This window comes from Myotis nattereri, assembly GCF_964212035.1.
Source record: "Myotis nattereri genome assembly, chromosome: 18".
Lineage (NCBI taxonomy): Eukaryota > Metazoa > Chordata > Mammalia > Chiroptera > Vespertilionidae > Myotis > Myotis nattereri.
Window position 1 is genome coordinate 21,310,017 of NC_138093.1, and position 72,089 is coordinate 21,382,105.

A 72,089-nucleotide genomic window follows, 5' to 3' on the forward strand; every position below is an offset into this window, starting at 1 on the left:
GGACTTCAGTCCAGGAGACCGGGGGTCAGAACAAGACTCCAATCCCAGCAGGGAAGGCAAGTGTGACATGGAATCAACTCAGCAAGCCTAGAGGACGTGTGTGCACAATCATGGATCCACCACCACCTTGGGCAGGGTCAACCCTGAGTGGGCTGAGAGCATGGCAGAGGAGGGGACCTCAGGGCCTGTGCCTCTTTCATTCACAGCTCCATCTTTCCGCAGTGGCTCTCAGGATGTATCAATTTCAGGCAGGGACTTCCTCTTACAGGTTTTTTAGTGCAAGATTCTAGTGGAAAGATCACCAAGGAGGAACTCTCAGAAGCGCTCTCTCCCAGTCCCAGCCCTGCTGTGACCAGTACGTGCCCTCGGACAAGTCATTTCACTTCTCCAAATCCCAGGTCCCTCCTCATAATTGGGGGCAACGCTTCAACTCATTGGAGTGTTTGAGGATAAAGCCATTTCCACATATGGAAGCACTCTGCGAAGAATGGTAGCTATTTGTGTATTTCATATTGAATCCAATGTTGAATTTGTCAAATTGAATTTTCTGTAATTACAGAAATAAAGCTTTAGTGTCAAGAAACTTCAAGCACTGAGCAGGCAAAATGAGTGGTGGAGGGAGCCCAAGAGACCTTCCCTGGGCCCCAGAAATCACACTGCAGTTGGCACCTGCCCAATGCAGCTTCACTGAAGGCCGGCTCTGCTTGAAGCTGTGATCAGCAGCCAGCCTGGTATGAAGCACATTTAACTATCTGCTGGAGGGCATGTAAATAAAACCTTCACTGAGGTAAACAGTTGTTCCGTTTTACAGCCCACGCGCACGTAACTTTTATGCTCCATGATGATATATGGCTTCTGTGCGTGTGGAAGTCCGGAGCGTTCCATGTGGCATCCTCTAAGTGACTGGCTGATAAATGGTTATTTACTCACTAGTTTTCAAGGCCCATGAAATCCTTTACACTGGAACACTGTCCCTAACTACCCATTAGTGATCATGGTAATTCTTCCTAATGGGATGTGAGCCAGTTACCCCGGCAGCCGTAATGGCACAGGGCGGAAGCTTGGGGGAGGGGGCGATGAGCAGGAGCCTAAGCTCAACTCAGAGGGTTCCTCTAAACCCAAGGCCATGTCACATGGAGAGTCATGTTGTTTCAGAACGTGACAGCGCCATATTGTGACAAAATATGGCACGCGCGCACTCTTAGCACATGGCCATGTCACAGATAGGAAGAGGTTCCAGGAAAGAACGTGGGTGCGATAAACAGCACCTGTTCCTGAGTCAAGTGACTGAACCCTCAGTACTCACCTTCTGCTGGTTTCACACCGAAATGACTGTCTTCAGCTGCTTGACACGATCTTAAGGCACAAACAAGAGAGTCAAGTATGTTTGTTCCACTTCCTGGTGACACCTGCCAATGCGTCTGGGATGTAAGGAAAGTCACTTCTCCATCCGGGGGAAGCACAGTCACAGCTTGGTAATGGAATGGATCCAGACTTTGCTTGCCACATTGTTGGTTTGAATTTGCAAAGTACTTGGTAATAAAAATAACATTATAAAGAAGAGTTTGAAAATGCTACCGTGCTTATTAAAATAACAGTAGTTACCAAGCATTGAGTGCTTATTACTTGTGAGAAACTGCTGTGCATTTTGCATGTGACACGGAGAGCCCATGGAATGGGTTTATCATTGGCATTTCACAGGTAAGAACACCGAGACTCACAGAGGCTAAGTCACTGGCCCAACTTCACACAGCAGTGAATCTCAGGCTTGAAACCCATGCTCCTGACACGCCCCTGTGGTCAGTGGAGACCCTTGTGTCCTTGGTACTTTCCTTATTTCCCAAATATAAAAATGATGTTTTAATTGTAGCATCGGAAAGATATTTTGTCATTAACTTTCTAGGGTAGTCCTCAAAAATCGGTGTTAGCCATACACGGGTGATTTATGACAACGTGCGTCTGAGCAGGGGACCCGGGAAAAGATGAGAAAGGATATGGAAAATGAGGAACTAGGGGCAGAGAAGGAAGTCAGAGACGGCGGAGGGGGGCGGGGAGAGGAAAAGCAAATGAAATGGACGAGAAGAGGTCTTCATGGAAGACAGTGTGGGCATGGGGAGGTAACGGGGAAGGACTTTCCAGGCAGGAGCGGGTGGTTTGCGCAAACACGTGGAGGAGAAAACCCAGAGGGTAGGGAAGGTGACAAGGAACAGCAGAGGCTTTGAGTATCAAACTAAGACCTTTGGACTCTATTACATCTCCTTAACCAGTGCCACTTCTTACCTCATGTGGATTTGATAACATCAAAATGTAACAAATGTTAAAACTGCTGTCAACTGGGAAAAGAAAGAAGCAATTGTTGGCATCTACAAAGACCAAAAGGTTTTTTTTTAAGGATGAAAGTACTTAAGTGTGATATTTATCATTAGAATCATCTCTTCCTTTGAAGTAATAAAAAGACGATTTTCACATTTCCAAAATACTAATGATAATCTAACACATGTTATTGCAAACACTCCAGTGTATATGATCACAGGCCAGGTCTGGTATGTGTGTTTTTGTTGTCGTTGTTGTTTTGTCTTTTGTGCGCTGTCCTCAACATCTTGACAGTTTCAGTAAACAGTGGGGACTGGAGCTTCTGGACAAACCTTCAGCCTCAGCAGGTAACTGAAATATTAAGCAGGGAAACTGAGGCAGAAGCCCCGTGATGAACTCACTCAGTGGCATTTTAACAGCCTCCTTGGTTATTCAGGGCTCGGCCCACTGCCAGGAAGAGTTAAGTACCGGGCACCTCTCCCGGCACAGCAGACACCCACACTCACCGAGTGCACTGCCTGCCAGGCACTTGAGGAGCTCACAGTCTCGTGAAGGTCCTCTATGGTCAGGGCTAACGCAGGGACCCATGGGGCAGAGCTTGTAGGCAGTGAGTGTCTGTGGGTCCTGTGCTGAGAGGCTGGTGGGAAGGGGCAGGGGCAGGGACCAGGGCGGGTCCCACGCAGACAAGAAGCACATGAGCTTCACTAGCCTCCACATCCGTGCGAGGAAGAAGCCGCCTCTCCAACACCCAGTGGTGGCAGATGAGATGGTGTCTGTTTTAGCTCCGATTTGTTTTGATTATTGTGCCAAGGGAACCCATGGTCACGTTCCAGCCAGGAGGGGCCTGCCCAAACTCTTCGGGTTCATCTCCAACCTTCCTGCAGCCACCTTGGGCAATCTTCAGTTCCTCAAAGCGCCACATTCTCTCCGCGTGGGACCTTCAAGCAGTCTCTTCCTCTGACGGGCACACGCTTCTCCCCTCAGGCCCCTCTCCGCCTTCACCTGGCCTCCTCGCTCACCTGTTGGCTTAAACACCACTTCCCAGGGAAAGCCTTCTCTCCAGACCAGGGTGAACACCTTGCTGTAGACTCCCACAGCACCGGTGGCTTCCTTTTCATGTTTCTTACCACACTTGTAACTATTTGTTTGCTGTCTCCCGCCCCTTTAAGACCAGGAGCTTGTATCTGTCTTGTTTCCCACTTTGCCGTTAGTGTCAAGAACAGGACCAGGCCCAAAATAGATGCTCAATAAATATTTGTCAAATGAGTGCACGAGTCATGGAGTCACATCTCTATGGAAGGTCAGGTTTCTCGAAATTTACATTAGTCCATTGTGAGCTTCTAGCGGCTGAGACCAAGCCTGGTTCGTCTTATAGCCGTGGTGCCTTGCCCTCATTTGGGTAGTGACTGAACTTTCAAAAGCGGGGATAGAGGAAGGGAGAGCATGAATAGGGCTTCCTCACACCAGGCCCTCCCCCTTTACCCATCCCTGGAAGCCCAACTCGAATTATATAGGACATCTTTCCTCCCCACGCCAGTTTCCTCATCTCCTATAGGCTTTAATCTCTGCCACTCATCTCCACTACCCGTCTTTCTATGTTTCTCTCATGAGCTCCTATAAAGCAGAACTATGTCTTTTTCCTTTAGTCGTGGCTCCGAATTCTTTGCACAGTGTCTGTATTCGATATATATCCATTGAGAGCTGACGAGAGGTTGAATTTGTTTCTAAAAAAGATTTTTGTCAACTCCTTCCCTGGACTTTAAAAAATATGGTAGAGCCCTAACCGGTTTGGCTCAGTGGATAGAGCGGAGGCTTGCGGACTGAAAGGTCCCAGGTTCGATTCAGGTCAAGGGCATGTACCTTGGTTGCGGGCACATCCCCAGTAAGAGGTGTGCAGGATGCAGCTGATCGATGTTTCTCTCTCATCGATGTTTCTAACTCTCTATCCCTCTCCCTTCCTCTCTGTAAGAAATCAATAAAATATATTTAAAAAAAAAAAAAAAACATGGTAGATTTTCAGGAGTGTGGGAAAGCAGAGTGAACACCTTTCTGGAACCAGAAAGGTAAAGTACATGAGTCCCTCTCCAAGCCTTGGAGTCTATGAAAATAAGTGTCAAATTGACACTGTCACAGTGAGAAAGTGCTCTTTGTGTCTTCCTTCACCAGAGATAAAGCTTGGCTTTGTCAGCGATGCTCAGGTGTCAGAGGGCGCTGGAATCAGGGGTGGCATTCTTCGCTGAGGACAGAATGAGCAGGCCTGTTGCTTCAGAGTGGGCCTGGCTTCCATAGGGTCCTTACATAAGGTGCCACCCCCACACGTGCTGGCACATTGCCCTGGCCCACAGGTAATGCACAAAAGCTTGCTTTGCTTTACACCAGCATTCCTCCTCGTAGGAGCTCTGCCAAGCTTCCCTACACCTTCCCTCAGGGGTAGACATAGGAAAGGCCCCCTCAGAGGGACCCCTGGGCATGTCACTAATCCACTCACCTGCGTCTGTGTCACATGTAATTACTCACTCGATGCAGAATTACCGGTACCGCAGCTCCAAGACTGATGAGATGCCGAAGAGCCTTCAAATTGGGGATTACAAAGTGTGGCGTGCGCTGCCAAGGTCGATCTGGATGGTCCTAAAACTCTGATTACTACACAATCCCCTTCTTCTTAACCTGAAAAACTTCATTTCTCCTGTTTCAAAAGGAAAAAAATTGTAGAGTGTTCTGGAGGAGGCAAAGGGGGTTGCTTGGTGTTGTTTTTAACTACATGAAAGCCTTCGTGATCAATACCTAAATCCTCGGAGCTGCATTTAAAGCGAACTCTCTCTCTGTCAGTAATCTTCCCGTTGGGGTGTGTTGACCTTTGCCTCATGGGAATAAGACACTACAACTTCTTTATGGCATTTTGCAGGGAAATAATGCAAGAGGCTGGAAAGATGCTGTTTTGACTCTATCTGCATTCCTACCCAGTTTAATCACCACAAAGGCCCTGTGCAATCCTTTTATCACAATTCCTTTTCATGTGGATATCTTAAAGATACTAGGAACTTGCATCTCACCATATTTGCAATGCCTTGGAAATTGGGGTCAGAGAGAGCTTCCTGGACTCTTAAGTACTCACTCCCTGTGCCCGTGGTGTAGCTGCTAGCCACACGTGCCAATCGAGCCGAGGAAACATGGCTGGCCTGAACTGAGATGTGTTATGAGTGTAAAATACACCCCGGATCTTAAAACCTAGAATTTTTTAAAATGTAAGGTACCAGGTTAACGATGTTTAAATACTTGATTACACATTGAAATGAAATGTTTCAGATATATTAGGTTACATCAGGGTTTCTCAACCTTGGCACTATTGACATTTGGGGCCATGTAGTTGGATGCCTTTTTTTTTCTCCCTACTTTCCAGTTCTGATCTCTGGGCCCGCCTTTCCTCAGCTGCTCTTTCCAATCCTGGGTTCCCCTCTCAGCCCGTCATGTCCCACTCAGACCATAAAATCCTCAAAGGTTTGCTGTTTCAGGCACCGAGCCTTTCTTTCCACCCACACAAGCTCCCAACCTATTCTACTGTGATCACATCTTCCAGGCTCGACACCTCCTCCCGCCCTTTCTAAAGTTGGTCCCTTCCGGACTCTTTCCCCGATAGTTAGACCTTAACGTCGTACGCGACGTATGGCTGAGGGCAGTCTCTGGGACCAGGCACCTCCATTCCCTCTAGGAAAGCCCAGGGCTCCTCTCCCATAACCTGCCCCCACATCCCCATGAGAGAAAAGAAGTGTCAGTGTTATCGTTTTACCCATTAAGTTCCCTTTGACTGAAAGTAACAGAAAACTCCAACTCAAACTGGCCCAGCAAGGAATGGGTGGGCAGCTCCATCATTAATGTGGCAACTCAGCAGCTTGTCCTCACTTTTGCTTGGTATTCTGAGTGTCCACTTCCTCCTTAGGGTTGTTCCCTCCCTGGTCCCAGAGTACCTGCAGCAGTCCCCAGTGCTCCATCCAAGACCAGGCCCAGAGGTAGAAAAAGCCACCTCTTCCCTGTGTCTCTTTTGAGGAGTGAGAAAACCTTTCCCATAAGCTCCTAGGAGACATCACATCTCATTGGCCAGAACTGCATCATGTATCTAGATCTAACCAATAACTAACTGGCAAGGAGACTGGGGCCACCCACCCTGGTTGGCTGAGATAGCAGTTCTCAAAGTGTGGTCTTTAGACCAGCAGTATCGGCATCACCTGACGCAAATGCTCTGACCTTATCCAGACCTGTTAAATCAGAAAGTGTAGGGGTAGAGCCCAGCAATTTAACAAGCCCTGCAGGTGATTCTGATGCACATTGAAGTTTAGGAACCACTGGCTTAGAGTCCACTGGCTTAGGAACCGCTGTTCTAAGGCTTAGACCAGTCAAGACTTGCTTCTGCGTTAAGGCCTGCCTCCCTTGAAACATGGTAATGATGAATGACGGTGGGTAGACACACACAGAGTTTTTTAACGAATAAGGAAGTAGTGATGGAAGATGTAAAATAGCCAACATCATCTATGTCAATTTTTTTTTCCTTTTTGACTGGAAAAGTTGTCATCCTATATTATAAGCTTGTACTACATATACCCCATAACCACTTTACCGCTAGGCGAAAGAATGTTTTTGGATAGCCTTAGAAAAAGTTTGACTAACTCTATTTCTATACACTACCTCACAAAAACACTGCTTTAGCAATGCAGTTTCATATTATCCTCAAGACAATTCAGTCAGGTAGAAAGAGAAGTGGTTATTTTTATTTTCATTTTTCATGTGGGAAAACTGAAGCTCGGAAAGGGCAGAATAACCCAGCGAGCGAATTTCAGAGCCAGGATTCACTTTGTAGATGTTCTGGCTCCAACCCGTTTACTCGAACTTCCATGATGAGACCAAGCTGCCTCCCAAGTAAACATTGGTATTCAGGTGCCACTGTGACCCAAGCATCCCCGGTCAGAACTCTGCGGGGGAGTGACCTCCTGCCATACAGTCTTTTGGGGAGAAACCCATGACTGTCTTTGTGACTTTTGTCCACGGGGTCTGCTCTGATGCAAGACACTGGAACTCCAGCTACAAGAAAAGCTGACAGCAAGAAGAAACGGCGGAGACTTCCCCCTCACCGTCCACTGTGCAGCACAGAGATCTTGCATTGCTGCTGCCCAAGAAAATGAGCGTTTTCGTTAACACCATGGATTTAATGAGTGACCTAAAGTTCAGCAAAAGAGATGCTATCCTGATCACATTGAAACTAGCTAAGAAGATATTTTCCTCTAAAAATCCAAGATTTGTCATTTTATTTTTGGGGAGCTAGAGATATGGGTCATTTTTAAAACTTAAATAAGAAAAGAAGAACACACAATATATATGAAAAGAAATTCAGCAGCAGCTTTTCAGTTAGGGATCCAGGCTGTTAGGTTCTTGAACAACCATCAAACCAGGATCTCAACCCCAAAGTTGAACCCCACACTGGGAACCTGGGGTAACAGAACCCAAGGAACAGGGCTGTCATGTTGCTCAGCCCCAGGGCCTCCAGTGTCCTAGTGTTCTATTCCGTCTATAGCCTTGCCAGAAATTCCCTTCAGGCCCAGGGAGCACTTTTGACTAGAACAGGACCGCTGAGGTGAGTCCTATGAGCTCTATCACAGCCTGGACCAACCCTGTTAGACCCTCTGAAAGTGACCAGAGACCCACAGAGCAGAATGTGGCAAATACTTTGAGATTTCCAGGAACAAAGGACTCTCGCTGAGAAGAATATGTCAGCAGATATCAATGGAAACGCTGAATAAAGGTGACATTTTCCTCATGTCCTTGTCCCTAGGATTCTGCTAGGGAAAAGGTCATCTCCAGATTCTCTCCTCCTGGCCCTGCCATTAATTTTTCTTCCTCCTTGTGTGTCCTCAGTTTACTTAGAATGATGAGCTCTGAGCTCTGAAGCTCTGTGAATCTGTGCTGAGCTCTCCAGCTCCCAATTCCAACATCCCTCCAACCTGACTTGTCTTAGATGGAACACACCTGCTCACCAGGATGCTGTCACCAAGAACTTCCTTTTTGATCAAGAGAAATCCCAGCTCCAGCTCCACTGGGTCTTGGCACATCTGCTAAGTCCTGTCCCTGACGAAAGTCAGACATCTTCCTGCTGGAGCCCAGGCAGGGGAGAGCACGTTCCTACCTCAGCCCTGCAGGAGCTCTGGAGTTCAAAGCCCCAGGAAGGGCTCCGCCTAAGCTGGGTTCATAAATGCTTTATTATTGTTCTGCTGAGCAGTTACCCCCATGCCAGGCAAGTCGGAACAAGCCTTCTAAGCCTTGGTGATGGATGTTTGCAGGAAACCCAGGGGAGTTATTAATATTCATGTCCCCATCACACTTTTGCAAGTAATAGAAGCTTGTTTTCTGTAACATATCATTAGGCGAGGAAGACAAGTGACCTCCTAGACTTTTGAAGCACAAAGGTGGCCACCCAAGACCCAGAAGGGAATGCAGGGAGAGCAGACAAGGGGAGAGGCTGGCAGGTGTTAAACGTCCTCCTTTTGGAGACTCCCAGGAGACCCTGTCAGTGGAGGCAGACCTGGACCCCTGCTGAGCGAACAGAGTGGAATCTGGGGCTGTTCACAGTCTCTCCCCCTCTGCAGAGGACGGCAAGACTCCATGCAGGTAGGTGTCCATGGTCACAGCTTTGAGAGCACAGAGTGGGGAGTAGGGACATCTGAGCTGAGCCATACTGCCTGCATTAGAGCCCTAAATGGGTCGGCAGACTCAGGGTCAAAATAGCAGGGAGTCATGAGGGTTGGAATGAGCCCAGGGGAGACCAGGTTCCCTGCAGCAGGAATTGGAGTGAGGGAGGATAGAAGTGTCGGTCAATTGGTCAGTCGGGATGGGAGCAGGAGAGCCCGCAATGAGGACAAACAGGCCTCTCCAAGCTGCCCCCTGTCCCTCCCGCTCTGGGAGTGCCCAGTTAGGAAGCAAGCTGTTTCTTTCCCACCCGATTCACACCTCAGAACTTCCCACACTGCATAATTAGATGTGTGGCCTCTCTGTGCCTCATCTGCAAAATGAACATAAGAATAATACTTCAATCTTTGTTTCCTCATCTGCAAAGTGAGCATAAGAATAATACTTCACCTTTTCATAAGAATTAGAAGAGTTGGTGTGCATAAACGTGCTTAAAACTGCACCTGGCACATAGTATGCCCCATTAAAGGAGCTATCATCATGATTAGGATTATTTATGAGTCCATTTCCCTCAGCTGACTGGGTTCTGGAAGCAGAACCATGTCCATTATATATGCTACCCCAAAGCCCAGCACAGCGCCACGCACAATTGAATCGCACAACAAATACCTAGTGGGTGAATGAATCAACGAACGAATGGTACCTTCTCTAATCCTGCGGTTGTAGGAAAAGCCTCACATCCTCGGGCTACACAGAGTCATTTTTTCCTAATAGCATCAGGTCGTTAATCCATTCAACAAGTAATTACTGATCCCCTGCTCTGGTCCGGGTGCTGTTCTGGGCGCTGAGAATACAGCAGAGAAGCAGAAAGAACAAGAATCCCAGACCTCGTGGAGCTGACCTTTATGGGGAAGATGGAGGAGACAAACGCAAAGGCAACATGGACAAAGAAAATATGTGATGTTGGCTGCGGACTTGGCTGCAGAGAAAATGTAAATGGCAAGAACGCCGGGAGCAGGGGAGCTCAGTGTAACTCCAGTGAAGAGGGAAGACCTGCCAAAGAGATCCTTGCATCAGCCGAGGTGAGGGAGCCAGCCAGGAGGATGACACTTCCCTTTAGAGAGAATACGGCCCATCTCTTTCCCTCCAGGAAGCACCAGTTAAATGAACATAAAGAATGCCGAGTGCGATACCTGGCTCGTTGTAATAGCTTTACATGGTTATTCCTGGTATTCCCGTCTCATTCCCTCACATTCCCCAACTCGCACCTTTCAAAATGCTTACAGGAAGAGAAAGTACTGGAGGAGGTGTCGGCTATGTTGCTGCTTGGGGAGCTTAGGAGGAGAGGAGGAGGAAAGGTATGATTGACTTTTAATACACGTTTTCTGCACCAGACTGTGAGCAGCTTGCCAGTGGCAATCTCCAGCTTTGTAACTATGGGTAGCAGAGGACCTGCCATACAGTCGGAATTCAATGAATGCTTGATAAATGGAGAATACAGTGCAGTCACATGCAGTGGGGGGTGTACCATAATGTGCTTGATTCGATGAGCCTGGCCAGACTTCGCAGCCCGCATGAGCTGGTGACTCCCACAGAGCGAGGCTTGACGGGGGCCCTAACACCTCAGGAGCTTCACTCTCCTGCTGCCTCGCGCGTGACTCCTCAAATGCCACCTGGCGTTATGGGTGGCACGTGAGTGGCAGACCGCAAGGGGGGTTCTGGTGATTTTACTACAGTTTGGCTTTGTTGGCATTTAGATAAATTGCCCCTTCCTGTAATTTTGAACTTTAGCTCAGTGTTCTCAGAGAAGATATAAATTATTAAACAAACGAAAGCAACTCTGCTTTCAGATCAGATGGCAATTAGCATCACCCAGCACTGAGAAAAGTCCCTCCATGTGGTCCCCGTGTCAGCAAAAAGAGTTTAGGATTTGGCAACGATGCTCCAGTTCTGGCTGGTGTTAATCTCAGATGTGCCTGGAATTTAGAAGGACTAATTAAAATGATTCCGCATTCTCCACCACTACAAGAGAAAAGAAAAGGAAATTAAAAAGAGAAGAGAAAAGAAAAGGTAAATCTTGGTATACGAACAGAGGGAGTTTACATTAACTGTTCATTTTCCATGTACCACATGTGGTACACCCATGTCTCATTTTAATTTTTTTTAAATATATTTTATTGATTTTTTTACGGAGAGGAAGGGAGAGGGATAGAGAGTTAGAAACATCGATGAGAGAGAAACATCGATCAGCTGCCTCCTGCACACCCCCTACTGGGGATGTGCCCGCAACCAAGGTACATGCCCTTGACCGGATTCGAACCCAGGGCCCTTTGGTCTCTATCCACTGAGCCAAACCAGTCAGGGCCTCATTTTAATTTTTACACCACAAGGTGGGTGCTACTATCTCTGTGTTGCAGATGATGAACAAAAGTTAAGTACAGTGGGGCCTTGACTTACGAATTTAATTCGTTCCGTGACAGAGCTCATAACTCAAATTACTCGTATGTCAAATCATTAAAGTAAATGAGTGAGACACGTGATGCTGGGCTGATGTTGTGGCGTTCACTGTGACGTTAGCTGCGCCAACTAGCGGTGGGGTATCTGAAGTTGGCTCGTAACCCGAATTTTAGCTCTCAACTCAAAGCAAAAAATCGGCCGAGAGACGGCTCATATCTCGAAAAACTCGTTAGTCGGGACACTTGTAAGTCAAGGCCCCACTGTAACTCACTCACCCAAAGGCACACAGCATCTGAGGAGCTGTGAGAAGGCATGAGACCAGCATGGGCAGCCACACCATACATCCCAGAGGGCTCCTGGCAGGGAGCAGCAATGCCCTGGGAAGAGCATAGATGGGGACTACCCCCTTTGAATAAGTCTTCACCCATTTCAGTGACATCAGAATTATTTCCTCCCAGTGAGAAGAAAAGGATGTTTCTTTATAACAAACTAAGCCAAAGTCACACGGTCCCAGAACACCGTTTCTCACCATTTTCTTCACTGTGGTCTTCCAATTTGGCACATATGTGTCTCTCCTATTTGATTTTAATCTATATTATGTGTGTAGATACAGAGCTAAAGATATATAGTTTATAGCTCTCATCAATGTTAGAACCAGGTCTTAATAAATAGTTGTTAAATTCTTATGTAAAATCTATCATGAGAAATAAAAGATTATAACTGACCCAACTAAATAGGGTCTGAAAAAAGACACCTTTAAGCATTGATTTTTTTTTTCTCATTCCAAAAGTAAATCCCCCTCTTGGAATTCAGAAAGTGACAGGAGTTATTGACACTGGGATATGGGAAGAGGCAGGTTGAATTAATCAGGTATCAAAACAAAAATCTGTATTTACCTAAGAGAGTCCCTCTTCCCCTGTGGATAGATGCCTCTTACAATGAAGAGTTTCACTTCTCAGGGATGATGTTCACAGAAATGAGGGGAAATATGGTCTTAAAGGGTAAATAAAGAAGTTAAAAGGACACCATTAGAAAGGCATGGAGGATTCCCAGGTCAGAGTTCCAACTGGTCAGACAAATATTAACAGGAAGGAGAAAAGCAGACACTGCCAAGACAAAGATGAAATTCTGAACCATGAAAGCCAGGAAGGTTGGGAAGGAAATACTACTTCAAAGATTCCTAGTAAATAAAAAATAAAAATTTCTAGTAAGACCCTTTTTACTCATCTGAAGATAGATACAGAGAGAGAGAGAGAGAGACTGATGAGAATGTTCCTGGGCCTTGGTAACCTTCCAACAACCATTGTTGCCAGCTGCTGTGCCCTTTGTCCCAAAACACCTGCTTGGTGTAACACAAGTCAGAGAATCCAGCTGAGCAGCCCAGGACCATTGAATTTCACATTAACCAGGTGATTTCTGAGCCCGAGGAAAGAGCCAGCTCAAACATTTCACTTGGGATCACGCCAGAAGGCAGCTGCCTAAATAACAGACCATAACCAGCTCCAAGAAGATTGTCCCTCTGGGTGAGAAAGGTCATTTCTCTTGCCAGGAGAGGCAGTGAGAAAGTCAGGCAAAAGAGACTGACAATGTGATAACGTCTACATCTTCCTTCTTTGGAAATTGCAAACCTTCTTAGAGCAAAGACCTCAAGATGTCCTCTGACGACATAGCTGCTCTCTGCCATTTCATAGCTAACCCATTTTTATAAAACAGCAACGAATCCAACAGCGCTAGTATAAGTATTTATAAGTATTAACTCTAATCAATACAAGAAATATCATTACTCCCGCCCAACTGGTGTGGTTGAGCGGTGATCTGTGGACCAGGAGGTTTCAATTAAAACAATCAGAAGAGGCGTCGCAAGCATTGAAGGATGAGCAGGATTTTGATGGCAAGGAGGGAAGCAAATTCCAGGTCAAGGGCATACCACAAGCAGAGACTCTGAATTGTGAAAGGACATAGGGTTTTGAATAATATCAATGATTGAAGCATTGGGTGTAGGAGAAGCTCAATGAGAGATGAGGCTGAGAACAGCCCATTAAAAAACCTTAAATGTTAAAGAGCTTGGCCTTTGTCCTTTGACACATAAGCAGACATTATAGATTCTGAGTGTTTATGTTCCTGAAGACTTTCCCCTACCTCTCTCTTGAACCTGGGACTGCAAATTCAGCTGCATGGGCTTGGCACATCTCCACTTGCAAACCTCATACACATCTCAAACCTAATATGCTCAAACCAAACATTTGCCCTTCTCCCCATACCTGCTCTTCCTGCAGTCTTCCCCACTTTCTTGAGGCTAGGGCCAATTACCTAGGAATTAGCTTTTATTTATTTATTTCTCCCACACCCTACAGCCAATCCATTGGCAAATTGTAATAATTCAATCCTGAAAATATACCCAAAATTCTACCACTTCCCACCACTATCTCCATGGCTACCATGTTGGTCCAACCAACCACCATGATCTGTTGTCTGGATTATTGCAATGCTCCCTGTCTCCCACCTGGGGTCGCCCAGCGTGATCCTTAGAAAATGTAAGTCAGACCATGTCAGTCACAACTCTGCTCAAAACCCATCAAGAGTTTCCCCCTCACTCAGAGTAAAGGGCAAAGTCCTTACCTTGACCTATACATTCTGTATGACCTGCCCCCGCCCCCTACTCTGCAATCTTCTTCTACTGCCCCCTGCCCCATCCCCCTTCCCTGCATGCTGGCTCTTGGCTGTCATTCACACCAAGCATGCTCTTCCTCAGGACCTTTACACTTGCCATTCCCTTGGCCTGAATCTTGAGATGGCAAGTTTACCTTGGATTATCCTGGATGGGGGGAGAGGGGTTCAATGTAATCAAAAGACTTCTTTTAAGAGGGAGGCAGAGGGAGGTTGATACAGAAGAGGAGAAGGCAATGTAATGATGGAAGCAGAGACTGGAGAGATGGAGCCAAAAGCCAAGGAATGTCACAGCCACCAGAAGCTGGAGAAGCAAGGATAAGAGCCTCTCCTGGAGCCTCCAGGAGGAGCCATCCTGCTAAGACATTGATTTTAGCTCCCAAAGGCTCATTTCAGATTTCTGGCCTCCGGACCTGTAAAATAATTAGAGTTGTTTTAAGCCACTGAGTTTGTGGTAACTTGTTACAGCAGCTGTAGGAGACACATACAACTGGGGAACCCCTAGTGTCTGTCACAAGTAGAAAAAAACAGTGGATAAGGCTCTTTGGATCCCCCAAAATCCTTTCACTCTTAAAATTCTAAGAAACTAGCCCTAATCAGTTTGGCTCAGTGGATAGAGTGTTGGCCAGTGGACTGTCCTGGGTTCGATTCCAGTCAAGGGTATATGCCTGGGTTTCTGGCTCAATCTCCAGTAGGGGGCATGCAGGAGGCAGCCAATCAATGATTCTTTATCACCATTGATGTTTCTATCTCTCTCTTCCTCCCCCTTCCTCTCTGAAATCAATACAAATATATTTTTATAAATTTCTTTTTAAAAAAAGAAGAAATAAAATTTTAAGAAACTAAAGGGGCTTTTATTAAAAAAAAAAAAAGTTATTGCAGCCTCTCCTGCTTCTGGCTCCTTCCATGGCAAGATATTTGTTGGAGACCGAGGCCAGCACTGTTCCAGTTCCTATCTATTCCGCTGACCTCTTCGGTAACTGGAGCTTTAGAAAACACTATTTCCAAACCTGACATATAAAATCATCTTATTTTTTAAGAGCATCAGTTTTTTAGCTTCCTTTTTCTTTTTTCCCCCAATGGGAGGAGGAGAAAGAAAAGACTTCGTGCCCTGAAGGAGAAATAATTACCTTCAGGACTTTATGACTGCATTCTCACTGCTGATGCCATTCTGATCAAAGTCAGTCATGAATTAAGAACAATCTGTAGCCTTCTACTCCCTGTTCCTTTAAATAACCTTCCTGCCTCTCCTCTTGGAGAAAAAGAAAATTTTAGAACCAAAGACGAGTATTAACCATAATGATAATGTTTCGCTGGCATCATTAGGCAGTTAATGCCCACGACGCTTGTCTCAGTGAGCGCTGTGAAGTTCAGCACTCACTCAACACACTTGTCATCCAACAGTCACACAGCCAGGGCTGGAAACCAGGTCGACGGAATCTCAGATCTTTCCGACAGGCAGAACCAGTAGCGGCCAACCGCCTCCAGAAAAGAGTGTGTTTACAAAGAAGGAAAATGTGTATCAATTAATAACAGGATTCAAATGGAGCGTTCCCATTCTTCAGGGGAGATAAGCCTCATGAATGATAAACAGGAGACGGTGTAAACTCCAGGGGCGGTGCTGTGCAGACTTCAGAGGAAGCAGACGTGTCTGGGCTGAGTTCTTTCCCCCACATTTTACGCCAACCAGGATTCTCGTAGCTCAGACGTGCTCTGTATTTACACAGTCAGAGCACATACACACATGTTCACCATGAGGATGAGACAGTAACTCTGTCCGCAGAAGAGAATGCACGAGACATCTGTACATCTGGCCTCTGCACTCCTCTGTTATAGCGACTGACCTGGATTTAAGAAATGGCCTATAGCTTAGTGATGGCATTACTGCAAGACTTACGTAACCCAGCCTGGATCCCGGATCCAAAGAGGCAAGACAGAGGTACTGGTAGGGCTTATCGCTAGCTGAAATGAGCTAATTATTTGAAGCAGTTCAGTGTCTCACTTAAGGCCAGCAGATAATTTCAGTGAATTTTTTTTTAAAGAGATGAGTTAAAGCAATAGTTTCAGACTTTGGGGTTTCACAGAAAGATCACACTTCCTCTCCCTACTCCTCCCAAAATGTGGGGGACTCAGAAACTATTTGTTTTGTCAAGTAATGGCATTTTTTTAAAGTGTTATCATCCACACCTACCATCAATTTCTAAAAGAAAGAGCATTTTAATGTCAAATAAAGTAGAAGGACCTCATCTCAGGATTCTAACGAAGTTCATGTAGCTCATTGAAAACTCACTAGATTCTTCTTTTTAATTTTTTTCTATTTATTGATTTTTAGAGAGGGAGAAACATTGAATTGCTGTTCCACTTATGATGCAATCATTGGTTGATTGTTGTATGTGCCCTTACCAGGAATCGAACCCACAACCTTGGCATATCAGGACAACGCTCTAACCAACTGAGTTAGTGGCCAGGGCCTCACTACATGTTCTTATTTTTCTCATCGCATTGCAGACTGGTGAAAACTTGGCAATCAATATTCTAGCTCTAGCCGCAGATCTGTGTTTAGAAATCTCTGGATTAAATGCTCAGTAAGGTCTCTGATGGCTCTTAATTTACAGATCTCATTTGCCATTTTACCATTGGTATGCAAATTCGAGGGAAGCCATGCCACACACCTGTTTTGTTCCTTGAAGCCATAGTGACAGGTAGACTGCGCTTGCAGAGGGTAGTGTCTGAGGGAACAAGCACTTTCATCCACCCACCTACCCATTCATTCATTCATTCATTCATTCATTCAACATTTATGGAGCACCTACTGAACACCAGGGACTATTTTAGGAAATGGAGAAGCAAAGAAGAATCTCCAAGCCCCACTGACACATAAATCAGGAAATAAGGAGACAAAGTTGCAACAAGATCTGCGAATAGCAGTGCCAGGGCCCATGCGGGTGTGGTCAGAGATGAGGGGGGGTGGGGGCACTGGGATGGGGGGGCCGTGTGCATGTGTTGCACCCACCACAGTTTCCATCTCCGCCACACACACCCTGGTAACGCTGCTGACAATAGGAGTACTTCAGATAAGGCAGACAATGATACATCCCACTGTTCTAATTCTGGAACTGCTATGCCACCTCATTAATATGTGAAAATGTGTTAAAAAGCTGCTGATAAACAGCTGCACAGAGGCAGAAATGCTGGCTCCCCTCACATTTGCAAGCTTTATTGGCTCTCAAACATGGCAAGGGAAACGAAGCTCTGCCTGCATGTATAAACCAGGTAATTTGCTGTAATACTCCACATTATTGGCAGACATTTTGCCAAATCATGTCTCCCCAACCACAGTTTAAGGACACTCCTGATTTACACAGCTCTGTAAACGGCCTCTCTCTTAGAAAGAACTGTCATGTCGGCCGGCAGAGTCGCTTTAACGATGCAATTTGTCAATAAAACGGAAGATTGACTAGCTTCCATGCATGGCACAATTTCTAATCGCTGAATTTCTATTCACTCGGAGAGCGTTTGATTAAGGAATTAGATACAAGTTATATAGAAATCAATGCAAGCCCTAAATCCACGGAGGCCATGGGAAGTGCAATTTCAGGGGAAGGGGGAAATTTTATCCTAATTCAGGACCCAAGAGGCTTGTCTGAAACACTAGAGCCAGAGCAGATCGTCATTCCTCCCAGGTACCGCTCCCCAAGGCCAGTGGCAAAAGCCCCAAAGAGTCTTACCCCAGGGTGGCTCTGCTCCCTATTTCTCTAGCTACACTTCCAGCTGGAGGAAAACCCCTAGGGACACTCAATTTCAGTTACCTCCTTTCTCCACTTCCCATCTCTCCCCGCTCTGGTGACAGACTGATGGCCTCCTGCATGCGCCCTGTGACGGGAGGCAGCAACACCGAGCTCATGGAACTGGTTTCCACGTGTCCCTGTTTAGCCCATGCTTGTACCAGCGATTTTCACCCCTGACCTCCGCTCTGCTCCCCCACCCCGCAGAGGAATTACAGCCTGTTGGGTACCCTCGCTGCTGGATAAATATTAAATTCTGTTCTGTTTGGTACCAGGTGGCAGCTGCTCCTTTCCTTCTGGGTTGGGGATTATGTATTTGTGTGGTTTTTATATTGTGTTTGTTTTCTTGGCAGATGGCTTACTTCTCATTATTGGGGTGGCAAGGGGGAAGGAAGGGTCTAACTCTCCGGGCGTGTTCTGCTTGATAAAAAGAAGATAATTAAAAGGTAGCTTTAAAAAAAAAAAACAACTCACAGAGAACAAAACTGTATAATTTTAACTAAACACAAACGGCCTTGGATCCTGCCATTATCCACGCAACATCCAAGCAGAGCTCACAGCAGGGTAACTTAGAGACGGGGTTTTCTTTCTAAAAGTATTCAGATGATTCTCCTCGCACACATGTCTCCTTTGGCCCAGCTCCCCCGGATCCCCTAGCCCGCCCAGCCCCTGGGAGAGTGGGAAAACAGACTGGTCAGGGTGTCTCCACATCTAGGAAAAGCAAATGTTTTCTGGCAGTGTTGAGAGTAGAGGCCTTAGAATTGCAAATGCAGCATTAAGTTAAAGCCCTGGGTATAAAATTTGACCTAATTAAGACACTACTGGGGCAAAGCGTTCCAATAGCAATTATATAGGTTGTAAAGGGGTGAAGTACGTTTTAAAACCAAGAAATGCTTCTGCCAGAAATAAGCACCCCTGAGGGTCAAACGAAGGGTTGTAAATGCAGGACATTACTTGCCTTGACCTCACGCGAGGCACCTCCCTTCCATCAGCGGCCAGAAGGGCTGACCCTTGGGTGTCTCTCCAAGGAGCACTGAGCTCTCTCCCTCAAAGATCTCTATCATCTCTCCCGTAGACAGTTTCTCAAAAGCTGTGATGATCCTCTCATTGGTGTCCCTTGCCTTCCTTACTGAGCCATTCATTCAGTCACAGATTTTTTTTTTTTTTTGAGCATTTACTACATCAAGACTTGTCTCCACTTCTAAGAGATGCAAAGTTGGCTCAAAGTCTAACAACAGGATGGCCCCTCTTGGCAACCCCTAGGCCAGAACTAATTTATGGACATTTTCTTGCAAACCATTTTGAGGTTCTCATGATGGGGAATGATATATTCGGGGCTATTTTGAATATTTAGCCCTTTGATTAGGGATAGGTGCTATGCAAGGTCCTGGAAATATAAAGCTCAGTAAGTTACATCACCTGTCCCTGAGAAGTCACAAGTCTAATGGCAAAAATAAACATATGCATAAACACATAAGATAATGAGTAAAGTCCCTCAGTGGCTGATGGGAAACAGGCACAGAGTCACACCCTGGCTGAGACAGCTCCATAAGACTGGGAATAAGATTCAGGGTCCTGCTTGGTTTGCAGAACAGGTACCACTACTGTTTATTTCTTTCTGATGCTATGATCTGTTTCTTTATTTTTATTCTTTTTTTTTAAATATATTTTATTGATTTTTTACAGAGAGGAAGGGAGAGAGATAGAGAGTTAGAAACATCGATGAGAGAGAAACATCGATCAGCTGCCTCCTGCACACCCCCCACTGGGGATGTGCCCGCAACCCAGGTACATGCCCCCGACCGGAATCGAACCCGGGACCCCTCAGTCCGCAGGCCGACGCTCTATCCACTGAGCCAAACTGGTGCTGGCTTTATTTTTATTCTTGACACGACTGCAGATGTCCTCATTCCCCTCCTCCCTCGTGCATCCCTCCACCCAGCCCCCATCTCTCTTCCCTCTGGCCATCACCACACTGTTGTCGGTGTCCATGGGCTATGCATATATGTTCTTTGACTGATCCATTCTCCTTCGTTCATCGAGTCCCCCTCTCTTTAGTCCTCCGAAAGCTGTCAGACTGTTTCATGTATCCATGCCTCTGTTTCTGTTTCGCTCATCAGTTTATTTTGTTCACTAGATTCCACATACTAGAATACTAGTAAGTGAGATCATTTGGTATTTATCTCCTCTGATTGGCTTATTTTACTTAGCGTAATATTCTCCAAGTCCATCCATGCTATTGGACCTTCTTTTTTATGGCTGCATAGTACTCCATTGCATAAATGTACCACAGCTTTTTTTATCCACTCACCTTGCTAGGACCTCCAAATAAGCTCTCAAGGTACAACTACTTTAACCTAAGTAAACAAGAGATGATAATCTAGGCTCTGGGGCCCAACTTCGTAAGTTCAAATCCCAGCTCCTCCACTTACTGTGTGATCTCCAGGAAGTTACTTAAACTTGCTGGGCCTCTATCTCCTCAGCTGTGAAGTGAGGCTAGTAAGGCCACTTCTTTCAGTTGTTTTAAGGGTTAGAGAAGACAACACGTGAAGAACAAAGCACAATGCTTTCTCAGCTCAATCATTAGCTGTGAAATGTTGGTCAAGTTATTTGAATTCTCCACCTAATCCCTTCATTGTACGTTAAGAGAACTGAATAAATAAACACATGTTACAAGAGCTTTCTTGTAACAATGCCTAGCACAAAAATCTCAGTTATTGTTATTGATATTTTTATCACTACAAACACACCTTAAGTGTAATAATGAGAAAGCTTGACATTTTACATTATGTTCTCACATTCAAATACCCAAAGGCCATCAGCCTGGCAATCAGAACTTTAATTAAAGGGAGTTAGGAACATTGATTAACCTCTCCAGGCCATTGTCTTTTCATCGATAAAGTTCCCTCTTCCAGAACCTTCCCAATCACCTCCTTCCCTGGGATGCAGAATGAGGGGCCTCAGCCACACACCAGCACTGCCTAGAACAATAGTCATCCTGGAACATACGGGCCACTTGTCTCCCAACTCAACTGTGAGCTCTTGGAGACCTAGACTTGGCTTTCACCCATCTATCCCACGTGAGATCATAAATCTATGTTTGTTGAATGAGTGACTCCAAATTTTTAGCTGAGAAGTTTTGGGGATGCTGATAAATTCAATTAACTCACATAACGTCACCAGTTTAGCTAGTGGAAAATGTAAGCCTGGAACTGAGTCTTATTTTTACTATAGTGTCTTCCCCGAGACTACAAAGTCAGCCTCTACAAAGTGATAAATGGGAGTGATTGTTTTCTTTGCAAATAATTCATTATTTTGGGGGCTTAATATTAATTAACTTTCAATTGCAAGCTACTCCAGCGCATTTAAAAACTAATTTGATTTAGCAAATGTCAATGTATCTGCAACTTGTCGGTAACATACATGTTCACAAAGCTAGTGCCAGTGCACCCTGACTCAAGATATTAACTGATGTTCATTATCGGGATGACGAATGGTTTGTTGTCATTGCCTGCAGAGCGAAGAAGCTGAAAAATTGCCTGAAGAAGTCATGAGCGTGAGACTTCTTCATGGGAACCCATCCAAATACCCAAAGAGGTGGAAATGAAATCTTGAAACCCAAAACTCAAATTCTTCCCCTCCATCCAGGATGACGAGGTCTCCTCCTGACTGCACACCGTGATTGTAGAATACAAGAACAGTGGAAAAGAAACTGTGATTATCTTTTATATTCCAAAAAGGCCTCTTAGAACTCAGAGACAAGTTTTACATGTCAAGGCCTTTCATTTCCAAAAGCCAGGGAGCATTAAAAATTAGCTAAAATCTTCTAGCCAAAAGTTTGGATTTATTGACATAAGATCTGTTATATCCTATTCTGGTGAATAGGACTCTATGGGTATCTTCCAGGCCACTTGGAAGATTCTTAGTGGAGAGGCTTCTTCACAACAGCAATTGTGAAGAAGAGGAAATAAAAGGCTGGGAGTGGAGCTTAGGTGAAATGAGATACATTGAGGAAAGATCCTCATGGGATGGCGTCCATGTATGTGCGCACACACTAAATCACACACACTCTCCACCTTGGACCCTTTTCTGCAGACTTCCACTGCAATGCTCAGTCTTTTCCTGCCTCAGAATCCTGCAAAGGGCAGGAAGAAACAAAAAGAGATTCTGTCCTAACGGTTTGGTGAGTCTAAATCACATGATCTCCCTTTCAGATGCCATTGTCCCCATGGTATTGGTGATCACAGTGCACGATCACCCTTGTTCCTTCAGACTTCACACATACCCACTGATTCTTTATGCCACTTCAAATTCTGGCACAAAGATTTGCTATGCTATGCACTAGCGATGAACTTAACTTTGATCTTAACTACAAGAGGTGGTACAATTTGACTGTATTACATATCAGCCCCCAAATTATATGAATAGATGAAACCCCTATATTATTAAGGAATGGCAAGGCACTAAATTCTCTGAAGATAGCTTTAAGTATGACAATTATATTAGGCAGTAATTTTTGTGTATATATGTCTGTCTCCCTCACTAGACTCTGAGTATTTTAAGTGTCAAGATCATCTTGTTGGGAAAGCAATGCAATGCCTGACACATTATTCAATTAGTATTTGATGAATAACTGAACAAATAAATGTACATATATCTGGGACAATGTGGCTAAAAGCCCAGATTCAGAGGTCAGACTACCTGGATTCCCATCCCAGTTCCATCCTTACTAGCTATGTGACCTTAAACAAATTTCTTAATCTCTTTCTCTCTTGGGTTTTCAGGTTCCTCATCTATAACATGTTGCAATAAAATAGTCTTTGTAGAATGCATCCCACAGCGCCTAACACAAAGCAAATATAGTGGGGCCTTGACTTACGAGTGTCCCGACTAACGAGTTTTTCGAGATACGAGCCGTCTCTCCGCCGATTTTTTGCTTTGAGTTGAGAGCTAACATTCGGGTTACGAGCCAGCTTCAGATACCCCACTGCTAGTTGGCGCAGTGAACGTCACAGTGAACGCCACAGTATCAGCCCAGCATCACGTGTCTCACTCGTTCACTGTTGATTTGACATACGAGTAATTTGAGTTACGAGCTCCGTCATAGAACGTATTAAACTCGAAGTCAAGGCCCCACTGTACTCAAGAAATAGTGTGGCCAGTGTGGCTCAGTTGTTGAGCATCAACCCATGAACCAAGAGTCCACCAGTTCAATTCCCAGTCAGAGCACATGCCCGGGTTGCAGGCTTGATCCCCAATAGGGGACATGCAGGACGCAGCCAATCAATGATTCTTTCTCACCATTGATGTTTCTCCCCCATCTCTCGCCCTCTCCCTTCTTCTCTGAAATCAATAAGAACATATTTTTAAAAATATTCAAGAAATATTAGTTATTGAAACTCAAAGTGTATGGCCACTATAGCTACCAAAAGATTCCAAGCATTTAGCTGGTTTGATCTAGTCAAGAAAAAAAAAAAACATTTTGTAAGCCTTCATTTCAGAAGCTGGGCCATGATTTGATCCTTGCAGAATGTGAGAGTTCCAGGCACAGGTGGTGGTGAGCATCTGTTTTCCATCTCCGTTGAGGACTAGCTGAGCGTCTTAAAGAGCCACATGAGTGATGTGAGTATAAAGTATTAGGAATAGCTAGCTTCCTAATGTTCAAGGGTGTGAAACTCTAGGCTGAAGCGTCAAGGGAGGCCATGGAATCCCCGTCTCTTGAGATTCTGTAAAAATTGGATATTTAATCGGCTCTCTCTAAGATGGTTCAAGAGACCGGGAAAGCATCTCACATTAAAATATGAAGCAGCTTGCCCAAGTCAGTCAAGCTTGAGTTGTGTTGCTGTTGACCTAGTTTCAGCCAAGTACTGTTATTACCTGGAGATAGATCCCAAAAGGAAGAAAGTGTGGAAAGCAGATTCCCCTACTTAGTGAGACTGTAATGAAACATTTAATATGCTCTCAGTCTGAATTCAAAGTAGCGTTCAGTCTCATTAAGAAACCACTTCTGAAGGACCTGAATGAATGGTGCCTGGTTTACTGGTTTACTTCATGGGAGCAGGCCGCCTCAGGGCTATGTTTAGAGGCAGCCTCAGGTAAGCACCCAACACCCTATTGCGTGCAAATCATGATACACGCAATTGCCAGATTTAGATGGCAAACAGAAGAGGGGAAAGGGCACTTCCCTTCCACTCTCTGTGGTTAAAGTGTCCCAGAAACTCCTGTGAGTGAGACCCAAATTACCACCTATTACTCCTTTCAAGCAAAGGAGTGTCTTGCATATTTCCTCTCGGGAAGAAAATATTCTGATTTTAGTGAAGATCAGATGCAGTCTCTCGCTCTCCCTCTTGATTGCTCAGAGGAAGAGACCAAAGAGAAAGAAGGCTTCTAAGGGAGAAAAGAAAGCTAGCTTCTAGAGGAGGCTTTGATCCTGAGCAACCTGTGGCTCGAGTGAAGGCTCAGAGGGAATCTGTACAGTAGAGGTGACTGGGAATCTCTGCTGGTTTGCAGTGTTATAGCCACAGAAGGGGATTAGACAGAAGGCTGGAATGGTTATATGTGATAAAGACACTTAAATGGAATTTAACGGTTTGTTCTCTTCCAAAATTACTGAACATTAAGTTTAAATGTTTTCATATAAATATTAAATTATATGTATATAGCAGGATTGCAAATGTGCACGTAACCACTCAGTGTGTATGGTTTTGTGTGTGTGTGTTGTTGTTTTTTTAAGGAAAATGTCACTTTTTCATTTCCTAAAGCTATTCTTCCTCTAGGAAGGGCACCCCAGTGAGGAGTAAGGGGAAATAAAAAACAAACTTGCAATTAATAATATGTCTCTTCCCCCTTTAAAAAGTGCTTTTTGGTAATTCCTTTTTTTCTTTAAAGAGAATTGTTTATTCTCTTTCCCTAAAATGATTCATGCTGATGGGTAGATACACTGGATACAGTGGCCCCATGCGTTTTAGGTGACTGGTTTGACCCTGCCCTGGCCTGGTGTCTGCTGGGGCACAATGGTCCCGTGGCCTTTGGGGGTACCGTGTAATCATTCCTAAGGAGTCCACATATACCAGACTGCAGGGAGTTGAGGCCCTGCCTCAGACCATGGTCATCCCCAAGGCCAAGCTGCTATGGCTCCCAAGCCCCCTTGGACAAAGCCAGCTTCTCCTTATGGCTCGCAGCCTTTCCCAAGCTCTGGACAAGGAAAGGCGCCGTGAGTCCCCCACTCTTGGGCTCCCTGCTCCTAGCAGCATATTTTTATCACCATCTGTTCTACTCCCCACGCTTCCATCTTGCAAAGGGAGGAAATAGTATTTTCTCTTATGGCCGCACTTGCTTTGTTTTAGCGCAACTGGTTTGAACCAGCTGAAGCTGTAAAATGATCATGACCTGTAGCAACCTCACCAGCATCACCACCACTAAGAAAAGCTGATAAACAACCAAGACCTCTGAGTGACCCCTTTCATCAGACCCTTACTGGACCCAGCGGAGGGCTCTCTCCCGACCAATGAACGACAGGACTTGTTTCAATCAACCGCACGCAGATGAACAGGTGCATTCTGACTTCCCCGGGATATATACTTGCAATCCTGAATTCGCATAAATGCCCTGTATAGATCCTTGACTTCCCCCTTCAGCAAGTGTGTTCCCTTTGCCTGGGACGTAGCTAAGGTCAGTGCTTGCGTTGTGCACACTAGTCACTGGTCTTCCATGTAGAATCCCAGCAGGAGGAGGAAGTGAGGGCACAGGCATCTGCCATCTCTGCCTTCCTCTTCGGTCCTCACTCTCCTCCTCTAACGGGCTTCTTTCTATGGGGCAGGATGTCCCCCGCATCCTTGGTCCCAGGGGCTCTAAGCCGCATGACCTAGCATTGGTGGCAGACAGGCTGCAGGAAGAGAAACTGGCTTAATAATAAAGGTACATATTGAGTAGTTTTAAATTATTATTCCCATTCTATACCTATATCAAGAATGAAAATCCACAGTGTAATCTGTTAGGTAACATGATAGTCAAGATTTTACTTATAGGTTATATACTGATAATTTTTTTAAAAAAAAAATAAGACACTTACCTAGTGCTTAGCATGTCCCAGGTACTTTTCTACAAGCTCAACTCATTTAATTCTTGCAATGTCCCTATGCGGTAGGTACTATTGTAATTATTATCCTCACGTTACAGATGAGAAGCACAGGACAGTTAGGGAAACTTGGCTAACGTCCCTAAGTAAACTGGGCATGAGCCAGGATTCAAGTCTGAGCAGTGTGACTCCTGTGGAACTCACCCACTACTACCATAATATCACCACTGGGTGTCAGCATACCAACCTGGAGGAGGAGCAGTCTCTTAAGGAAAAAGGGGGCATGGCATTCACAGAGGGCCTTCTAGATGCAAAACACTTGTGCATGCATTTCCTAATTTAATGTGAGAGATGGATAAACTTTTTAGAAAGCAAAATATGTAGTTAATGGAGTGACTGCTTGCATCAGAGAAGCTTTTGTTCATATTTTCTTAACTGGAAAAAAAAAAATTGGAGTAGACTTGGAAGTTAAGAGGATGAGTCCCTAGGTTCTTCGTTAACAAAGGGCTCCTTCCAGGTCTTCGCACCCTATCACACAATGAAACCATTGTTAGAAAAGACTTCAGGGAAGAGACCACTCACTGTGCCACGGGTAAACATGTGCTATAAAATTATCTGGTTTAATCGCTGCCAACATTAGAACTGTAGTACATTAGAGTACAAAACCTGTATGTACAATGACACATACAAAAAAAATTCTTCTTGAGGAGCAATTTTTAGCAATCTGACAAACACCGAGAGTCGTTTCTATTTGGGGTTTGAAAGAGGGGAAAAAATGGGAATTTCTAGGCTGTCCGCCTCTTCCCTCTGGCTCCAGTGACCCTCCGAACATCGATTTGCAAAGGCCTAAAGCAGGGAGGGAGGGATTAACAATATCGCACATTCGTTCCTCCTGTCAGGGAAGGGGGGAAGTTTTAGAAAATGTTTTCCACCCTTTATTAGACTAACGTTCCATCCATCTGCATCGATAGGTTAGGTAGTTACCATGACAATATGAAGCCTACAGCAATGTAACTTGATAGCCAGATGCCAGAATATGAAAAAATAGGACCGGCTAAGAAAGTGAGAGAAATATAATTAATCTGAACCACATAAAAATGTGCACAAAACCAGGACCAACAGAGAAACTGCTGAAATGCCACTGAAAAGGGAATTATGATGAGAATAATTAAGTTTTAGTATAAAAGCTTTTGCTAAGTAGAGTCATAAATTGGTCTATAACTGAGGAAGGAGTCAAATTAGTCCAGGATGTTGCTCTGAGTGCCCCCGGCCCCCAATACTTTCCTGCTGCAGAGCCCAGTGGTGTCCTCCGTCAATCCCTTAGGCCCTGAGCATGTGAAGTGGCCATCCGCAGTGCTGCCTCCATGCCCAGCTTTTCCATGTGATGAAGTCATTTCCATCGTGTGAAGCTGATCTTAAGGGACTGAACTGAGCTGTGTCCTGGTGTACCCTGTCCACTTGCCTTCTCCATACCCAGTGGAGGCAATAGTCTAGCACAACCTCCTGGGGGCCCCAACCCAGCAGCAGGGCTGGGAGATTTAAATGTTGTGCCCCAGGGAGACAGGCCTGGGATGGGTGGCTGGTCATCATGGCTGTGTTGGATAGCGACGCTGAGCTAGACGGCTTGGCCGGCTCAGGCTAGCAGCCGTGGGGAGCTGGAAGAGAACCAACATCGCACTGGATTAGAGCCCTGAGCACGATTCCTCCCAGGGCTGACTGGCTGAGCTGAGCTAGGGCATCCTGAAAGTCTAGAACACTCCAGCTGCATTTGGCTTCCTCGTGTGATGTTCTAATTATTCACTTCCACCCAGCACCATAGCTCTTGACTATGGAAAAAGTGTCCTGGGCAGTTATGCTCAGTGGATAGAGCATCAGCCTGCAGACTAAAGGGTCTCAGGTTTGATTCTGGTCAAGGGCACATACCTGGATTACAGGTTCCATCCCTGGCCCTAGTCTGGGCATGTACGGGAGGCAAACAATCGATGTGTTTCTCTCACATCCATGTTTCTCTCTCTCTTTCTTTCCTTCTCCCTTCCACTCTCTCTAAAAATCAATAGAAAATAATATATCCTCAGGTGAGGATTAAAATAAATAAGTAGAATAAATATGGCAAAAGAAATTTGATTTTACAAAGCGGGGAGGCCAAGTGACACATGAGAGCCATCAGTGTGCCCCAGGTCACTGAGAAGCAGGGAGTTTAGCTTCGTTCAAGGTTTGCAATGATCCCCTCACATCAGGACAGAGTGAGGGTGCAGGCACACTGCTGATACCAACACCAGTTGTGTCCCTGGAGTCTCAAGAGTTATGAAATGTCAGGAGCAGTGTTGATAATTTCAACACTGACTAACAGGTCCTTCTGTGTGCCAGTCCCTTCACATACATATATGCTCCTACTGAATCTTCACAACTACACAGTGAGGGACCTACCACTAACCCCATTTTACAGATGCAAAAACTGGGACTTGGAAAGGTTAAGTCATTGCTCAAGAACTCATGCGCGGTATGTGGTAAACTAGGATTATAAACCCGGATCTCCATAATCCAAAACCTGTGCTAACCCCTGTCCCTCAGGACTTCCTTACCTGGGGGACCTGAGATGGATTGTAGAGAGGAACAGCCCCTTTCAAGGAGGTTGGGGGAAGCAGGGCACCAGGGTTGAAGTAGGCCTCAGAGGAAACACCCTGTGACAGAAAATAACAGAAAATCCTATCAGTCACTGCCCCCCGCCCCCCCCCCCCCCGGATTCAACTTTGGTCAAGAGATGCAGATGGGGCCTGCCCAGTATGGCTCAGTGGTTGAGCACCGACCTGTGACCCAGGTGGTCACGGCTGGATTCCCGGTAGGGGCACATTCCCTGGTTTTGGGCTCAACCCCCAGTGGGGGACATGAGGGAAGTAGCTGATTAATCATTCTCTCTCATCATTGATGTTTCTTTCTATCTCCCTCTCCTTTCCTCTCTGAAATCAATTTAAATTTTTTTTAAAAAAAAGAGAGAGATACAGATGGGAAGGGCTTCTTAATAAAACTCAGTGAATCTCGAGAAAAAAACATGGTTCAAGTGGGCACAGCCACCCCCTGGGTCTAGGTGGCAACGCAGAAACTCGGGTGCAGCTCTCCCTGGAGCACATGAGAAGAAAGAGCCACAATAATGATAGCAGCATAAAAAGTAATCTATTCTTTGAAAGGCCTGAAGTACTATAAGAGCACTCTAACCGGCCACAAGAAATAAAAATGCTCTCCTAGCAATCAGCATGAAATCACACCAGAGTTTATTACAGCCCTGGCCACGCACAATGGTGAGCTCCGGCTCTTACTGGGACAGGGAAAGTTCTATAGATTTCACCTATGGAAGCAGTTATGGGCTAAATCATGTCCCGCCAAAACTTCATATGTTGAAATCCAAATCCCAGTACTTCTGAAAGTATTTGGATACAGGGGCCTTAAGGGTGATTAAGGCAAATGATATCATTGTGGTGGGCCCTAGCCCAGCATGACCCATGTCCTTGTAAGAAGAGAAAATTTGGACACAGACACACACCGAGGGAAGACCATGGGAAGACATGAGGAGACGGGGATCATCTACAAGCCAAGGACAACAGCCTTGGGGCAAACCAACCCTGCCAACACCTTGATCTCCAATTTCCAGCCTCCAGAACCATAGGAAATAAAGTTCTGTAGTTTTGTTTAAGCTTCACAGTCCGTGGCCCCTTGTTGTGGCAACCCCAGCAAACTCACAGAGGAGTGTCCCCCACATTCCCCTGGAGTCGGGCCCCACGCTGAAGGTTCAGTCCTCGCACACACAGGCATCGGGTGTGGCCCTGGGCCACAGCCCTGGGCTGCTCACCTGGAGCCCGGACAAGCCTCCATTCCCAGTGACCTCAGCGGTTCCCCCACTGGACGCTGGTCCTTGGACTTCACCCCCACCTAGAAAGCAACGAGTCAGAGCTGTTTCCCCGCTCAGCACTGAGGAGTCCCCACTCCCAGAAGGTACCTCAACCCTTGGACCACCAATGGCCCAGAGAACATGCAGTTGGCTGTACCTGCGCCCCTGGAGAAGGTGCCAGGGCCCGGCAGAGACGGGGGCTCTGGGAGAGGTGTCAGTGAGAGGCCGGAGCCAGCCTGAGCGAGAGAAGATGCTCTGGGGGTCTCCTGCTCAGTGGAGGAAGAAAGGCAGCTTTGGTGGTTAACAAGTCCGTGCGAACCTACTTGTATTCCTGCAGCGCCCACAGCGGAGCCTCCACCCACAACCTGCTGTGGGGTTCTCTGCTTATTAATAAATGCTTCATCTTAACTTCTCAGGCCTCCCATCATCTGCCTTGCCCCTCACAGGACCAATGTATTTCCCACCACCTCTGTCCCTTCACAAAACCTCCGCCTCATCCAGCCTGGGGAGATCCCCTGCCAACTCCGGCCCTCGGAAGGGCCCAGAAGAGGGTGCTTCCTTGTCCTCCCGCAGGTTACCTCTGAGTCGGGGCTGTCGGAGGAGTCTTCGTCCCCAGAGGGGGATGTGCTGTGGGTGGGTTTGGAGCGAAACCAGCTGAACCAGCCAAAGCCTGAGCTCTGGGGGGAAGGAAGGGGAAGTTAGATGGCCCGTAGGTGCGAGTCTCCCAATTCTCCCTGACTCTGAGATTAACCTGCCCCCAGGTGATGGTGGTGAGATGGGGGAGGGGACACAACCAGACCCCAGATGGCCCAGTGGGCTGGGAAGAGAAGACCCCGTCGCCCCGCCTGTGTGCCCTCTTCCCTGCCTCCTACCTTTTCTCTCCTTGCAGTGTCTGGGGAAGACTTTTTATCTGTCTCATCCGAGGACGATTCCTCCTCCTCCTTGGCTGAAACGGTGGAATTCTCAGAAATATTTTGAGCTCTGGAAATCAGTGGCACCTGGAGTTAAAGAAAATAAGCACTGACACATGTATAGCCCTCGACAGGTTACAGGGGCACCTTTACAGGGACTGCGTCACCTGACCTGACCTGCGCACTAAATCCATGCACACTGTGGGAACTCAGTATTTGTAAACGAATGAATGAATGGATGGATGAATGAATGATGGTGCTTTCAAACAATGGGTTTTACCATACCAATATTAAAAATCATGCTTATGAATGACATGGAAAATCTCATTTTATAGCATTAAATAACAAATAGGAATTAAATGTTCATATTCATATGTTTTTAACCATTTAAAAACACATAGTTGTGTGTGTGTGTATATACACACACACACACGCATACATACACACCCATTTCTTTCAAAAGTATTGAAAGAAAATTACCAAAATATTTGACTTTGGGATTATGAGTGATATCTGTTTGATTCTTCATTTTTCAAGTTTTCTATCATTAATAATGTACTACTTTTTCAGTCGGAAAAAGTAAAAGTATAGAAATTTTTAAGACCCATAGCCGATCACTCCTTGAGAAAGTTACATGATGTAACCCTCCCACCAGGCAAAGCCAGAGAGCCTCGTCAATGTGGAACCAGTGCCGCCCAGGGCTGGGGGAAGGGAGCATTCACTCAACCGCTACAGACAGAAAGATTCGTTAGACACGCTCACCTCCGAGACCTCACAGTCTCGCTGAGGACAAAAGGCACAGATGCCATAGACCCTTCTTGAAGTAAAGCAAGTTAGAAAAGAAAATAGAGAAATAGCCAGAGTCTTCCAGGATGGGGCAGGGGGTGGCATGTCTGAGGTGACAGTAAGACTGTGTCAGAGGAATAGACCTGTGAGGCCAAAACTACACAGGGCCCTGCTGCTCCCCCACCCCCACCCCAGGGACACAGGTGGGTGGGACTGAGCATCAGAACAGCCTCCCCACATCTCGGGACTCGGTGTAGGAGGAAAGAAGAAGAAATGAGGTGCCCGGGGAAGGGCGAGCAGGTGCCAGGCCAGTGAGGGAGTTTGCATGTGGCTAAGAAAGCAGGTGGCTGGAAAACCTGACGCTTAGCGGGGCTTCGTCCTCTCACCTGTGGTTTGGAATCCACCATTTGACCATCAGGATGCTGGAAGGTTCCTTGAGACACTGTGTTCTCTGCTGTGGCACAAAAAGAAACAAAACCATGACTTGCGGCTGTGCCTCTTCCCTCCATCCTGAGGCAGGTAATGGGGACAGTCGGCTTTCCCAACCTCCAAGCAGCTGGCGCTCTGAGCCCCCAAGCCAGGCTGATCACAGGAAACGTGAGGTCCACTTGCTGGCCATCTCACCCAGCCGCCCAGGACATGCTGATCACCCTTCCTCTACCCTGAACACCATGGCCGTTCCTTAGGAACCCTGGAAGTCAGGGCCACCTTGAGCTAGGACCCTGGGGTCCTCCCCGGCCCTTCCGTCCATTTACGTGTCCTGTGTGGACAGGCCCTATCTCCAAGGGTCTAAGAGCTAATCCTCTAGCACAGTGGTTCTCAACCTGTGGGTCGCGACCCCTTTGGGGGTCGAACAACCCTTTCACAGGGGTCGCCTAAGACCATCCTGCATATCAGATATTTACATTACGATTCATAACAGTAGCAACATTACAGTTATGAAGTAGCAACGAAAATCATTTTATGGTTGGGGGTCACCACCACATGAGGAACTGTATTAAAGGGTCGCGGCGTTAGGAAGGTTGAGAACCACTGCTCTAGCACGTCCCTGGCAACGCTCAGCACCGCTCACCCACACTCAGCCCTGCTGTCCAAGGCCTAATGGGCCTAAGACGCTTGGGAAGAGGACGGGAGCACAGGTCTCTGCAGGCAGCGAGCTCTTGGCCTTAGTAGGACTTGACCCTCACTGTGGCTCAGGGTGCAGGTGGCACTTTCTTCCCTTCTCCACCTGCAGCCTCTCTCCTAGAAACTGTGAGCCTAGGGGGGAGGCTGGTATTGGTTGTGCTATGCTTGTCCCAGGGGAGAGCTGAGCGGAAGGGAGAGAGCAATCTCCCCTGGCTGCATGCAGAGCACCAGCACCAGGGCTGACACACAGTAGGCCCTCCACCATGTGCACACGCATTCAGGTCTTTACCAGCTCCCCATTGGTCCCTGCCTCTCCCCATGTGCCTCCTCCCCTCCAGAACTCCACACCCCAGGCTGCCAGCTTAGCACAGGTCTTACCAGGGGGCGGGGGTGGCTGCTGGGTTTCTGCCCAGGGCCTTCCTCCAGGAGCCTCTGTCACTGCTGTGCTGCCACCGATCCCTGGCAGACGGGCCTCAGGGACCGAGTAAAGAGGCACCGGGACCCCCGTCTGTCCCAAATCTCCTCCTGCTGGGTAGGAGCCTGGCTGGAGGGGCAAGGGCTGCTGTGGGCTGGGCCAGGCGGGGCCCACTGGCTCCACTGGTGGCCACCGGGCAGAGGGGTCCCCAGTGACTTCTGAGTCACCTCGATGTCCCGAAAAATCCTGGTAGAAGGTGTTTCCTAAGAACACAGGGTGAAGAGAAAGAAAGACCTGTCACATTCGCATGGACTGCACACCGGGCACCTTCCTTCCCATATCCTCTTTGGGAGGTGGTCACAGGGACAGGCCCCTTGCTGTGGCTGCCACCAATGTGATGGCAAGTACAACCCAGCAGTTGTGACACCACTCCGTGCCTGCGACTGTGAGCTGGTAAAAGCATTTCCCTGACCACCTGTATGATCCCTGAGGCTTCCACCAGTGGTTGGGAGGGCAGAGGCTGCCATCTTATGTAAAGCCACATGTGGTTAGGTTTGGATGAACGTTCTTCTTCAAGGAATTCCTAGTGGGCTTGGGTATGTAACATTTAGAAAGACGTCAGTTAAAATGCAAATCAAACCACAGAAACAATGGCTTTGCTCTTAAGGAAGTCGAGTGTTGGCCCTGCAAGGGCCCCTGGTGGGTTTGTTTTGGTTCTGCCATTCTGCTGACTAGCCCACGGTCACGGGATGGGAGTGGGCGGCCGACCCACCTGCTCCAACAGCGGCTTCCAGCGGAAGCGGCCATTCAGAGACACCAGCCTGGCTCTCCTCCTTCACCTTCACAGGCTCTGTGACATGGCAACACCGCCAAGAAACAGAAGCCCAGACCTGCCCTGCGGCCTCCCCTCACCCGTCCCTGAAGGGAGAGCTAAGGCGGGAAGTGGCCGGAAGTAAAGAGACGAGGCTCAGTCTGACTCCACAGTGGGGTGTAATTTGGGGAAAGGGCATGGAATTAATTGGGGGCAATAATGTCTGCAAACCCAACACTCAGAGGCATCCTGAGGGGAAAGGAGGTATGTGTTGAAATGCTTTGAAACACATTTCAAATGCATGTGCCAACCTACAGCTCAAAAATCCTAAGACGTCCCCAACACTAACGTGAAATAGAGGTCATACGCCATCTCTGGCCTCAAGAAACGTATTCAGCTGGGGAGACCGTAGTAACAGAGCTGGAACATTAGACAACAATGCAGTGTAACAAGTATCAAAACCTGGACGTTGGACAGAAACTCTAACAGGGCGGGCACCTAGACGTGTCAGGATGACCGTGGCCATAGGAGCTGTGTGAGGAGGTGCCTGGGCCATTGAGTCAGACTGACACAGGCCGGGAGGACGCTCCAGGAAGGGAGAGGCTAACATGCGTTCAGTGATGTCTCTCCTATACCAGTAATGGCGAACCTTTTGAGCTCGGCGTGTCAGCATTTTGAAAAACCCTAACTTAACTCTGGTGCCGTGTCACATATAGAAATTTTTTTATATTTGCAACCATAGTAAAACAAAGACTTATATTTTTGATATTTATTGTATATATATAAATGCCATTTAACAAAGAAAAATCAACCAAAAAAATGAGTTCGCGTGTCACCTCGGACACGCGTGTCATAGGTTCGCCATCACTGTCCTATACCCAGGTCCTGAGAGTCAGCTACTTACACACTGGGCTCATCAGTTTGGGTACCTGTTGCTCCTTGGGCTCCTGAAATGTCTGGGTGAACAGAATGGGGGTTCCCAGTGTCTGCCGATGCCTTTCGCTATTTGAAATAAAGGAAAATCCTTTAAGCAACACAAAGAGAAAGGAGAACAGGGAATAATGGTTTAAAAATTAACTAAAAAAGAAACCAGAGGGCATGACAAGGTGAGGGAACCTCAGCCAGCCGAATGCTGGGGGGTGGGGGAGGAGGCTGCTGGTGGGGGAGGAGCTGATGGGGGAGGTCAGGAGGGCGGGGCTGGTAGGGGAGGAGGCTGCTGGTGAGGGAGGTCAGAAGGGAGGAGCTGATGGGGGAGGTCAGAAGGGTAGGCCTCAGCCCTTCTCATCTCCCAGCTCTGCCAGAGCAGGCAGGGGCCAGGGGCCCAGACCACCAGGGCCCAGGAAGGGGCAAGTGCCGGAACCCAATGCCCCAGTATGTGCAGCATGTGGAGGGAGGCCGGCCGTGCCTTAAAAATGCCACCTGTCCTTTCTAAGAGGCAGTGGGAGAAAGAAGATGGAGGAAGCCCTGTTCCAATTACTGTCACAATTACTACCAGCAGCTTTTGCAACTGTCAGAACCAAAAGGAAAGGCCTGGCAGTCTTTTAAGCAAATGCCCTACATGACATGAAAGCGATGCGGGTCCACTGTGATCCATTGTTCCTAACAGGGAGATGGAAGCCTTGATCGTCACAAAAGGTATTTTCTGGGACCACAGAGAGGGAGGCGGGAACGACTTTGAAAAGGGCCCCACTGTCTCACAAGCAAACACAGGAAAATGTTTCGGCTCAGCAAAGGGGCTTCAGGATGACGGGGGACCCCGCAGCCCTCCATGGAGTCAGTGCCCTGCACCCTCTGTGTCCAGAGGGAAACAAAGGGCCCGCACACTGACCGCTCCGCCTCACTCACCTCCAGCTCCTGGTGCCGCTGCCGGAGGCGCACGAGCCAGTCTGGCTCCAGGTCCCTCCCTCCGCGGCGCCTCTCCAGCACCAGCGGATCCGACATCTTCAGTTTCTCTGCTAGCTGCGCCAGGTGTCCAGATGGTAGGGGCAGAGGGAAAGGGACGAGAGGGGAACCGAGGGAGAGAAGTAATGGGGATGGAAAGAAAATGGGGAAAGACGCAGTAAGGGAAGAGCAGAAAGTGCCTTAACTCACTTGTAAATGAGATTATAAAGTGTAATCGAGAGAGAGCAAACCCAGCAGATATCTCCCCAAAATTGCAACATACATAAGCAATGAACCCATCTTGGAGTTAAATACTAAGTGAAAGATGAGGAGAAACGATTACTGGGCTGTATGTCCTACAAAGCTGTCTGCTTTGTACAAGTGCTTCTCAAACTTCCGTGCTCATGCTCTGACTGGGTGGCTCAACTGTTTGGAGCATCACCCTGTACACCAAAAGCTTGGGGGTTCGATCCCCAATCAGGGCACGTACCCAGACAGGGCACGTACGGTTGGCAACAGATTGATGTTTCTCTCTCACATCCATGTCTCTCTCTCACATCCATGTCTCTCTCTCTCTCTCTCATTTAAAAAAAAAATTCCTAGGACCACCTGGGACCTTGTTAAAATGCTAATTCTGATGCCAGAACTATGTGGGGCCTGAGGTTCTGCATCCCTAACAAGCTCCCAGGTGACCCCTGCAGCGGGTCGAGGGACTACTTTGTATTGCAAGACTGTATTCCATTATTAAGTTTTAAAACTTTCCTCCTCCTCCATTCTGGGTCCCCGAGCTCACTATCAACGTCATCCTATGGCAGGAGTCTCAGAGTAAGGAGCTCAGCACCACCTATTTCACTGGTTATGAAAGGAACCCAACACTTGGGCCTCGTCTAAAGCAAAGCAAATATTGACGGTAGGCTGCCTTTTTCCTCTCCAGCTAATGCATTTTTCTTCAATTAATTGGAACAACTATTTGCCTGATTGTTTTCTTCCCTAGGAACTAAAAGTGGATATGTTTTGTTTTTTTTAACGATATCCCACAGGTGATAAAGTATTCCATGCATTTAAAAGCATTTTAATAAGGGGCATTTCCTGTTTTAATCACTAAAGTATATTCTCTAAGCTCAGCTTTTATAATTAGAATGTTTCACCTTCACGTGCATTCTCGCTGTACCAGAGAAGCAGATGCAAGAATGAATGAGTTGCATTGCATATGCCTGGTTCCCCGTCCCCCCCATCCCAAGTCATCCCCTCGTCCCCGCCCACAGCATCCTTCTTTGCACAATGTCAGGCCTCTGCTTGTCACATCTGGGCATGCGTGCATGGTCAAAGACAACTTCGGGCTCCTATTTTACAGCAGGCTCGGAGGCGATGAAAGGTGGAGTCTAAGCCGCTTGACAATAGCTTGCTCTGAATGCTGCAGATAAAACAGCTGCAGAGAACCCTTTGAGGAGCTCACCTTGATGAGTTCCCCCAACAGCACAGGGTGACTGCTTTCTCCCTGGCTAAGGAGGGCCGTGCCAACAGCTTCACAGTAATGCAAGGCCTGGGACGCAAGGCCATAATCTGCCAGCCGGGAAGCATAAAGGAGTTTATATACCTGCAAAGAGGAACAGGGCCAATGAATTCTCCACCCAGGCAGGGATGGAAAGAAAGAAATGAAGAAAAGACTTCTTGGAAGTCAACTGCCTGCCAGCTTCCTCAAACTCTGGCATCTAACTATCAAAGAGGCCCGTGCCATGGGGGCTTTCTGTCTGCGCATGGGCCCAAGTCCAAGCGCAGCCTGCAGCTCCCTAGACAAAGGGATGAAGTCATATCCACTCAGTCTCCCCAGGCCCTGGTCACCATGGAAATGCAGCCCACATCCCTGGAGAGCCTGGTGTGCATGGGGCACAGGACCAGGTGCCAGGGGGACATACACCAGAAGAAAAGACGGCTCTGGTGCTGGGACTTAACGCCAGACAAACGTAGGTTCACATTCACAGAAACATGTACAACAGGGCGAGATGGAGCATGAGGGCTTGGGAAACAGACAGGCCCAAGTTCACATCCCAGCTCTAGGCTGGGTGTGGAACACTGGCTACCCACCTCTCTGTGCCTCCGTTTCCTCACTACAAGATGGGGATAATACTATCTACCCATTGGTTGTCACAACGATTAAATGAGATAATCCATGTAAAGTAGTTAGAACAAATGATGTGCAAGAGATGTGAGCCCATAACTCTGAACATCAGTTTCCTCTTTGTGAAATGGGAGTCATCACACCGGCCTCACAGGATTAAAAATAACACATGAGAAGCATAATAGCCCAGTGCCAGGCATGTAGAACGCATTCGCCAGAACTGGCTAATCTCATTACTATCAGCCCCGAGATAACAAGAGGCGGCTGACTCAAGATGGGAACAAGAGACTAGAGGCCTGCACCCCAAGGAGCTGGACAAGGCGAGTCTGTGGGAAAACTCTGAAAGAAGATACTAATAGGGCCATTTTTCTGTCTATAGTAATGCATTCATTTTGCAGGTTTTGTTTTGCATTCCATGTGGTGACCCCACATGTGGTGTATGTGTGTGTCACCTCTGGGCCACTCGAGCCGGCACTGAAGGAGGCTTTATGAATTGAAAGCGACAGCAGGGCATCAAGCAGAGAAGTTGAGAAGAGAGGTTAGAGCCTGTGAAGGACAGCGCCACCCGCACAGCTGAAGTCCTGGGGGGAAGAAAGGAGGGTGGGGGCCAAGGACGGAACAGGGAGGAATTTGCAGAGTTAGAGCAGGAGGAGTGGAGAGAGGTCAGAAAAGCAGGCCAGCAGGAGAGGAAGCAGAGCCTGCAGCCCCTCCGCTCCCCCCATTGGGACCTCATGCCCACCCCCTACAGGACGGCTGTGGGCCCAGGACAAGGGAGAGAGCGCTGCGCAGCCAGGACCCAGGCAGGGTTCTCTCCTGCCAGGAGCCAGGTGGGAGCCTCCAGCAGAGGCCACTGCCGCCTTCTGTTTCATATCTTAAAATGCAGACGTTTAGAGGGACCTAGAAAGAAACCCTAATCCTTCCCACACCCAAGCTAAGGAGGAAAAGGCGGTAGGTGACTTAGCCCAGCTAGTATGTGCCAAAGAGCAGAGCTAAAGACCCAGCTGCCCACAGCCGCTGCCACAGCCCCGGGGCTGGCCTGTGGGGTCAGTTACCTGGAAAGAAGGGATGAAGGACTGGGGGCGGCCCAGCATCTGGCAGTACTCGAAGATTTCCGTCCTCTGGATGGCCTCAGTGGTTGCAAATTTCAAAAACTCCTGACTGAAACCAGGGAATAATAATAAAAGAGACTGAGGTGGAGAGCAGGGGAGGAATTCGAATCCTAGTAGATGGCTGAACACCAGCTGCACCCATCCTGGCAGGGTGTCTGTCCTGGCCAGGAAAGAGAGCCAGGCCTCCAGAGTGAAGGCTTTTTCTCCTCCGTTCCAGGGGAAGGAACAGAACACTGCCCTGCACCAGCCCTCGGGAAGGGATGGGGTGCGCACTGTGGGGAGGGGGGGCCTCTGCCCTCATTGCTAGAGGGTCCCTAAGGCAGGCTGCTCTCCCTCCCAGCAGGGCGGGGCACTGCGCCCTCCTCTGGAACACGCTGAGAGCTCACCTGGGTGCCCTGCAAGCCTAGGATGTGCACCTGTCACAGGCCACTCCCAGCCTGAGCCACGGGGCACCAGAGGGGGAGCCATGTGACACTCCGGGAGCACCGAACAGAGACGCACGGCAGAGAATGGGGAGACTGCTGAGCCAAAACCCAGTGACGGTCCCTACGCCGGGTGTTCACTCAGCCAGGGAGGAAGCCGGCTGGGTGACTGTGACCAGAGACCCTAGTGCCACAAATCTCGCCCTCAACAGCTCACCAGTCTCCAGGGCCATCCCTGGGTTTACGACTCTATCTCCGGCATTTCCTGGTATAATACAAATATAGCAGGGAGACAGATGAACCCGCACACTCTTACTGTCACGTCTGGCACAGATGGGCTTCTCTGACAAGCCAACCATGTGCTATCGGAGACCAGGGCCTTGAGAGAGCAGGCAATAAGACGGGTGTTTCTACAGTTGTAGGCAGTTTGGCGCAGCACAGTCTGGATTCCAAGTCCAACTTGACCCCACACCAGCTGTGCTGTCTTAGACAAGTTGCTTAACCTCTCTGTGCCTTGGTTTCCCTCCTCTATAAAGTGAAGATAAAAAATAGTGGTTCTCAACCTTCTGGCCCTTTAAATACAGTTCCTCATGTTGTGATCCAACCATAAAATTATTTTCGTTGCTACTTCATAACTGTTATGTTGTTACTGTGATGAATCGTAATGTACATATCTGATATGCAGGATGGTCTTAGGCGAACCCCGTGAAAGGGTCGTTCGACCGCCAAAGGGGTCGCAACCCACAGGTTGAGAACCGCTGCGAGAAGGTACATTTGTAATGACGGAAGGAAATAATGCAAATAAATTGACTGGCACAAATATCCTGGTAAGAGCTCAGGATACCTTAATTATTACCAGGGCAGGAGAAAAGAGGTCCAGAACGTGGAGGACGGCTAGGGAGCAAACAGGCCTTTTTGTACTTTTACTCATTGCCTAGGCTAGGGGCTTATTAAAGTCCTCCTATGTGAAAAGCCTAATGTTACAGCCAACAGAGAGCAAGTGAAAGGTGGAACTTTGAGTAGCTTGTGCACCAAATCAGTAGCTTGTGCACCAAGTCAGGGATGTAGGAGCTAAATAACTTCTTCCCCTTTCCAGTTTTGCCTAGGGCCGCCTAACACAGCTGCAAGGTGCTCACATTAACATTTTATAAGAAACAGTCCCTGGTCGTGGACCCAGGGCGCCACCACGTGGCCAGAGCTGCACAGTACAACACAAGGACACCCGTTCCCACCAAAGGCCACCTGGTGGTGTGAGGCGGCACCCACTGGGCATCTCCTTGCCCAGACCCTTGCAGAAAACAACCCCAGAGGAGGGGACCGGTGGTAGCTGAAATTCACACAAGAAAATGGAGGCATGAAACCCACCAAGGGCTAAATCAATGCCCCAGGAAACATCCTTCCTGTTTCCTTTGCCCCAGAAGATCACATACCTGTGGCTGCTGCCCAGCAGGGCCAGATGGTCCGTCTTCACCGTGTAGTAGCCGAAGGGCACGTGAGCCATGAGGTAGCAGAAGTGAGCTGCCTCCACCAGCCCCTTCCCAGCTGCAGGAGGAGGAAAAGCCCAGTCATGAACACACCCACGTGCGCACCCATCACGGGTGGGATGGAGACGTGAAGCGTGGCTCAGAGGCCAGAGGGAGAAGCCTCACAGACCCCAAACCCCACTCAGTCCCCCTCCCACCACATTTATGGCTTCAGACATTATACTGTAATTTCTTCAGCCACAATAAGGCACTGTTTCACGTCCCTCCTAATGGATTTTTTATTAGGAATTTTCTAAATATTTTTGTCCTTCCTGAGGGTGAAAAGCAAGTTGACATGCCTACACCTGAGCTGGAACAGTTCCATTGGGAGGGACAGTTTTTAAATCAGGCTTCCTGGGGGCACTAATGCAGTCCCTGCTAAAATCAAACAATACCAGCCTTTTCTCGGTGCTCATAAAAATCACATTAATACCAAATTGTTCCCAGGTTTAAAATGTTCTACTGCCTCAAAACTGAGTTAATTCAAGTAGGTAAAGTACCCAGCAAGGCACCTGGCACCCAAGAAGAAATCAACAAATGTCAGGTTCCCTTTGTGCCCAGCTGTGGAGTGACCTGCCCTCTGGGTTGGCACAACCTTACACAAAGCTATTTTACGTTTCACAGAGTTCCACAGAGAGAACCATGATTTCTCCATGTCCTGCCCCTTGACCAAATCTGAGAGCCACTGATCCGAAACGTTCAATAGTCCTTAAGTGTTTATAAGGCCACATTCACAGGAAGAGGATAGAAATAAAGACTCCACCATTACCCAGGGTGGTTCAGGCACAAACAGAATTTCCTGTCTGGTTGAGCTGGGTCACTGCAGGACTAGTGGCTACAGGAGGCCACATGCCCCATGTCCTAGCTCATCCTCAGGGGATTCTGACCAGAGATAGAAGGTCCCCGGCTGAGAGGAGCCTCCTACAGCTGCAGAACTTCTAGGAAACAGAGAAGCCAGAAGGACACTCCTTTCCCCGAAGTTTCTGTCCCCAAAACACTGAGGCTCCTGGGTCAAAGGCAAGTTGAGGTATACACTTGGACCCCACACAGAAGCTAAGAACCGGAACACAGGTGTGCTGGGCCTGGGGCCACCCTAGAGGAGAGGAGGAGGACGGTGCCGACGCCTGCTTACCCAGGGTGTCCCCCATGGTGACGATCGCACGCTGGTGCAGCTCCGGGTCCCCACCCTGATTCGACAGAATCACAGCCAAGTGAGGCCTCCAGTCTCCCCACTGCTTGTCCCCACAACACTGAAAAGCAGCGGGAAAAAATGAAGGTTTATTCAATAAAGTAGCACTGGCCAGAATGGGGGTAAAGGAGGTTGCTGTTTACGTCCTGGTTTGGAAGAGTTCAGGGAACACCCACCACACCGCCTGCAATACTGCCATTCGTTGATTTCAAGTTCCCCTTTTAAAGAGCAAAACCCTGAGGAGGACAGATAGGCAGACAGGCAGGTGCATATACATACAGACAGACAGGCCTGGGGATAAGATAGATAAACGACTTTATTAATCACTAATTTTCAAATTTCTTCCTGGTGTCCCCAGGCCCCAATAGCTAGGGACAACATGAAAATAGAACCCTGATGCTTCCGTGGGAGAAACACCCTGAGCTCACGCGGAGAAGAGCCCACATCAACCTGGTAGAAGTCAGGGGAACACTGGGCTCCTTAATGCCTTCAAAGAGCGAATGCTTTCTGGTTTTACAGAGCCCTCTCACAGACGTCACCTTATTTAATCTTTGCAACCACCCCATGAAGTCTAATTTCCATCTGCACTTGGAGAATGAAAAACCCAAGCCAAGCGGCCCAGCCCCACTCATTCCCAGTTGAGGGCTGTGCAGGCTGTGCAGGTGACCATGCAGGAGCAGATCTCCACCGGGAGGCAGTAAAGTATAAACAAAGATGTGGAAGTAGGACAAAGCCCCACACAAAGGGTGCTTTTCCTACCCTCTGGCCCCGGGGCCACCCTTCTCCTGGATGAAGGGAATTTCAGGGCAGGAAACATCAATGAAGAAACAGCATCATGTCAAAGAAATAACACGGGCCCAGGATTCAACTGGACTCCTGCCTCTTACTAGTTGTATGACCTTGAACAAGTTTCTCCATGTGATTAAACCTTTGTTTCCTCATCTCTTTAACGGAGAGCATCATTTCTACCTAAGAGGGTTACTGTTGATACTAAAATAAGATGGTGAGGTACAGTACATAGCATAGTGCTTTACACTTGGTTTTCACTTTATAAATTGCATGTAGGTGTAAACACACACACACACACACACACACACACACACACACACACACACCCCAAAGAAAAGAGGTGCTCTGCAGACCAGCCTAACTTCCAACTGTTACAGAGAGCAGGTGGAGCAGGAGATTGACAGTAATAGCTAAGATGCGGAGGTCAAAACAATTCACAATTACTTGGTCTTTGTAATTATCCCAAGGAACAAAAGAAGCTTTAGCCGACTCCATTTCATAGTTACTGTTTATCTGGGCAATGCAGTGTGAATGAGAATGAAGATAATAATGAGTCACAATCCTAATAGCAGTTCTCACTTATTACACTCCGACCACGAGCCATGCCCTGTGCTAAGCGTTCCTCCTAGGGGCAACCCCATGCTTTGGGTGCTATTATAGCCCCATCTTCACATGTGAGCCAGGCTCTTCCTTGCTGGAACTAAAGAAACCAACCAACAAACAAAAAAAGCCTTTGCTAAAAATAACAAAAACTTAGAAGTCATTTTTCTGTCTCCTCCACAAGTGATTTTTAAAAGTCACTGTAAAATAGATCTATGGAGGTGGTGGGGGGGGGGGGGAGAGAGAGAGAGAGCACAAATACTTATTAACTAACTTCAATAAGTCAAGCATGATGGTTGATGTGTTCAGATATTCTCTCTCCTTTAATTTTCACAATAACTCTATTGGTTAGGCATCAAAATGCCCACAAACATGAGAAGCTGAGGCTCTGAGATTAAGGAGCAAGGTCAAGTTCACACGGCAGGAAGGGGCAGAGGCTAAGTTACGCTGTGCGAGAAGCCCACGCCTGTGCTTGCCGGGGGTCGTGCCTTTCCCCACTACACCGCTCCTCACAAGTAACAAAGGTCTAGTTTTCGCTGGATGCTGTGAGGCCAGGAAACTCTCCAACACTGAGATCAAATACGGCACTGGCACATCACCTCTGACTCCTCGGCTTTCTCACCTAAACGTAGGGAACGTGTAGCTCACTCTGCCATTGCCCTGAGCCAAGGGGCCGGACGCCGACTGCATCATTTCCTGCGTTTTATGACATGCTGCAATCTCACTGCAGAGCGCAGGCATTCGCTGCATTGGGAGGCGGACTCTGTGTTCCAGTGTAACCAGTTGGCTTGATGATGGGGCACGTAAGTCATCATTTCCCTTTCCTTTGTGTGGCGTTGTGCACAAGCAATAAGAAAAAGCAAAAGTGTGAGGTCCATTTTCATCAAAGCTAGGTGTCGGCAGAAACGCCAACCTCAAAATACAAGCAAAGGCTGCGAGTGAACAGAGGTGCATTCGGGAAGAAGCAGGCAGAACACAGGGGGAGAGGATCCCAGCCACCTCCACTGGCTGAGGAGCAGCGAAGGCCACACAGACATTCACAGGAAACGCCAGGAGATGCGGGCAGCGCCAGGTGCCTGGAATAGGGCCCTTGTCCCTCCCAGCACAAACCTCCCACAAATAGCTGGGGCAGGGAAGACTCGACTCCTGTAAAGGAACAAGCACGGAGTCTGCACAAACATGCTGCAAAGATAAAGGGCGAGAAGTAACATAAAAAATAAATGGAAGGTCAAAAGCACATTCACCAGAAAAAAATAAAATGTTATAAAACAAAGAATTGTCACCAAATATTTTCTCATGAATTTAAGTAAAATAAAGTGATGAAACAACTTCTGAGAAGCAAGGGCCTACAGCTCAGTTCTGAGTGCTCAGGGAACAGGTGGTGGGAACAGGAGATAACATGTGACCTGCAGAGCTCAGGGAGGAAGTGGGAGAAAAACCAAAGAAATGAGGACCAAAATGAAAAGAACATAAAAACTAAAAGACACTGATGAAAAACACAATCAGGGATGTGCGGGGTAGAAATTAAAGGAGAAAAAAAAAAGAAATGAAACAAATAATAAAGTTTTTTAAAGAGAAAATTCTATACAGGGGTGGGCAAAAATAGGTTTACAGTGTTTCGTGTAGGAAAAAAAACATGTAGGCTATGATTATTACAAGAGCTTTATTAACTGTTTTGCATATTCATAAATGTAAACCTACTTTTGCCCATCCCTGTATACAATTCACATATCTATAGTTCACCTATATATGAAATGTGTATAAATGGAGTTCCTGAAAAGAAAATCAAAATAACAGAACAAAACAAATACTGAAGGATATAATTCAAGAAAACTTTTCTGAACTGTAAGATAAGAATTCACATAGTAAAAGAGCATCCTGCATCCCAAGAAAAAAAAAAAAACTGACCGAGACTATCAACCAAGATGTATCCTCATTACTGGACTTCAAAGATAAGGAAGGAGTAGCTGGAGCAAAAAGACCTCGTCTCTGAACATGGGGAAAACCATCCGGCTGGCCTCAGATGTCAGCTGAGCCATATCCAACTCTAGACAATGTGTACATTCTGAGTCCAGCTTTGAAGATCAAGGTGCAATGGAGGGAAAGGAAAGTAGCCTACAGAAGCCTAGAGGACACTCTCTTGTTATTCACAACAGAGCAGGCAGCTGTGTTAGTGTGGACTGGCAAGGTCTTTGGAATCAGACAGACCTGGGCCCACCCTGACTCCGCTGCTCACCAGCTCTGTGACTGTGGGTCCGCTCACACTTCTGTACCTTAGTTTCACGTCTGCAAAACAGGGACAGTCATCCCTACCTCCACGCATTAAATGACATAATACGCATCAGAGTGCTTAGCACATGGCAAGTGATTAACAAGCAATTATCTTGATTTTTAATCTTCAAAGCCATCCCCTGTTCCAGAGCAGCCCCCACCCCCTAAACCCCCGGGATGCTGGAGTGGTAAAGGGTACCGTGGCTGCTTGTGGGATCCTCCCCGACATGAGCTGGAAGAGGGTCTGCAGTGGGTCGTTGAGCGCCAGTGTGCTTGTGAAACTGTGGAGAGAGGTGACCATCAGCGGTGACCAAGCCAAGAGAGCCTTCAACCCGTGGCCCATGAGGCACAGGCCTCAGATATATTTCTATTTGATTGTAGCAGCTTCTTTTGGAACAAGAGTTTCTCTGCTTTTCTGCTGTGCTTTTGTCATGCCCACTTTTGCAGGGAGGGCAGGAGGGTGGGAGACAGAATCTTCACTCCACCACACACCCCAGGCAGGTCCCATTGTTGGGGGAGATTGTCTGCACGTTGGCACTGACACCCTAACTCTTGAGCAACCATTTCTGTAGGCCTCTCTCCATCATGGAGATGACCCGCCAACGTTTCAAAGGGTCCCAGAGAGCCCTAGCAGTTAACCTGCACCTCTTCCCTGTGGGCCCCTCCTTCCCTGCCCCCTCCCCCCCACCGCAGCAGCCCTCCTCCATGCCCAGCCCACCGCTAGCCTGGGTCTGTAGAGCTTTTACTAAGGGTTGAATAGCCATTTTCAGTAACCAGAGAGGCGTAGAACAGAGACCAGCAACGGTCATGATGACAAACCAAAGAATGTGCTTAACAGCCATGTGATAAGCTCCACAGCTGAGCTGAGATTTAAGCATACTCAGAAAGAGAGATTTCCCGCAATTCACCGGGCACCATGGAACATCAATGGCCCGAGGCAAAAATCTGCAGCCGAGAGGACGCTACTATGGGGGGAGGCGGGACACTGGTTTCCACAACCCGGAGAAGCACCCCCAGAGCAACGACTTATTTAACAGCGCCCTTGCCTCGCGGGCTCAGAGCACATGTCGCAATGGAGCGTTGGTGCTCTCCCCCAGGCCAGCCCCTGAACAGAACGGGGTGCAGTGGGGGTACCAGGCCCTGGGAAGCCTGAGGGTTGGTGTAAGAAAGAGACTCCAGGGAGGCCATCGTGCGGAACAGGCTCCCGGCAGTGGGACAGCCTGAGCCACAGACTGAACTTAGAATGTCCATCTTCTTAGCCAACCCTCTGCTCTACAGGATGCCCGGCCGATTTAAATAAAGTGAAACTAAGAGGCGAGCTTCACAGCTTGAACCAACACTAGAAGATGAACACTGTCAGCTGCCGTCCGTCTCACCGTCTGACCCCAAGCCTGCTTCTCCTGGGAGGGTCCCTGCCACTGATCTATCCCATGGAGGCCAACGAGAGCCTCAAGGACTATTCAGAATCCTTCCCCAGCACCCCGACACCTACCACCTCCAGTGACCCTGATGCTCTTTTGCTGTTTCATCCGCTTTATTCCAAACTGCTGGCTGTGTACTCACACCTCCATTCCTATCTCCTCCTGGTTTGGGCATTTGTCCTGGTCCACCTGGCACCCGGATCTTGGTGTGCCGGCATGATTTCTAACTAACGCACCCCTTCAGTCTTGTCAACTCCCACCGCCCTAGATGAAGACTTCCTGATCTAATTCCTAGTCCCATAACCCCCTTTCCTACCACAGCTCGTGGTCCTGCTACCTGTATCCCTACCTTCTCCTCAGCACCCATCCCTCCATTGGAAGACTGCGCAGCAGACATGTACTAATCCTCAGTCCTAAGACTCTGTCCGTTAACCTCACATGATCATTTGTAGTCCCTCACTGATGGAACTATCTAGAACAGCCCCTCCCAAGGAAGAAGGCTACCGCAATATAGAAACCCACTTACTCTGTGGAAATCCTGACTCTGGGAAATATTACTAAAATGTTTTATTCAGCTTGGCAGGTAGAATGTGTCTGCATCCAGATTAGGAGGATCTGGGGAAGAGAAATGCTACATCCAGCTCAGAAAGCAGAAACTGGAAAGATGCTTGGAGGGGGGGGGGGGCTTCTCAATGCATCTTGGATTTCTCCGCACTGTCCCCCGCATTTGGTGAAAGGGGTCACTCTGCTCCACTGGTCTCCACTGCAAGTCCCCAGCTCACCCACTCATGACCCAGTTGTAAGTCCTGGGGTCCATCTTGCTGGACAGGAACAGAGCATGGCCCCACAAGTGGTTCTTCATGGCCCACTCCAAGGCTTCCTGAAAACAAAGCATCACACTCAATGTTTCTCGCTCCCCTTCCCCCGTGCTTAGGTACCACTGCCCCCTGAGCACGAAGACTCCTAGAGCCTCATACGGGAGATGGGCTTTAACTGGCACGTATTCCTCAGCTGTCCCTTTCTCCAGCCTCCACTTTGTCAAAATCCATCATGCTGCTTCATTAGCTCCCCCTCAAACACAGCTTCCAGTTAGCCTTATGGCAAGCAAAAGTTACACAATACTTGTATGAACCTGAGCACCAAAAAATGAGAAGCAGCTCCCCCTCAGGACTGAGTCTCAAAATAAAACAAGTAGCAAGATGGTACAGTCGCCCTCTATATCTGCAGGGGTTCCGCGCCCCCAGATTCAACCAACCTCATGCATTGCTGGTAGAGCACACTGGTACAACCTCGAACAAGGCGATTTGTCATTATCTCCCAAAATTACAAACCATCTACCCTTTGACCCAACACCTCCACATCTAGAAATTTGTCACGCCTATACTATCTACACAAGGCAAATGGCAAATGGGTAGTCATTGAAGCATTGTTTGTAACTGCAAAAGACTGGAAAGAATCTAAATGTCAATCTATAAGGGTTTAATTACTTATAATTTGTCTACAGAGACCTGTGCAGCCATAAGGCATAATGAGGAAGATATGTCTACAGTATAAGGAGCAGGGGTCAACAAAATGTAGCTAAATTCAACCCACAAGCTAAGAATCATTTTTGCATTTTTTAAATGAGCGGGGGTGGAAATAAAAGAACAATATTTCATTACACATGAAAATTATATATAAATCAAATGTCTATGTCCATCAAGTTTTACTGGAGCACAGCCACGCCCACTCATTTGCATGCCAACTGTGGCTGCTTTCACAGGAGAGCAGAAGAGGTGGGGCACCAGTTCCCCATTATATCTCTTTTTATCTTTGGATTTTTCTAAATAAAATTGATTCACATTGATTTTAGTCATGTATTCAAATATTTAAGTTAATTTAAGACTTTTGTAAAATGTGAGTTTGACTCCAAAATTAAACAAGGCACAAAAATAGGTAAATATGCGCGGTGATGGATTTGTCACTAATAACTCGATGGGGGGAATCCTTTCACAACGTATACCTATATCAAATCACAGCAATGTACACTTTAAATAGCTTATCATTTTATTTATCAAATATAGCTCAATAACAATGTAAAGAAAGAATGTAAAAATAACGTTGTCTAATTTACATATCAAAAAAATAAGCAAGACAGCACTTCATCTGCTGAAGTAAAGTGTTCAATATTGGCAGGCACACCTCAGATACAGCTGGTGGGGGTACAGCTTGTAAACAAACCTTCCAAAAACTAATTTAGTATGTACGTGAAGAACTTTTAAAAAGTGCATGCCCTTCAACCCAGTAATTTCACTTCTAGAAATTTATCCTAAAAAGACTCACGTGACGTCTGCAAATTGTATAATTTATAATGGGTGACAAAATAGTAGATAGCCCACATAGTTGATAATAGTGGATTGGGTAAATAAAATATGATGCCCTCATATGATGGAATATTGTCCAACCAGTTTTTTTTTTTTACTCATGTAAAAAATTTTTATTTTTTATTGAATTTATTGGAGTGACATTGGTTTCAGGTGTAGATTTCTATAACACATCCTCTGTATATTTTATTGTGTGCTCACCACCCCAAGTCAAGTCTCCTTCCATCACCATTTATCCTCCTTATACTCTCTTCTACCTCCTCCCCCTCTATCCAACCATTTTTTAAATGGTACATTTTAATGCCATGAGAGTATTTACTGTAGAAAAAAAGAAATAATTGTATATATAATTTTATTTTGAATATATATGCATAGAAAAAATGCTAGAAGTAAATATATCAAAACGATAACTGGTGTTACCTTTTAATGGTAGGGTTATGAGTGTTTTTATTTTCTTCTTTGCAACCTTCCTGAACTCCAATGCTATGAAATGAATATTCCTCATCTAATTGGAGGGCTGAGTGGTGGGGACAGACAGTGGTTACTTTTGTAAACCAAGCCTGCCGGGGGCGCACTTGCCTTCTTCCTTCCGTAGTAGAGCAGCTTAGTGAATTTCTCCACGATCTGCGCGGGTGTCTCCACACTCGGGGGAATCTCCCCAGTGAGCAGGTTTGGGGTCCCCGAGCTGGGCACTGGCCAGTTGTCATCGGTCAGGTTGATGAGGTTGGCCACCGGGGGCTGCCTCTTGTACTTCTCCAGCTTCTTGCGGTCTTGCATCAGCAGCTCCGCAATGTCAGACCCCACCATGGACTGCAAGGCAAAGAGGGTCATCCTGAGAGAGAGAGAATCCTCTGCGTCCTCACGGGGGCAGGCCAGGCACGGAAGGGCCTGCCTTCTTCCTGGGGAGGCCAGCACTGGATTGCTGTGTCTCAAACTCAGGTGCCACAAAGGGTATCAGAAATGTGTGAGGGAGGGGGGTAAGAGATCAACCGAAGGACTTGTATGCATGCATAAAAGCATAACCAATGGACATAAGACACTGGGGGGTAGGGGAGGCCAGGGGAATGTCAAGGGCGGGGGGGGGGGAAGGACACATATGTAATACCCTTTGTAATACTTTAAGCAATAAAACAATTTAAAAAATAAAAATAAAAGAAATGTGCGCACTCTCGTAGGAGCGTCATCTGGCTGGTGCAGTAACCCAACACCTTCACCACAACCCAGGCCACTAGAGAAGGGCAAAGTGAAGGTCAGTGCTGGCAAACCAGAACTGACATCTGAGCAATCTGGTTGCTTCTTTACTATTAACTTTTATTATTATGTCATAAGCCAAATCATACTTATCCCAGGAAGGCTTACATTTCAATACAGCCTGCTCCTGCCCACCCATCAGAGAGGTAATACTCACCCCATTCTGTCGACAAAGGAGAACCAACAGTTGCCATAGTAGAGCTGCGTCTCTGCTCCCTGGTGTCTCGGATTGGCGGCTCTGAGCTGCTTTCTGCTGGCAAAAGGTCATGATGTCCACCTTGTGGACGTCTTCCCTATGGAGAGATTTCAGGGAGCGGAGGGTGAGCGGGCAGACTCTTCCCCATGCAGGAGCGTGGGCTCCTCTCATAGTGTGCGGGTGCTGGATGGCCCCAACAAGCCAGGACCAGGGCAGGGATAACAAGTCTATAGCTACAGGACAGTTGTTTCTTTGTGGAACAGGAAGAAACTTCAGAGATTCTCGCATATACTCTCTCCATTTTACAGATGAGGAGACTGAGGCCCTGAGACCTGAAATACCTGACTTGGGTAGCAGGCAAGAGCACTCTTTGGGGTCAGACAACCCTGGACTTAAATCTAGCTTGCCACATCTCAGCTTACAAAACTTTCTTATCTCCTCTGAGCCTCAGCTTTTCCCCAAGATCAGAATAATTTTAAAAATCTACCTCCATACAAAAAAGAAATTAGCAAGCTATGTAGCATATATTAAGTGCTCAATAAACAAGCAGTATTATTTGCTTAAGACTATTCAATAAAATCAACACCCAGTTGGGACCAGGATCCTAGCGTCCAAAATACCCAACTCGGTACTCTACCCACATCTGTATACCTGAGTGTAAGAAATAGACACACTCAGTTTTTCTTAAAAGAACTGTCAAAATACTAGATGGGGATTTTCTTAGAGGGGGAGATCCAGGTTAAGAATACATTTATATAATGGTGTTGCTACTTAAAGGGCTTCCATGTGCATTAATCTCACTTGTGTCTCTCAGCCACTGCCTGGAGTGGGCAGAGCCAGTGTCACATCATTTCTTAACGGGAAAACTATGGCCAGAGAGAGTTAAATGACCTGTCTGCCATGGTATATCTAGTTAGGAGGATGCCTAGGGCCGGGCCCCAGATGTTCTCACATCAGTCAGGACACGCCACAGCAAAAGGCACTGTGAATATTTATCAGAATGGGCATTTAAAAGCAGTTATGGCTCAATCCTGCAGAGGGCAGACTTGCACACCATCCAGGAATTCATGCAGATCAAGTTCCCTCTCCAGAAAAAGCAAGCCTTTTCCCCCACTATGATCCACCTGTCTGTGAGGTCCCAGGCAGTGCTGCACTTCCCCACTAATGTCTATTAGGAACACGGAACGCTAAAACCTCCTCCCATGTCACCTCTGCAAAATGGAACTGATTTCAGATTTTTAAACCTTCACATTAATTGTTCTCCCCCCACCCCACCCCGCCCCAACTATTAAATTGCTTCTCAAAAAGACTCAGGCTACATTAGGCTCTGTCTGGTAGCACAGAAAATTCTACTCCAGTGGGGATAGACATTTTCTTTCAAAGAAGCCAAGAACAAATCCCCCCCAAATCCTATTCTTGGCAGGAAGACTGTGTAGGTCTCAAAAGCAACTTTACTCAGCTGTTCATATGGCAATTTACCTGATCAGGGGTCCTGAGAAAGTTCTCATCTCTTCTTGTTCTTCAGAATCATTAAGAATAACCTGGAACAAAAATTAGATTTGCTCTTCAAGACAGTGTCCATCCAATGCCCCGTATCAGAACCCGAGGCTGTGGTCCCAAAGTGCAGCTCATGCCTCGTGGAGAAAGTGAGTTCTCCAGTGGCTGAAATTGAGCCAATAGCATCTCAGGGAAAACGTAAGTCCAGCATCACTTCTTCCAGAGAAGCTCCCCGCCCAGTTCCCCACAAGAGCCCCCTGTCCAGGAGAGGCCCAGGCTCAGGCAAAGGGAAGCAGGGAGCCTTCTGGGGACAAAGACTCTTATTTACCTCCATGCTGTGCAGTTCAACAAGGGCCGTTTGCCCGTCACTGGGAGAGCTGGGACACACACACACCAGCTGACCTCCTGGCCCAAAACTCGCAGGCACATGGGGGATGTAGAACTTCATGGGTGCCTTGGGATCAGCTGCCGAGTCAGCCGCTGACCAACAGACACAGGTGGACACTGTTAGCATGGCTGCCACTGCTTTTCTTTACTTAGCAGGATGCCACAAACACATTTCTGTCTAAATTCCACCGGGGACCCATATAAGATTCTGGGTGGGCTACAGAAGTAGAAGCAGATTTAAGCCCCTGGGAATATGTCAGAGCATAATGCAAGGATGTTATGGTGGGAACACACAAGGCCCAGACTCTTGGCAATGGAGAGAGGCCAGGACTAGACAAGTCAGCCACATCCAGACAAAGCGACGATGCTCTGTGGCCTGCCCTTGCTTTACCAAACTGACTCCAGTCCTCACTTCCTTCACCTGCTACTTAAAAGCACCAAGGCGTGCCCGGTGGTGGATAGGGGCAGGGTTCCCTTCCAAGAATCCGCTATGATGCAATGTTCAGTAAAGAGAAAAGGTGGGAAACGGAGCCATGTTGGCCTCTCTGCCCAGGAGACCTAGGTAAGCAAATGAGGCGAACAATGCTCTACTCTTACAAACCAGGGTAAGGTGTCTTTCCAAGAAATTTGCCCTCCAGCCCTCTTCCCATCAGACTCAACCAACTCCTTTGATCACTTCAGCACCCACCAGCCTGCACTGGTCTCCAAACTGTTGAAGCCGTGGGGACATAAGGCTCGGAGGCATCTGCCATGTACTGACTGAGCTCATAGCCACTGGAGCTGAGACCAGACTCATGCTGCTGGAGAAGGTTGGACTCGTGGGGCAGTGGTGGCTGGAAGTGAAAAACAAAGAAAACACGTACACAGGAAGAATCAGAAACAGTTTCTGAGAGATGGTCCTCCCAGGTGTTCCAAACTTTCAAATAAATACAGTGAATGTGAATGTGTTGAAAGGACAGGGATGGATGATTCGTTTGACAGGTGTTTGCTAAGGGATGCATAGGTCCCAGTGGAAAGAGTGCAGGCCTTGGGCCCAGGAGGGGCCAGGAGGCCAGGAATCAAATCCCAGCTTTGTCAATACAGAGCTGCTATGACCTAGTGACAAGTGGCTTGGGCTCTCTGAGCTGGGTACCCTCATCTATAACATAGATAATCATAGCTGCTCTGCATAGTTCACGTACTTAATCATGTGTTCATTCTGCAGCTGTTTAATGAGCACCTACTATGCTCTAGGCACCGTGCTTTCCCTGGGGATACAGGCCCACAAAAAATTCATGGAACTTACCTCCTGGGAGGATGCAAATAAAGCACTGGATGCAGAAGTTCTTTGTACGTGGTAAAGTGTGTATGTGTGTGGCTGCTTTCATGACAGCATGTGCCCTGCCCTACTGAGCATTAGGTATACAGAAGAAACTGTTCTCAAAAACCATACAAATCCAATCAGGGAAACAAAATCTATACAAGACTGTCAAAAATTAAAAGCTGGTCACCATAGTGCCTTTGCATCTTTTCTATAAACCTAAAATGTTTCCAAAATAAATGTTTATTTTTAAAAAATTTGAGAGCTCCATTTTATGGCCCAGGTGATATATACAGTAAGATTTTAGAAGACAGAGACGGTCTCCTAAAAAGTCAAGACAACCCAGCTGGCATGGCTCAGTGGTTGAGCGTTGACCTATGAACCAGGAGATCAAGGTTCAATTCCTGGTCAGGGCACATGCCCGGGTTGCAGGCTCCATCCCCAGTGTGGGGCATGCAGGAGGCAGCCGGTCAATGATTTTCTCTCATCTTTGACGTTTCTATCTCTCTCTCACTCTCCCTTCCTCTCTGAAATCAATAAATATATATTTTAAAATAATGCTTTGTGCCGAAACCGGTTTGGCTCAGTGGATAGAGCGTCGGCCTGCGGACTGGGAGGTCCTAGGTTCGATTCCGGTCAAGGGCATGTACCTGGGTTGCGGGCATATCCCCAGTAGGAGATGTGCAGGAGGCAGCTGATCGATGATTCTCTCTCATCGATGTTTCTAACTATCTCTCTCCCTTCCTCTCTGTAACAAATCAATAAAATATATTTTAAAAAAATAAAATAAAATAAAATAATGCTTTGTAAATAAATAAATAAATAAAATTAAACGTCAAGACAGGCTTCAAGCTCTGCTTTTCAGCCCTGAATTAAAAGATTCCAGCAACTTCTCACTTCCTGGGTGAACCAAAGTACTGGCAGCCTCTTCTCTGTTTCCCAGCACCTCAGAGTGACCTGCATGACATTTCCTGATTCAGTCAATTTGACAAAAATGCAAAAAGGCCAGATCAGGGTCCCAGGCCCTTCAGATTAAAACAGGAAAATAGGGAAAAGAGGAGGGATGAGTGGAGGCTCTGCCAAGGAGGGAAGAATTGGACCACTCAGTCTGCTGGCCACTGGAGAGCCCACCCCCAGGGCCCTGCCTGCCACTGCTGACAATGTAGTTGGGAGGCACTGTCACAGGCCACCAGCCCCCATGTCACTTCAAGTTACCTTATGCTTCTGGGCACCAGTTAGCACACTCTCCGGAAGCAGGTCCCCAGGCCACTCCTGTCCAGAGTTGGAAGCAGGGCTGTCTCTATAAGGGTTCCCACTCTGAGATCTGCAGCAAAATGACAGGAGAGGTGAGAGGGGTCCTGGGCAAGCCAGCAAGGCTGAGCTGCTCTCTGCTGGAGGTGGTTCTGTTGTCGAGTGCGGACAGGTGTCAGGTCGGCCTGTGTGCCGCAGGGAGAAGCACTGTCCTTCCATTCACCACCTCAATCTGTTAATACCAAGAAAACGGGGGCTCCAGGGCTCCCCAGTGCAGTTACTAGACGCTGCCCCGAACCCTGCAGAGAAGCGTGGTCCCTGCTGCCTGACATCTGGAATGACTTAAATCAGAGCAGTCGGATTCATGGGTTCCAGGGTAAAGGTGCCAGGCCAAGGGCACCAGGACAGGTACTAGTACAAAAGGCTGTTCCCGTCCCCTGCTTGCCTGATCCCAAAAGATGTCCCATTCTTAGGGCACAGGAGTAGGCAGAAGAGAAGCGTCCCAGCCCCAGGCAGGACCCAATCACGAGACCAACACAGGACAAAGGGCCTGCTTTCTGATGGACCTCAAGAAACAGGACTCAGACTAGCCCAGGTTTGAGAACCACATCTCTGAGTTAAGAATCTCTCCTCCCAGGGTTCCTGTTCACCGCTCGCCCGGGCCATCCTGGGCTACACCTCCGTCCCCGAGAACAAAACCCCCACATCCCCACAACAGAAGCGGACGACAGGCTGCCCGAAATGAGGGCCCAGCACCACACGCTATAAGATTTCCTAACAGAGTTTGAGTCGGGCTGAATCATGTTGACCTGGCCTCTCCTTTCACACTTACTGGAACGGGGTCTCACTGTGTGTTCCAAATGGACTCTTCTGGTTTTCACGATGATGTTCATTGAGGTACTTTTGATCTCGATAGTCTTCATGCCGGACATAAGGACTCGCTTGCCTTGGCACTGCACCCTCAGAAAAAAAATAAATAAAGCAGGTCACTTCCTGTTTGTGAAAGTTCCGAAAACACACTCGCAAGCTGTGAAGCTGAGTTACTGGAGCACAGTAGGTACAAAACACATTCGCCAAAATGAATAAAATTGGTGAGAGCTAATGATGAGATGCCCCTCAGTCCTCCCTGAACCAACTAGCACGGCCCTATACAACCGTACAATGGTGATGATCATGTGTGAGTGTGTGCGTGTGTGTGTGTGTGTGTGTGTGTGTGTGTTCAATGTTGAAACAGATTTCTCTCTGCTAGCAGCCATTAGCATATACCTAAAGCCTTACGATTGTATAGGGTATAAATTCCTAATGGTGCATATCTGCACTCTCAGGGTAAATGGTGGTCAGGCTCATTGCAGCCCAGTCACACACTTGAGGACGTCACTGATACTTGGTCAGAGACCATAATCTTGGCTATAATGAGAAGTAGAAGAAAACATGTGGATGAAATGCAGGCTATCCATAATATTAGTAGCATAAAGATAGTTTCAGTACTGTCATCTACAAGTACCAAGAAAATGACTGCTTTTTGTCCCTTCTCCTCGAGACAGCAAGCAGTAGTGTCTTTGCTGTGACCTCATCTGGCCAAGAAAGAGGTAGGCAGGGGCGGGAGTTCTTTCTACCCCAGTAGAGCAGGTGCCCAAGGTGAGGCTCTGAGCATGGCTCCCTTGGCCTCTGCCCCGCCTACTGACCAGCTGCACCACCCCAAAGACCTCTGGGAGGTTATTCCATACCTCTTTCTTCTGGTTGCTGCTGTGGGTGCCCATGGTAGTAATAACTTCCATACGGATATTCTTCCCTTACAGAAGAGTGATACTTCTGGTATGGATCCTCCATGCCTGGCCTAAAATAGCACAGTGAAGGCCAGTCATTTCCAGGATGAGTGCGGTAAAGAGAGACACCAATGGGAGACTGGACAAACTAAACAACTTCAGAGGACAGAATTGTGACCCTGGTCTAGTACCTGCTTAAAAGGCACAGTTAATTCTAGATCCCATACACAGAAAATCCAGGCCCAGAGCAGGAGTAAGAGCTTTGATTCAGAACAAAGCTGGGATCCTTATAGCAAAGTGTCTCATTCTTCTTCCCCATGATCTCTCTTACTCTTCAAGTACCTACATCCAACCACATAAGATATTGTCTTAGAAAGCACTGCTCTGATAGTATCCTAGAAAACCACTTCCAGAGACGACCAATAGGCCATTGTAATTCCCATGCATATTACAGATGGAAATGAGATGAAAAGGTCAGCTTGGACTACCTTAAATCTGATTGCCTCTGTCCTTAACATACCTTCCTTTGAGGATTCAACAATACACAAAGACTGGGAAAGGAATGTCAGGTTGTTAGTATTTTCATCAATTAATAATTCTTTAGCATTTCATAGGGCAAAATTCTTTAAAATAGTTGTCATAATTTCAATCCTGAATCTGTGGGCAGATAAATACCACCCCACCTCGAAAAGCCAAAGTGGACACAGGTGGCTTCCAATATTCCATAAAACATTGCGTCCAGTGCTCTCAGTTAGAACCCAGAAGTAGGAATTCTAGATTCTCCAACCTAGAATTACCTCACCTCCCCTTCCTTCTGAATGTGGAGCCTGCAACCTTACATCTGCTCTCTCTGAGGTTGATTTTTCTTTTAAGTTCCCATCCATTCATTCAATGCGTTTTATTTTTTCTGGATGCCTACCACATTTTAGATACTGTTCTAGGTGCTAGGGCTCTTGTTGATGCTGGTGGTGTCATATTAACCCTGCATCAGAGTGGTTCAAAGATGATGAGGAAGTTTTTATAGGGATCCCTAGGAGAGGCTGTTCCATCGTCTACATATATTTACAGTATTGCCTTTTTGTAATCCTGGAATAGAGGGTTTCATCTGCTCTCTTTAATGTCACCATTCTCTCATTCCTCCTATCCTCTCCCCGGCCCCCAACACTCAATCAGATCCTGATGGCTTCTTTAAGAAGTCCCACCAGGGGATACAGAAAGGGGAACTATTCTTTTCAGTCAATTTGAGAGAGCAAAGGGTTTAGCCAAATCAATGTAGTAGGGTGGAGGAGGAAAAAGAAAAAAAAAGAGAGGAGAAATAAAAGGAAAAGGAAGAAGGACAAGAACAATCTGTTCATAAGCACTCAGGAGGGTTGGGTCAATTCCAAGCTCTAAATCCATACCGTGAATACAAGTGAGGGTGATAACCCCCTTCGTAATAGTCCACCCCGGCCACAGGCTGATGCCATTCCCCAGGCCTGGGTATGTAATGAGGCTGCTGCTGGTGGTCTGCCTTGGGGTCCTGCTGTGGCTGGGGGCTCCCTCGGATGTCTTGCCATTGATGGAACCTCTCTCCCTTGTGCCAAGAGTGAGGAACCGGCCGATGATATCCATCTCTCCGAAGACCTCGGTCTGGACCCTGGGATGGGGCTGGGGGCCTCCCCCGGGGCTGCAGCGGCTGCTGGGGAATCCAGGGTTCCATCCCTGACCTTCTGAATGTCTCTCTTTTTTTAGTCAGTTGTGTAGTTATTTTATCTTCCTGCAGACAAAACAAAAAGACCCCAAAATTATCATTACTTTAGGTTTATATCCAAACATGATGGTTGATTGAGTTTTATTAAAAACGCACTTATGGTCCTCAAAATCTTCTATCTAAAACAAACCACATGGCTACTGATATAGAAATATCTGGAGGAAAATCTCAAACAGATACATGAAATAAACAACAGATTAGACAACTATATGGTTGTTGCTTTAAAAATTAAAAAGTGTAATTAGTTGGAGCAATAATAGATGTGGGAGGCATGAGAGGCAGAACAGTAATAGATGAAGCGCCAAAACCCTATCAAAGTATTCCAATTAAATAAATGTCCATTTATTCCACCAGCAAATATTTATTCAACATTTACTATGGGGATCCTAAGCTATCATGGAAATAGAGTGGGCTTAGATTTAGACCAGAGGTCAAATCCTAACTCTGCCACTTATTAGCTAGTTAATTAGTTCAAGCCTCAATTTCCTTATCCATAAAATGGGGATCATAATGACTAGCTTGCAGGGTTACTGTCAGAATTAGAGATAACTTATGAAATGCCCAGTTCACTATCTGGTCTATGGTAATTGTTCAATAAATAGTAGTTAGTGTTGGAGATAAAGGTTGGGGTAGTGAGGGTAGCTGAAGGCATTTCCTAAACAAAAAGAAGCTGAAATTGACCTCAAGAGACATCTCTGAATCCTTAAATTCACCTTTAGAACTCAGCCCCAAACAAGGCCATGCGGGCCTCTCCTCCAGGGGACCCACCAAGACAAAGGTTTGGGATTGCTTCCATGACCACCTGGAGAGCCATGTCATGGTGATCCTCCTGGCTGGAGACTTTAAAACCTGGAAGTCTCCCCAGAATCAAACTGATTCTCCCCACTTATTCTTCAAAATGGGAAAAGGCTCCAAGGACAGACTGCCTTCCCAGCTCCTCGGCCCACATCACAGGGGACTGCCCCCATCCAGCTGCCCCCCGAAAGGAAGAGCTCACCCCAGACCTCGCAGCTGCTCAGGGATCCCCTTGTGTTGGGAGAATTCGTTAGCTCGGTCAGACCCTGTTTTTTCTCTGTTGGGGACGGTTTTCAGCGGAAATATTCTGATGGAAGCCACTTCACTTGCTCCCACTCCTGACGCTCCCTGCCTAAAACAAAAATCCTTATCGGGACAAAGGTCAAAGGGTATGTGTGGAAATCAACATGTCACTGCTCAAATGCCACGGAGCCAGGGTCCACCGCGATGAGCCGAGGGCTGTAAACAGATCAGCCCAGAAGAGCAAGGCGCACAAGTGCCTTCCACCCCGAGATCAACCCCCGCTCGGGGTAACTAGCACCCTTTTGCCCAGGTTAGCCCACTTTCCTGAAAAAAAAATGCAGGCTTTTTCCAGCAAATTCCAGCAGAGGCCAAATGCTCCAGACACAGTGAAAGCGTGTGTGGGTCTTTCCTGAAGGCCCGAGGCACTCAGTACCATCTGGACACATGTAAGAAAGTCTCTGTCACCCTGTCCCCAGATATTTCACTGGGCAGCCTTCCCTGACTGCAAAGGCACAACACCCAATCTCTTCGCCAAAATCCCGTCCTTTTGTTGCCAAGAGAGATCAACTCCAGTAAGTTAGACCTCAGGTTATAATTAAGCGCAGCAACTCAAAGGCAACTAAGATTCTCAGAATGAAGACGTTCCATCCACAGTGACAAGTCACTCTTGCGAGCTCACCTCCATGACCCTCCCGGGCCCCAGTGAGGCCAATGTTGCCTCTGCTAACCTGACAGCCCAGCAAGCACAGGTAAGAGAGAGGGCACAAGGGAGCTAGGTCCCCACACACCTGCTCGGACGCCTTGCCACCTTCCTTCAGCGCGGCTCCGGGAACCTGGCCCAAGGATGTCTCCGCTCCTCGTGGAGACTGCCAAAGTCCAGGTGCCACATCTACCAAGACTCACCTGGCCCTCCAATCTACAGCCAGTCAGTTACCTTTGCAACTGCCGGGCCTCCATGGAGCTGATTCACTGGGGCAAAGTACAGCCCAGCCACCGCATGTGGGACAGGCCTGACCTGGTGTATTTGCTCAGAGCCCTGTCGGAGGCTGGTGCTTCCGTTTGCCTGGTCGTGGGCTGAGCTAGGTTCCCTCACATGTGAAAGCATCCAAACCCCACAGCAAACAAGGAACAGCGGCGCCGGGGAAAGGAAACCCAGAAAGCCCGCAGGCAGCCTGGCCCGGCCAGAAGAGCACAGCCTTGGGGCGCTGACCTGGGGCTCTGCCACTGGCTGGCTCCATGGCCGAACCTCTCTGAGTCTCAGTTTCATCTTCTGTAAAAGGGGGATAACAGCCGAAACCGGTCTGGCTCAGTGGATAGAGCATCGGCCTGCGGACTGAAAGGTCCCAGGTTCGATTCCGGTCAAGGGCATGTACCTGGGTTGCAGGCATATCCCCAGTAGGAGATGTGCAGGAGGCAGCTGATCGATGTTTCTCTCTCATCGATGTTTCTAACTCTCTATCTCTCTCCCTTCCTCTCTGTGAAAAATCAATAAAATATATTAAAAAAAATCTTTAAAAGGGGAATAACAATACTTAGCTTATGAGGGTCACAATGAGGAGGAAGTGCTGGTAAAATGGCACACGTATAAATAAATACACTCTATATATCAGTATTATTTTTTCCTTTTCAGAAAGGTACTCATGGGCGGGTTGTAAATACCTGGTCTCTCCGGGCGGGGTTTTTCTCATTCATGTTTCTCTCCATGTTTCTCTTCTGTTTGTGTATCAAGTGTGTTATCTAAAGGAAGGTAAATCTAAATGCCCAATGTTGAACTGAAGACACTGAAAAGTTTTCTATTACAATAAGAAAATAATTTCTTGCATTTACAAAATACATTTTTCAGCATTATTAAGATAATCACAGGTAGCTCGTGTCTACTTTCGAATTAATATTTTAAAATGCAGAAAGTCATGTCATATACCTTAAACTTACACAACGTGATATCTCAATAAATTGGGGGAAGGGAATAAAATTCAGCATTTGCCCAAAAAGTTTATTCTTTCTCTCAACAAACACTTACTTAGTCTCTATAAGATACCAGGATTTGTCACATGTAAATATGAAGGACAGAGTCCTTGCCTTCAAAACGTTTGGAGCAAAATAACCCCCCATGTTGCTACTAGTTCAGGGAAGACCACATGTGGGTCCCGTGATCAGACACACTACTGTACCTGAACTAGAGGTCACTATGAGGATATAGAGGATATAGTTGTCTCATCCCCTCACCTGACTCCTAGAGCCTGACCATAGAATGTAGACTTCTCTGACCGACCATGGACATGGTTTCTTACACCACTGGGGTCAGAGAATTCTGCCCTGAAGTTTGGCTCATTGCACACTGCCATTTTTAATCCTCCTGGGAAGAGGTGCTGGAGAAGGACACACAGCGGCGACAGCAGGAAGCAGAACATGGTTAATTATGACACGGACTCAGATATACAATTACATGTTCTGACGTATCACAATAAGGTTCATGAAAACCTGCTGAGACTCTTTTGGCTTATAACAGGATGTTAGTCCTGCCCCAAAACACCGACTACATTACTGGGAGGCTAACTCTGCAACTTCACTTTATTGATGATAAAACTAAGATCCAGAGAAGTGAAGTGATTTACCCAAAACCACCACCAAGCTGACCAGAAGCTCAGTCAGGGTTATACTGGTGTGAGGGAGTCACCTTGCCCTGGCCTTACAAGGGCTGATTATGACTTATGCAGGAATTGTGTGAGCCAGTAAAGAAGCCGGTAGTAACTGGACACCCACCGTGGTGGGAGTATTTACATAGCAACTGTCAAACGCTGTAAAGCAAGGTGGTGGTGGCTGTGTTCAGAGAGCAGTTTACCAGCATACAGATTACAATCCCAAACTCCTAGGATCCTGACTCAGCATACTTTCAAACTCAAACTCCCGAATTGCCATTCCACTGCCAGCCTTCGTTGCACATCTCTGCTTTAGTTATTCCAAATCTAGCTCAGTTATTCCAAATGCTCTTTTTGTGACATCCCAAAGCATCTCTAGTTATCTAAAGAGTTATTGTGAAACTCCTCAAACACTCACTAACCAAATCAATTTTAATTAGCTTTAATTATGGAATAGACATATGGCATACAACAGTTACATGGGTCATGGAACGAAATAGTCGTGGTGGGATCGCACCAGCCCAAAAGCTTTGGGATTTATCGGTCTCTGCCTTGCCCAGCCCACATATCTAGTTACAAAATCTCTCAACCTGGCAGTTCAATTCCTCCTGGTTTCTAACCAAATTTACCCAGCTATACAAATACATTAGCAGCTCATCCCCACCAGGAGGTGGGCTAAAATTAGTCTTGCCACCCACACCCTGCTTGCAGTGCCCTTACATGATCCACGGGCTCCCTCGTGCTGGAACAGCAACAGTCTTCACATTCTCCCTTCCCCAAGCGACCCATCCTCCTGCCTGATTCCTGCTCTGCATTTCAACCATGAGCCAGAACTGGAGCCCTGGTCACTTGCTAATGTATGTGAAATTCCTTTCCAGGTCCCTGCATCCTTTCCAAATGCCAGACCACCGATGAGGATCTTGCTTCAAATAGGAGCGACTACCCTGGTTTGACATCTGTCTAACAAAAGTGTCCTCTCTGCTAATAACACTGCTAATCTCTACTCACCAGACCAGGGTGAGCATTTAGTAAGAGGCTGGAGAAACGTTAGGAAGGTTTGGGTGGGCTAGGGGAGTGGGCTTTCCCTAGGAACATGTCCTCAAAGTAACAAGTGGGCTACCAGTTAGATGGTCTTGAAACTCATGGGGATTTGAACATCTGAGCTTCATTCCATGCTATACCCAAAACGCCTGGCACAGTGCCTGACATATGACCAGAACTCAATAAAGATTTTATTTGTGAATGAATAAACACCTTAAATGGTTAGCAGCGACAACCTCATTGTATAACTCTATCCAGCAGTTCTCACATCCTGAATATAGAGTGAAACTTTGATGGGAAATTTCTGGAAAAAGTAAAAGAGAATGCTGATGCAGTGAGTTAAGGGGACTGAGCAGAGATTCACCAAAGTGATGCCCTATGGGGCATAAATGAGACAAAATCGGAATTAATGACCTGCATACCTTGTTAAACTACATACATCTAAAAGACACACTCCAATCGGACAGTGAAAGAAAAATATTAAATAAAAAAAACTTAGCTAAAATGGGAATGACTGAATAATGTCCACACTGCATTTCCAACAACAGCTGACACTCTGAGGCTCTTTTTAGTCAGCAAGTGGCTCGTATCTCTGACTCCAAGGATGAATCAAGGGGTAAAGGTTTAGTGCAGAGCAGCCTCTTGACCCCAGCAAGCCACCTGGACCAGCCTCGGAGGCGGAACTTGGGGCTCCGGCCAGTCATTGGCCTCCAAGGCTGTGACCCCTTCCTTCAGCGGAGCTGGGTGTCAGACAACATGCACAGCAGCGTGTGCCACTCAGCAGTCCAATTATCAGCAAGGACATGTGCCAGGAAAACATGGTCTGAGGGCCAGAGACAATTAGCCTGGCACGGGCACCATAAGCTACCAGTGCCAGTCCTGGGGCTGTCACTCCTAGCACAACCTCAGGAGTGAAGGCTTGGGCACAATTCAGGTTTCCTACAGGACTGAGGAATCCTGTGGATGAGCCGGGACAAAAAGGCTCCTTGAAATGCCACCTACCAGGCTGCCTGCAAACCTGCCCTCCTTGAACCCACCTCTGCTGCCAAGAGCCTGAGAAGCCATTCTTCCTTATCAGCCCTGGGCTGGCTGAGGTGGCCCCGCCTCTCTCTTTACCCCTCCCACTTTATCGCTGCCCCTGAACCAGGATGCATGGAGTGGCAGATGGATGCTGCTGTGACTTCTGACCTCACATCAAGCTCCGCGGCACAGCTGACTCACACACCCACTAGATGAAATAAAGGGCTGTAATGTGCTTGGAGAGTTCTCCGAGCTCCCAAGGTCAACAGGACACATTCCCCAGAGGAGCAGTACCACTTGGTGGCCCTGGAACAAGGCTGCCTGGGTGTGAGTCTCAACCCCATTCCCTGCGTGAACTCGGGGAAGTTATTCTATAGCTCCTATTCTTCTGTACGGTGGGGCTAATAATAGAACTACCTCACAGAGTTATTATGAGAGAATAATTAGATTAAAAACCTACAAAGCTCTTAGTGTATAGTAAGTGCTTAATAAATGTTAACTGTTCTCCTCTCCCTGGAAATGCTCTAATGTGCGTAGGAAGAGTTCTGCACAACTTATCAGGAAAGGATAAATTGAGTGCCCACGACTGCAGTGACATCCACACTTTTCCTTTACACTTGACCCAGTGCCCCCATTGAGCCACGAGATCAGGGGGACGTGGAGAATCTATGTCACACCGCTACACAGGAACCAAAGAAGCGCTTGAGGTGAGAACATCAGAATTAGAAACCTCAAGAAAGTGCAGCCCACGGCTTCTCACACTCGAGTACTTAGAGCCCCAGGGACAATGCACGATGCCACAGGACAAACACCAGTTTTATCGTACCAGCAACTCCAGAATATGTTTTTTTAATTTAAATAAACATAAGTATTGTATTATTGGATAGTATGGAATAAAATTCAGATTTGTGTTAATTTTTACAATGAAGTATGAGACGTCAAAGAAATTCCATATTTGCAAAGGGACATACACACACACACATACACACACACACTCATATACACATACCCTGGACCTCCAGAGTCGCTCCAGCCACTTGGTGGAAATGCTTAAGAAACTCATTCTGAACAAGAGCAGACATTCAGACCCATAACGGATGAGCTGGAAGGAACCCATCCCCGCAGGTGACTCAGTGTCTGAGGCAGGGAGCCACAGGCCCTCGCTCGCACACAGCTTCCACTGACAGCCCCGCAGCCCTCCAAGCTCTCCATGCCGGATAAGAATCCTCTCTTATGTAAGACTCTCTCAGTTACTGGCACAGGGAGTGTTTGTTCTCCAGTGGAGGTGCATCCTCAGGCTCCTTATAGAAACACACCCCAGAATTTAAGTCAAGATGCTCCTCCTGATGTACCACACACATGCATGACTCAAACTCTCATCTGAACTCTGAGTAGAAGAAAACCTGCCACTCAACAGCCTTCGCACTCCAGGTTCCATAGCCCTGTCTCTGTTTCCTTATAAAATATCCTTCTCTCAGTCACTTTCAGGCATAGCAAAGGCCTGGAGGAAAGGAAATAGGAATCGAAGCCTGGATTTAGTTAGTTTTAACGGTGCCATTTCCCAGCCATATGCCTTTGGGGGGAACGTAATTCAATCTCAGCCCTGGCCGGGTAGCTCAGTTGGTTAGAGCGTCGCCCCGATACACCAAAGTTGCAGGTTCCATTCCCGGTCAGGGCACATACAAGAACCAACCAATGAATGCATGAATAAGTGGAACAGCAAGTCAATGTTTCATTCTTTCTCTTTTCTTCTTCTTCTTCTTCTTCTTCTTCTTCTTCTTCTTCTTCTTCTCTTTCTCTCTCTCTCTCTCTCTCTCTCTCTCTCTCTCTCTCTCTCTTCCTCTCTCGCTGAAATGAAATCTCTATGAACTCCAGTTCCCTTATCTTTACAGTTAAGTCTAAAAAGTACCTCACAGGGCCTCATGAATGTGTCAGAAAAAAAACAAACAAACACCAAAAGGCCTGATAAATAGAAGAGTGGACTTTCAATAAGTCTTTCTTTCACTCTTCCAGGTTCCGTACATTCTGTTAAAAGTGTGACAAGCTAACCTGTATACAAAGCTCATGAGCATGTACAGTACAGTGTTCAAAAGCTCAGGTTTTGTAGTCGGAGGTGGATTTGGTCCCAGTGCCTCCACTGACTAGCTGTGAGACCTCAAGGTTAAGGTTAGGTAACCTCTTAGGCCAACTGTCTTCATCTGTTAACTAATTGTATAATAATAGATATACATTATTGTGGTGGGATAAATGAGACAATGTACTATTCATGGCATACAGTAGGTACTCAATTAATATTTGATGGAGAGATGAATGCATGATCCAGGAAATGTACTATGTGCCTGCACAGAGTAAGTGTTCAAGATATAGATGTTGTCGGGGTTGTTTAGAAAAAGAAAGCAGAATTATCTTCTAGGCTGATCAGGGTATTTGTCCTTATTTAGCATTTATAATAGCTCATATTCAATTTTTTACCTTTATTATTAGCTTAGAATCTAATCTGAGGTTATTATTTTAAATTTTCATTCTGCCCTCTCTCTCATCATAATAATCCATTTCACCAGAATTGTCTTCCCCAGAGGTGCCCATCCTTGGCTCATTGGTTTTATTACCCAGTGGCATCAGTAGAGAGTTTGTCCATTTAGGGGCAATAAAAGAGAGACCAGAAAGAATAAGAGATCTCATGAAACTCACAGTGTCATTGTCAGTCATTGAGTGGAGGAAAATCAACCACAGGACTTCTAGTCAAAGCTCTGTCCAGAAAAGCATGCTGGTAATAGCCACGTGTTCTATTTAAGGCAAAAAGGCAATTATTTAAAAATCCATTCCATGCAAATACCTGGAATGTAAATAGGTTCACTCAACCGGATATATACAGAGGTGGGCAAAGTAGGTTTACGGTTGTAATACAATAATCTATAATAATAAAAGTGTAATATGCAAATCGACTGAACGGCTGAACAAGGGAACGAATGTCCGGACGATTGTCCAGATGACCTTCTGGACAAAGCTGGGGCTGCAAAGGCCTACTCTTGCATGAATTTCGTGCATTGGGCCTCTAGTTAATAAATAATAATACAAGAATAAACTTTGTGTTTCATGCACAACTTTGAACCTACTTTTGCCCACCCCCCTCTATGTAATCAGGAACATAAGAACTCAAAGATCAATATCTGTATGTTCTTGTCCCACTTGTTAGTCAATGAAGCACATACTTTGCTGTTCCATGGACAGAAATAGCCCACGTGCGTGCACAGCGTGAGCACATACACGCATTTCAGTGGTACTCACACTCTGTTCTCCCGGTCTGGAATAAGTGACTGCAGATACAGTTACGATCCCCAGGAGTGCTGCTTTAATGCTGAATTTAGAACATCAGGGCATTTCCATAGGAGCCACTTATGACACAAGAAAACAAGTTCAAACTTCAATTCCTGGAGGATACTGAAGGGCACAACAAGATGCAAGAGAAGTCTCTTTTCTAAGCATACATGTCTGCAACCATTACAAGGGAGATGGCCAAAGGTCATTATTTGGGGGGGGGGGAGCATTCCATAAATGAGTGTTATAGATTCCCTGCAAGCTGAGTAAACACTTGCTGCCTTTCCTGACATTGCTTCTATGACGTAATTTCCATACAAGCTTCCTAAGGATACTTCCTCTCTCACTGAGGATGGAATGCTTTCTATGCTGCATGGCACTGTTGGAGAACTAGGACTTAACCAGTGAATTGAGTGGTCGGAGTGGTTCCAGAAGAGGAATCAATAAGCACAAAAGCATGGAGGGGAGGCTCACCTTGGCAGGCTCTGGTGACCCACTACATCTAATCAGACTGGAGGGGAACACCTACTCAGGGGAGTGGGAGAAAGGAAGCCAGATGGTCATTTTTTTAGGATTTTTGCTGAAGACTACCAGACGCTTCTAAAAGATGCAAAGCAGGTGAGTGACATCACCAAGCTGACATTTTAGAAAAGCACACAGGTCACAATAAAGAGAATGGCTTGGGGAGTGCCAGACTGCCTGCATGGAGGTGGAGGGATGGGGGTTGGGGGGGGACCTTAAGAGGCAGTTGCCATCATCCACCTTCTTTTTTTTTTTTTAATATATTTTATTGATTTTTCACAGAGAGGAAGGGAGAGAGATAGAAAGCCAGAAACATCGATGAAAGAGAAACATCGATCAACCGCCTCCTGCACATCTCCCACTGGGGATGTGCCCACAACCCAGGTACATGCCCTTGACCGGAATTGAACCTGGGACCTTTCAGTCCGCAGGCCGACGCTCTATCCACTGAGCCAAACCGGTTTCGGCCATCATCCACCTTCTTAAAGTCAGTGCAAGACAAACTAACACACTGGTGGAGGGGAAAGGTGAGCAGGGGGTAGTGTCAGGTTCAAGAGAAAAAACAGAGGCAGAATAAATGGGATTTAGGGATTAATTGTATTTATGCAGCTCTGCCCTGATGATGGTAGATGGCCGTGTCCCTGATCAAGACTGAAATGCATTTTACAGGAAGAAGCAAGTGTTGTGAGGAAAGGTAAGCTCAGGTTGGGCCACGGTAAGTTGAGTTGCCTGCAGGACAAGGTTCTGAGAGAAATCTGCTGGGACTTACATTGGTGGTGGGTGGTGTTTGTCTATACATTGATTCTTTCCTAAAGATTTGTGTGTAGGTGTTATCAGGATTGACTTAGGCATTATCTGCATGCAAGTCATCATTAAAACCATGAATATGGATGAGATTGTCAAGAAAGACCGCAGACTTCAAAATAAGAGAATAATAGCTTAAGGTAAAAGATAGAGAAAGAGGTGCCAGAGACCAATTCCAGCATGACAGCAGGGCTGAATCTGGGAATGGCTGAAGGCATTTCCCCAAACCTGAATAGGATACATTAAAATGATTTCTTGGCTGCCAGACAACTAAAGGGCATCTTAATCTACATGTATTGACACCTACTGGCCAAACACCTGAACAGCCATTGGCTAATTCCCCCATTCTGACAATGCTTGTGTATACCCTCAGGACAAGTTGTGTTAATAAAAAGCATGGGGTCCTGAGACAGGAGACTTTGACCCTTAGATCTTATAACTTAGCTCCTTTAGCTAAGCTCCTCTGACCTCCAAATGCCTTTCAAAATTATACTTTGTCTCGGGACTCTATTAATCTATGCACAGCCTTCTCCAGATTGCTGAACCCTTCTTAATGCTGGGACAAGAACCCCAGCAAAAAGAGGTTCATGAAGACTGAGAAGGCAGAGTCAAAAGCCAAAGAAGAGATTGTCAAGAAAGAGGAAGGTGTAAAGAGAAGAGATACAGCAAGAGATCAAGCTATGTAAGAACTTGAAAATGTCCACTGGATTCCATAGGGTTGGTGGAATGGTCAGAAAAGGGACAGGACAGTGGATAGAGCGGCAGCCTGCGGACTGAAGGGTCCCAGGTTCGATTTCGGACAAGGGCACATGCCTGGGTTGCAGGCTCGATCCCAGTAGGGGGCATGCAGGAGGCAGCTGATCAATGATTCTCTCTCATTGATGTTTCTATCTCTCTCTCCCTCTCCCTTCCTCTCTCTGAAATCAATAAAAAAAAAATTTTTTTTAAAAAGGGACAGGACAGCAAGGAGGGATCATGAGTGGTTATTCATGAGCTGGTGGGTTGGTTGGCTGGTACAAAATAGAAGGAACTCAAACGTTTCTACCTTATGGTGGGAAGCCAATTAGAGGAAGAACTTAGAGACAGGAGAATAAAGGAAATGAGTGATGGATGTGGTCCCTCAGGAAACCAATTGGATATGCAGTTCCTAGCCCAAGAGAAGGAATTACTCAGGGGTTGAGAAGCACATGTCTGCCATTGAGAAGGGAGAGGGACAGCAAGGAATGTATGAATGTCCATGTGGATATTATGGGAGCTAGGCTAGGCCTGCCTGATGGGGAAATTAGTATGCATACTCATTACATTAAAGAAATTAATTTTGTCCATCATTCTCTTAAAACCTGTTAATGAGACTCCCATAATTTCCAAAGCCCAAAATGGCTGAGCTGATGGTGATGAGTTTCGGGAAGCTGAGGATGCATCATACAGTCATCAGTGATGGGTGGTTGTTGTTTTTTTGGGGGGTAGGGGGGGTGCGGGGGTTGTATTTTATTCTAACTGAAAACACAGCCTGGTTTATTTTTTACTCAATTTAATTTCTTTCAAGCTGTAGACTGTGAATCATACCTACTTCAAACAATTTCATTTTCCTTAGTGTCAGGCTTTTGTGTCTTTGCCCCTCAAAAAACAGCAGAAAGGTATTTGCTATGCTCAATAACCATTTGAAAATAGAAACTCAAATATGTAAGGTGAGTCGCTACCTTTTAGACATCTTTCTCGGAAGCAACCTTTTCTCCTACCCATATCACGGCCCATCCAGGAGGATGTCAAGTTTCTATGTCAGAAAATCACAATTGGTAGACACGAGGTCCCTTTCATCAGTAAAGCACCCGTTTCTAAATGGGATGTGGAGCAAATTCAATGCTGTGTGAGAAGCTGTTCAGCAAGGGAAAAACTCACACTAGGTGAGGAATCAATTAAGGAAGGGCTTACCCTTTCCAACCTATTCACTGTCTAGCACATAAACGGAAGCCCAGTGTGCCATATGGTTAATTGGGATCAAGGCCAGGACCAGAATCCAGGTCTCCTCACTCCCCTCCCACTAGTCATTCCTCCTCTCAGAACATCTGTTTTTCCTGCTGGGCAGCAAACTCTAAAGGGCCATGGGAACTCTTCCATCTTGTTCACTTAGGTATTCCCGGCATAGAGGTGACAACAAAAAATACCTGTTACTAGGTTAACCACAATCAGGGTTCATTGCTGTTGGTCACTTGTGAGGTTTCATGCAGAGCTGAACATCAGAATAAAAGGTCTCAACAAAAAGAAAAATAACCACCAACCCATAAACACATGGTTTATGAACTCTGAAAATCCCAGGACTCCAGATATGACTTCTAGGGTGTGAAAGCCTTGGGAATAGCAGCTGTAGAGCCACCTCTTGCTAACGGGGTCTGTGCCAGGGTTTCATTACTCCTCCAGTTGGCAGGCACCACACCCATAGCCTTCTATGCAGCCTGAGAACAGAAGTTTCCACATTGCCTCTCAGTCAGCTTTAACCAACTTGAATCCTCCTTGAAATATTTAACAGGTTCTCTCCTCTCCCCCAAACACTGTAACTGCTAAGCCTCCTTTCATCTTCCCATTATCAAACCTAAATTTTTATGTGAATTGAAATCACATGTCCTTTTGCACGTCCTCAATGCATTCCATACTTCGGGGGACAGCCCCTGCAGAGTCTGCAGGCACTTCAGGGAGTTAGGGTTTGAAAGTAGCATGAACCA

General features: G+C 46.9%; 1 protein-coding gene across 1 annotated transcript; it reads right to left on the reverse strand.

The window, feature by feature from the left end:
* Nucleotides 1–26,573: 26,573 nt before the first annotated feature.
* On the reverse strand, nucleotides 26,574–58,936 carry SEC16B (SEC16 homolog B, endoplasmic reticulum export factor; the record flags this gene model as incomplete). The annotated part of the gene is made up of 25 exons (XM_081111823.1): nucleotides 26,574–27,626; nucleotides 28,554–28,652; nucleotides 29,816–29,895; nucleotides 30,012–30,120; nucleotides 30,433–30,531; nucleotides 30,727–30,852; nucleotides 31,938–32,005; nucleotides 33,055–33,354; nucleotides 34,832–34,904; nucleotides 35,748–35,861; nucleotides 37,240–37,380; nucleotides 38,955–39,060; nucleotides 40,864–40,975; nucleotides 42,089–42,206; nucleotides 46,005–46,086; nucleotides 48,009–48,106; nucleotides 50,169–50,399; nucleotides 50,998–51,133; nucleotides 52,516–52,577; nucleotides 52,862–53,013; nucleotides 53,609–53,753; nucleotides 55,436–55,544; nucleotides 56,304–56,424; nucleotides 57,199–57,308; nucleotides 58,638–58,936. 25 exons carry the CDS (start codon nucleotides 58,934–58,936, stop codon nucleotides 27,558–27,560), a joined length of 3,159 nt encoding a protein of 1,052 aa, XP_080967949.1. The 3' UTR covers nucleotides 26,574–27,557.
* Nucleotides 58,937–72,089: the final 13,153 nt, after the last annotated feature.